Source organism: Lontra canadensis, unplaced genomic scaffold (genome assembly GCF_010015895.1).
Source record: "Lontra canadensis isolate GAN:19392208 unplaced genomic scaffold, GSC_riverotter_1.0 scaffold49, whole genome shotgun sequence".
Classification (NCBI taxonomy): Eukaryota; Metazoa; Chordata; class Mammalia; order Carnivora; family Mustelidae; genus Lontra; species Lontra canadensis.
In genome coordinates this window covers 6,893,618-6,964,024 of record NW_022631043.1, presented here as the reverse complement: position 1 = coordinate 6,964,024, position 70,407 = coordinate 6,893,618, and the positions used below count along the sequence as shown (strand labels likewise).

Genomic DNA, 70,407 nt, shown 5'->3' with positions numbered 1-70,407 from the left:
GCAACCCCCTGGGAGCAGAAGAGGAAACTGAGGCTCCAGTGCAGTTTGCTCAAGGCATGTAGGGAGTCACTGACCAAACTGAGAGCCTGGTCAGGGGCTTGGGCTCTAGACCTTTGCATCATGGAGGAGAGGACCCATAAGTGAGAAAGGAGTTGCCTGGTTTGAGAAACTGAAAGGAAGCCAGTGTGGCCTGGGGGTCCATGGGCCTTGAGGGAGTCTGCAGACAGGCCAGGGGAAAGGCTGCAACAGGGAAATGTGTATGTACCCAGGGGGAGAGGAGGAGCCCCTGCTCCAGGACAGGCTTCCTGCCCTGTGATCTGTCCTGGGGCTGACCCTGCCCACCTTCCTGGATCAGAGGCTGCTTCTGCTGGAGATGCCAGGAACTTCCTCACACCAAGGCACAAAGGGTGATGGGGAAAGTCACGGTTGACCTCTTCACAGAAACATTTTTCTTTAGGGGAGGACTCTGAGACCATCGGTGTCACCTGTAGGAAACCCCTGACCCTCGTCCTATCCCTTTCCTCCAGCAGACAAAGCGTCGGGAGCCAGAGAAGGGACCCCACTTGCCTGAAGTCACACTCCCCAGAGTGGCCTCCAGGTGCCCTGGGCTCCTTGAGCACGGGTTCAGCCTTTCCCTGGAATCCTCCCAGCCCCGAAATTCTCCCTTTTACAGATGAGCAAGCTGGCGCTGCCCGCAGAGTGTTTCTTTGTTGGGCTGGGAACAAAACAATAAAAACAACATGTAATGTAGACTCTGATTTTGCTCCCAAGCTGATTTCTCCCGGGACAGAGTCTGCTGGGCCTGTCCGAGTTGCTGATTCTGGGCATGAAGTTCCTGTTTGGAACTTGAGGTCTCCGAAAGCAGGAGAAGAGGAGAAACACGTTTCTTCTCTGAGGCCAGGTTAGAATGAGGGTGTGTTCCTCCAGCCCCTGGGGAGGTGTCCTTGGCTCGTGAGCCTCGATTCCAAAGCTACTTCTATTCCCAGAGTCACTTCAGAGGGGTAGGTCATGGGTGCTGTGTGGTCTGGCAGAATCTGTACCTGAGCAGCCTCCTCCCTGCTGTGTGACCTCGGGCAGGTTGCTTGACCTCTCTCTGCTCTGCATCTCAGGCCTGTTCAGCCGGGGGATGCGTAGGAGTGAGGTCCCATCCTGCCTTCCGCGAGAGCTAGTTGCTCCCTCTCCTCTGACCACAAGGCAGTCCTCCGCCAGAGCTACAAACAGGAACTGAGCCACCAGAGCCGCTGTTGAAAAGAGCTCTCAGACTAGAGGGTGTGTCTGTTCAATTTGGTTCCCTGCCCTCAAGGCTCTGGGAAGAGTTCCAGGCCTGAGCAAGTTTATCAGATTCCTTTCTTTACCCACCCAGCCTTGAATTTCATGGAAAACAAAACAGAGGGGAAAAAAACCGAAAAACAAAAAACAAAGTCAGCTACCACTCATTCAGTTATTGCAGGGAATGTCAAGTCTCCTAAGGTTGGGTTTCTGCGCTTGACCACCTACTCCGTGGGTGCTCGGGGGCAAGATATTTTAATCTCTCTGAGCCCCAGTTTCACTGCTTCTTGTGTATAAAAAGGGTATTGTAATGAAGGCTCTGTAGTACGTTGGGGAAAGGGAGGTCAGTCCTGGAGAATGGGCCTTGGCACGGGATCAAAGCGTGCCAGGGATGGCCAGTGTTTCCCTGGGTGACCCTTCCCCACCCTCAGCTTCCCACCCCAGCAAAGAGGTCCGTATTCCTCATCCCGGAACCTGGCCCTGTGTGCTTTTCAGTGGCAAAAGGAACTTTGCAGGTGGGATTAGGTTAAGGATCTCAGAATGGACGGATATAATCACAGGATTCCTTTAGAGAAGGAGGCAGGGGTCCGTTGGGTGGAAGGAGATGATGTTATCAGGGATGAAAAGGGAGATAAGGCAGCGAGACAGGGGGCGATGAGCCAAGGAATGTGGGCGGCCCTTGGAAGGTGAAAGAGGCAGAAATTAGATTTTTCCCCTGGAAACTCCAGAAGAAACAGTCTGCCGACACCTTGATTTTAGACTTCTGACCTGCAGATCCCTCGGACAATGAACATGAATTGCGTCAATATACTGAGTTTGAGGCAAGTTGTGATGGCAGCCCCAGGACCCTGGCATGAGCCCTGAGGAGATGACCACGATGAGCCCCCGGGAGCTCCCTGGCTTTCTGACTCCCTCATCCTGACTCTGTGCCTCCAGGCTTCTTGTCTCTTCTGAGAGCTTCCTGATAGTCTGCGCTTCCCACGCTCTCGGCGACCAGCCCGGGCTCCCCTAGGCTCCCAGTGGGACGTGCTCTCTGCCACGTGTTGGGCTGTTTACTCCACGGGCGGATGCTCCTCTGGCCGTTTATTCCCCACCTCGGTTGGCAGCTCTGACTCATAAGAGCTGGTAACACATGTGCCGATGATGGTCTGTTTGGACTTGCCAGAAATGAACAGAGGAAGAGAATAGGCCCCTATGTACCCCTTGCTCGGGCCACCTGGAATACCACCTTACCACATTCAGGTGTCTGTGCCTTTCCTTCCACCCCCACCTTCACTCTGCCTGCCACGCCAGCCTGTGTAGGCATGGAGGGCAGTGGTTATGGGGTGAGTTCCGACAGGGTCATAATCCCAGTTCTTCTACCTTCTAATCGTGTGGCCATGGGCACGTGGCCCAGCCGCTCTGCGTTTCTGTTTTCCTCATTGGTCAGGTGGGAAAATCAGATGCCTCCTTCTGAAGGGCACTGGGATGATTTAATGAATTTTTACAGGTAGAGTTTAGGGAAAAGTGCTTGGTATAGGTGTGACATGATGGGGCGCCTGGCTGGCTCAGTCAACAGAGCATAGGACTCTTGATTTCAGGGTCAGGAGTCTAAGCCCCTTGCTGGACATAGGGCTTACTAAAAAACACATGAAAAAATGCCCAACAGCAGTGGGCATCAGGGAAATACAAATCAAAACCACAATGAGCTACCATCTCACACTTGTCGGAACGGCTAAAATTAACCAGTCAGGAAACGACAGATGTTGGAGAGGATGCAGAGAAAGGGGAACCCTCCTACACTGTTGGTGGGAATGCAAGCTGGTGCAGTCACTCTGGAAAACAGTATGGAGGTTCCTCAGAAAGTTAAAAACAGAGCTACCCTACGACCCAGCAATTGCATTACTGGGTATTTGCCCCAAAGATACAGATGTAGTGAAAAGAAGGGGCACCCGCCCCCCAGTGTTCATAGCAGCAATATCCACAATTGCCAAACTATGGAAAGAGCCCAGATGCTCAACAACAGATGAATGGATAAAGAAAATATGGTCCATATATACAATGGAATATTACTCAGCCATCAAAAACAATTAGCTCTTGCCATTTACAATGATGTGGCTAGAACAAGAAGGTATTGTGTGAAGTGAAATAAGTCAGTCAGAGAAAAGTGAATTCCACTCATAAGTGGAATTGAAGAAGCAAAACAGCTGAACAGAGGGGAAAGGAAAGGAAAATAAAATAAGCAAAAAAAAAAAAAGAGAGAGAGAGAGAGAGAGATTGGGAGGCAAACCATACGAGACTCTTAACTCTAGGAAACACACTGAGGTTTGCTGGGGGAGGGGTGGGTAGGAGATGGGCTAGATGGGGGATGGGCATGAAGGAAGGCACTTGATGGAATGAGCACTGGGTATCATATACAATGATGACTCACTAAACTGTACCTCTGAATCTAATTTAAAAAACCAATCATAAAATAAAAATTTTAAAAAATGCACCCCCCAAAAAATCAACTGGTAGCCTTAAAAAATTAAGCCCCATCTCATTTCTTTAGCAAGAGAAACTTCTCTGGTATTTCACATCTCAGCTCCAATGTTCATCCTCCCATGGAGCTTTCTTTGAAATCTCCTACTCCTTTTGTGTGGCTGTTTCTTCTTCAATTCTGTCAGTGTTTGCTTCAGATATTTAGGAACTCTAGTGTTGGGTGCATCAACATCTACAACTTATCTCTCCCTGGTGAATTAATCCAGATGTCATCAGTTTGGACTTAAAGTCTTTCTTGTCTGATATTAGTGTGGCCGATCCATGTCTCCTTCAGCTCCCATCTGCACAGAATATCTTTTTCCTTCCTTTCATTATCAGGCTACATGTGTCTCACATCAAGAATGAGTCTCTGGGGGAGCCTGGCTGGTTAGTTGGCTCAGCATCTGCCTTGGGCTCAGGTCATGATCTCAGGGTCCTGGATTCAATCTGGGCTGAACCGGGAGCCCACTTCTCCCTCTCTGGCTGCCTTCCCCCACCCCCACTAATGCTCTCTGGCTCTCTCACCCTATCAAATAAGTAATAAGATCTTTAAAAAAAAACAAAACAAAAACAAAGTGAGTCTTTGTAGGCAGCACACCCTTGGAAAACTGTTGGTTTGTTTATGTATTCAGCAATCTACATCTTTTAATGCAGGAGTTTAATCCATCATGGGACTGCTTTGAGTAGTCCTTTCTACAAGGAGGGTTGGTGCCTCCTCCTTGGTCCTGGGGAGCCTATATCTCCCCGGCGTGACACTTGACTGCTCACATTCACTTGTATCTTAATATTTCACTAATGCCCGCAGACCATTAGAGAACAGGGATTTTGCTCTTCTCTGCCACCTGCACTACGCCTTTAGCGAGCATTATATGCATCTTGTTGAGTGAACAATATGGCTGAGAATAGTAATAGCTAACATTTATTGAACACTTACATGGAACCAGGTGCTGTGTTAAGCTCTTTACTCGTGTCCTTTTAAATAAACCATGAAGTAGGGACTATGCTTATCTGCATTTTGCAGATGGGAGAACCCAGAGGAGTAAAGAAAATTTCAGACTCCCCCACATGGAAATAGCAGACCAGGCTTCAAGCCCTGGTTGGTCAGCTCTAAGTCTGGGTTATTACCCACTGTACTTCTGCATCAGTTAGACTTAGGTCTGGCTGCATGGGCCAGAAAGCCCCAAGTGACAGTGGCCTAAATAAGAGGGCACTTATCTCTCTCTCATAAAAGAAGCCCAGAGGCAGGCAGCCTGGGCCAGCAGGGCAGTGAAGCAGTCTCCCCAGAAACTCAGGGTTCTGATTTCTGTGCTCCATCCTCAGCACACAGCTTCAATCTCAAGGTCTCATGGCCCAGGAGGGTTGCTGCAGCTCCGGCCACAGCACCACTCAAATTCTAAGTCACCAGCAGGAAGAGGTGGGTCAGAAGAAGACAATTCTCTCTTTAAGACATTTCCTGCAAGTGTCATGCTTGTCTTTCATTGTTGTATAATGTATTACCAAAAAGTTACCTCCTTGAAACACCATGCATCTGTCACACCAGAGTTTCCGTGGGTCAGGAGGCTAGGCGTGGCTTAGCTGCGTTTTCTACTTCAGGGTCTCATGACCCCTCTAACTAGGTGCTGCTAAGGGCTACCTTTTCATTGTAGGCTCAACTAGGGAACAACCCACTTCCAAGCTAAGGGGGTTTTGTTGATAGAATTCCAATCCTATGGCTGTAAGATAGAGGGCCTCTGTTTCTTTCTGGCTTCCCTCAACTCCTAGAAACCACCTGTAGTTTCTTGTCATGTGAGCTTCTTTAACTGGCATATTTACTTCATCAAATGAGCAAGGAAGGGACTCCTCATAAGACAGACATTACCATCTTATGTACGTAAATATGTGCACGTATACGTGTGATCCCACACATGATCAAGGACATCCTATGACCTTTGCTGCATTCTCCATGTCTAGAAGCAAGTCAGAGTTCTGCCCTTCTCCAGGGGAAGGGGAAGGGATCACCACAGGTGTGAACCCCAGGATTGCAAGTGTTCGCCACCATGACGTGACAGTCTGTCAACCACATCGCCTATAACACTTGTACTAGCCTCCCACAGGCTAAAACCTGGTCCCATAGTCACCATAGTGCAAAGGAACCCCAGGAATGTAGTTTCCTAACTGCTCAGCAATGTGTCCACGTAAAGACTGGGGACATATCCTCAAATGGATGGATATTAGCAGCTAGAAGTTATTTCCAGACTCTCCTTCTAATACTCATAAGAGAACATGTGAAAAAAATTGTCGATAGCTCATTTTCTCCTTTCCCTCAGCATGATTTGTACCTAATAATATTAATTTAATATTTTATTTTAAGATTTTGTTCATTTATTTGAGAGTGAGAGTGCAAGCACGGGTTGGGGGGAGGGGCAGAGGGAAGCAGGAAATAATCTGAGATGCAACAGTAGCTCCTGGCACAAGAAGAGGCACCAGAGTGTTTGCTAGAACGCAAATATTTGATACAACCCTGATGACCATCTATTACTTGTCGAAAGGACAAGATAACGATAAACCACATGGCAGGCTGATAGGCAGTCATAAAAGTTATGTTTGTAAATGCTTATTTAACTAGAAAATAAAAAGCTCAGGATATGTTAGGTTTCGAAAAAGCAGGATGGATAATTATATACATACAATGATGACTTCCATCCTCTAAAAATTGTGTCATAGAAACAATCTGAAAGGTAAATGACAAAAATGTTAAAAATATTTGTCCCCGGCTGATGGGATTTCAGGTGTCATTCATTTCCTTCTTTCCACATGTCTGTATTTCCCAGATATTAGTTAATTGTGAAAGTGCTGCTTCTAGAGTCAGAAAAAGGGGAGAGAAGTGCATGTGTCTGCCACATTGGCAGGAGACAGGGCTTTGTCACGGCTGAATTGCCTGGATGGGGCGCGGTTGGGGGGCGGGTTTAGGTTCCCCTGCTCAAGCTGAGAAGAGACATCCTTAGGGCCTTGTGGCGCCTGGGTGGCTCAGTGGGTTAAGCGTCTGCCTTCTGCTCAGGTCATGACCTCAGCGTCCTGGGATCGAGCACCACATTGGACTCTCTGCTCAGCAGGGAGCCTGCTTCCCCCTCTGTCTGCCTGCTGCTCTGCCTGCTTGTGATCTCTCTCTCTGCCAAATAAATCTTTAAAAAAAAATTAAAAGGAATATCCTTTCCAGAAAACTGTATACAGTGGAGGGAGTGGTACTCTGGGCCCCTTAGACCGGAGTTGATCTCCCTCAGCTTCCCATGATGATCAGGAGTAAAAAAGGGGGCCAGGGTTTGGCGCAGGGCTGTATGCATCCCACAGAGCCCACGTGGTTTCCCCCAAGATGGCTTCTTTTTCCCGGACCTGCTGAGCCTCCTGAGCAAGAACAGGCTCAGTCTGTGCATGAGGAAAGCTGGGGAGGAGCCGGGGAGGTCCAGGAGCCACCCCACGACCATGACGACCGGTGGGTGATGTCCTGCCATCTCGCCCCTCCATGAGATGGTGCCGGTCGCTCTTTACAGTCTCTCGGGGGAACCCCAGTCAGAGCTAGCCCTGGGTGCCCATTGTGGTAGACTGCTCATGGATGTACCTGACATCGCTCCTCTTCCCTGCCTCAACTTCCCAGTCCCTGGGGCTTCCTGAGATCACTTCTCCAGTAAAGTACCTGCACATAAATCCTTGTGTTAAGGTCTGGTTCTGGGGAACTCAATGGCTCTGCTCTGGCATTTTGAACATCCTCTGCTCCTCCTACATTTTATGCCAGGGGCCCAGCACAGGCAGCCATCTTGTCCCACTCGCTCTTGTCCCACGTCTCTGGCCTGGCCTGCCCTCAGGTCTCCAGCTACCTGCACGAGCGCCCATTTCCCCCATGGCCCTAATCTTTGTGCAAAGACCTGCCTGCGTTGTCTTGTCCAGTTTTGCAAAATTGGTGGCCATCGTACCCAGCTTCTCTGCTCCAGCCACTTCCCTGAGGCCAGACATCCTCACTTTGCACCAGCGGCCCTCAGATGCTGCCCTCCACCCCTCCTCTGCCTCCCTGCACTCCCTCTTCCTTTAAGCCCGGTCATGAGATTGGATGCTTGCAAAGAGTTTGCTGGAACATTCTAGAAGATAATGGATGGGCCAGCCAAGCACAGGGCCAGTGCCCACCAGGTGCCCACTAGTTGGATAGAGTCCAGCTGCTTACTCAGGACGGGGGACTTGGGAGGGGGATTGTGGAGGCATCACAGCTTGGCTTTTATGGGCGAAGGGTTACGAACCAAGATCCATTCACAGATGTCACCCATTGGATGGATTCCCCATGGCCCCCAGATAGGGTCATGTTTAACTCAACCAGACAGCCAACAGTCAACTTGGAGTGGTCCACGATACAGCACCATTTTGCTGACAACAACAACAAAGACAGCAGTAATGATAACAGTTGTTTCTTGACCTTCTAATGGCTTTCCATCTCGCTCAAAGGGAAAGCCAAAAACCAGTGGCTACAAAGTGATGTGCACTGGCGTTCTTTTCTTTCTGATCCTATCTTCTCCCCTCTTTCCTGGCTTCAGCAGAGAAACATAAGGTCACGCAGGGGAGAGAGAAAGGAGGAAGACAAACAGAAGACAGCCAGCATACTGTAATTAGGGTTTCTGAGAAGAAAAACAGAAAAACAGGAGAAAAATTACTCACATATGTATTAGAGAAACTTTCCTAAAATAAATATGCAGATTCTATGGGCAAAGTCCCCCCAACTCCCACTTCCTGCCCTGCCCCACCAACACACATAAAGCCTGCAAAATAATCCATGCCAGGATACAGTTCCTGAACTTTCCTGATAAGCAAAGGACCTTGGAGACGTTCAGGTAGAAAAGCACTTAAGTAAAAGAGAGACAAAGCCAGGCTGACTGTCGATTTTTCTCCAGCACTTTTAGTTGCTAGAAACAATGGCAGTGAAATGTTGAAGGAAGGAAGGGAGGCCCAAACACGTAAATTCCAGCCAAGTTGACTTTCAGATAGGAAGGCAACAGACAGACCTTTGCAGCCAAGCAAGAAATTAGGAACCAGAGTGTCCATGAGCTCTCCATAGGGAAAGAAAATGAGAACAAGAGAAAACCCAGCTGATAGGAATTCCTGTCTTCTGAGAGAGATACATCGGGAGATGGACAAGCTGGTAAGAACAGACTGATGGTGAACATTGAGTCCATTTCAATGTCAAAGTAGTTCAAAACAAAGGTGGGAGTTATGGTTCTAAAATAGAAAGCAAGTTGTAGGAAACTTACTCTTGAAAACTGGTAAGAGTGATCACCAGCTGGTGGCAATGGAGGAATGTTGGAAACATACCTAAGGGCACACACATCCTTTTCGTCATGAACTCACTCATCATTCCTTTAATCAATAAATATTAGTCAAGCCCTTACTATGTGTCAGACCCTTTTCTAGTTTCGGGGGATAGAGCATGGGACAAGGCAAAACTGCGGCCCTTGGGCACCTCACATCCTGCTGGACATTGGGACAAGGATTGCCACGACCCGCTGAGTCCAGGACCTTGTTCTGGTTCATTTAGGGAGCGTCAGAAGCCACCAAGCCCGTTCGTGCTTTTAAGTGTCCTCTGCCTGGAATGCTTGTCCCAGCCTTCTATTTTGCTGTGTTAATGTCCACTCAACTTTAAATACCCAGTTTAAGCACTGCCTCTTCCAGGAAGTCCTCCCTGATCTCACACTCTGGCAGCATCAGGTATCCTTCTAATGTGCCCTCTTCAGCCACCTCTCCTCCCCACCCTGAGAACTTTTGCGATCTTGATATTTATCACATTTATCGTCATTGGCTTCTATTCCAGCCTTCTGAGCACAGCGCTGGGCAGAAAAATAGGCGTTAAATACATTTAATGGATGGGTGGATAAACGGTGGGCTGGCTGGATGGGAGGAAGGATGGTGGCAGGTAAGCTCATGCCCCTTGTGCACTTACCACCCTCTGCAGTTCACACCCCATCTCATTACTGTAAACTAGAAGCCTAGCCATGTCACGTGAGCTAGATCTTTCTTCTCTCCATGGCCCGCCCACTCAATAAAGTCCAAGCGCCTCACCATGACATGCATGCACTCTGTGATCTAGTGTCTTCTTCCTCTCTAGGCTCAAGTCTCAGAGCCATTTCAGCCTCTGACTCAACACTGTCTACAGGCTCGAAACTAGAATTACAGCAAACCCCTTGATGTGGCCTTTTCTCGACTTTCTGTGTTTGCTTATCTTGCTCCCACCGTGTGGGATTTATCTCTCCCCGAGATCTTCTTCTCCTTCCTTGGCCCTCCCTTCCCTGTATAATGGTACATCTTTACACCTCAAACTCTTTAGTTTGGTTTTGTGTTTACCTATAGGTCCCCGGCCCCAGCCTGCGGGTTCCTGGAGAAAATCGTCCTAAATCTTAGAGCAGAGCAAGATGCTATGCCCGACAAAGAATAGGTACTAGGTACTCAACAATGCCCCTTAAAGATGTCCATATCCTAATCCCCCCAGCCTCTGACCGTCTGACTTCACCTGGCAAAAAGAGACTTGCAGATGCAATTAAGTTAAGGGTTTTAAGATAAAGAGATTATCCTGGGTGATCTGGGCTGGACCTAGGCAATCAATCACAAGGGTCCTTAACTGCTGGAAGAGGGAGGCACCCCAGCCAGACCTGTGATGATGGGACCAGGGGTTAGAGGGCTGAGGCTGTGGGCTCTGAAGATGGAGGGCTCTGCCTTTAGCTCATCAGCCCCATTTAGGACTTTGTACCCAAGGGACTAAAAGATCCTAAGTTTTTGTTCTTTTAAAGATTTTATTTATTTATTGGAGAGAGATAGAGAGAGAGAAAGCACAGAGAAAGAGTGAGAGGGAGAAGCAGACTCCCTGACGTGGGGCTCGATCCCAGGACCCTGAGATCATGACCTGAGCTGAAGACAGACGCCCAACTGACTGAGCCACCCAGCCCCTAGGAGATCCTAAGTTTGAAGGCACTAACTTGTCTGTCATTTGTCACAGCTGCAATAGGACTCTGGTGTAAGACTAGCAGCTAACACTTCTGGGGCCCTTTCCCAGTCTGCCTCCACTGTGCTCAGCCTGCCCCAGCTGCTGTCTCATGGAGCGCCTGAGGGCTGCGAGAAGTGAGAAGTGACTGTCAACGCGGGCAGCAAGTGGCAGGCAGGGATTGCAACCCAGGCAGTCCGGCTCCAGGGCCTGGTGTGTAGCTGCTCCCCTTGGAGAACAGGGTGCAAGGGACCTTCGTCACTGTGCTCCAGAGCTGCCCTGGCTGACTGGTTCCGTGTCAGTTCTCAGGGAGAATCTAAAAGGGTTCAGGTTCCTTCCTAATGCAGACCCTAGAGGCGGGAACCTCTCCTTGCCTCTACCACTTCGTATCTTCTTCCCGCGGAGGAAACCGGCAGCCCGGAGCTGTGGCCGCCTGTCCTTGCTGGGAGCCAAGAGAGCCTAGAGACAGGTCACAGAGCCCATCAGGCTGCACCCTCACCCCTGCGTTGGGCCCCCCCTGGCCCCCAGTCCTGGCCACCCACAGAGGAGGGGAAGCGTTAGGGTGCCAAGTTGGCCCTGGGCACTGGCCAGGTGGGCTGTGTGGCTTTTCCCAGAAATTTTCACACTGTGCCAATCTTCTCCGGGAATCCAGGCTGCCCACTGTGCCAGACAAGGTGGTAGTTCTGCTGCTCTGATCAGCCTCTGTGAGAGCAGGCAGCCCCTGGGGCCTTGGGGTAGGAGGGGGCCGCCGGGGAACACCTGCCCATACCTGCCCCAGAGCCAGTGATGGAGACCTGTATCCATAGCGCGTGGGAGCATGGTGGACCGGGAGGGAGTGTGACGGGCTCACGAACACATGAAAAATGTGGTCTCCCTGCTCTAGCAATCAAAGAAACACACATCGGTTACCCACTGGATTCGCTAAGTTTGAAATGCTAGTACTCACAGCCGTTGAATGTCCTAGAACACATTTTCTAAAGATCAAGTTAGTATTGATTTATTCTATATTATTTAAAAAATGTATTTATTATGTAACACTCACATATTATTTTGAAAGCTTCTTACTCTCTGGCCCACTAATTCCACCTCCAGGGAATCATAATAAAAAGGGAAGCAAAACCAAAATAGGCATCTGGATAATGATTTATGTAGAAGAATCATCATCAAAGTGTGATTTATAAGAATAAAAATTGGAACAAAAGAAATGTCAAAAATTAAGGGATCAGTTACATAAATCTGGGTAATCTCAGTATGCTATAGTGCAGATTTTTATAGGACTTTATTATTTTTTACTTTATTATTTATTTCCTTTTTTTTTTAAGAGAAAGATTCCTCACTTGTGGGACAGGCAAAAGAAAGAGAGAGAGAGAGAGAATCTCAACCAGTCTCCACCCCCTAGCTGGGATCCCAACCTGAGATCTTGACCCTGAGATCATGACCTGAGCGAAAATCAATATTTAAAAAAAAAAAAAATTTTTTTTAAGTAGATACCATGCCCAATGTGGAGCCCAACACGGGGCTTGAACTCACGACCCTGAGATTAAGACCTGAGCTGAGACCAAAAGTTGGATGCTTGACTGACTAAGCCACCCAGGTGCCCCAAATTTTATGCTACTTATAACCAGAGCAAACAGGTATTATTAACTTAACCCGTTTTAGAGATGCACAGTCTCGTTCGTTCTCAACATCCACCACATGCGTCCAGTGTGATGAACACCGATCAAGTCAGGAGCCAGTCAGAGGCGAAGCCCTAGTGTGAACCCCTTCCAGAAGCTCTTGGGTTTTTGGAGGAGACAGCAGCTACAGTGCACCTGGTGACCTGGAACCTTTAATGAATGTTTTTTTCTGATAAAAAGGAAAAGGTCTGCCCATGAGCTCTGCCAACAGCAGCCCATTAAGCGACTGGCCCTGGGGTGGGCCAGCTGACCTCACCTTGGAATGGGCCTCAGACATGGCTTCCTGGGAAGGAATCCAGGCCCCTAGGGTGGGCCTTTATATTTTTGGAAACAAAACCAATCAACAACAGGCAAAAGCATTTTCTGCCTCCGCTGTTCGGGGGACCTGGTCCTGACTTTCAGAAACCTGGCTCTGATCTCATAAGTCTCCGTCACGGACCCCTCCCTTGCCTACCTGGGCAGCTGCAGGCGTCCCAGCACCAGGCCCTTCTCCTGTCCCCTGCTCCTTCAGTGTGATGGCTTTCTTTTCCTGGAAGACCTTGCCCTGCCCGTGGAAGGCTGAGAGCCGGCCGTAGGATCCGGAGACCTGAGTCTGAATCCAGCCTCGCCACCTGCAAGCTCTACGATCTTTGAGCAAATTACTCACCCCTTTAAAGCTCAGTTTCCTTGTCTGAAAAATGGGTATAATCCATGCTTCTTTCAAGGAAAGGAATTTGTGAGTGCTCACCAATTTGAGTATTTCCCGATTTCTTACTGTATGGGGCCAGCAAGACACAGAAGAGGCTGTGTCCATAAATGACACTTGGTAAAAGGAAAAAAGAAAAAAAGAAAAAAAGAAAAAAAAAAAGCTCTAATCCATGTCCCTTGCCAGTTTCCGTGGTCTGAATATTCCCACCGTCATCGATTTCAGGCTATGAACAGTTGAGCGGGTTGGCAAGACTCCTGCATATTTAACCAGTGGCTTTCAGGATCTTATGAGCTTTGCTTGTGGCCACAGAAAGAGCCTCTGGCCAGAACACACAGTCTAGACCCCTATGTCCTGGTGGAAGACAGGTTTGAGGAAGGGGGAGGTCCTCCCGACCCTATCATCTCTCTTACTTTTCTCCCCAATGCTCCCCATCTCCCCGATGGTCAGCCTCCCCTGAGCACACTGCTCCCTCCAAGTGGCTCCCAACACATCTCAAGCCAATGAGCATGCCCCTATATGCCAATCTTTTTTTTTTTTAAAGATTTATTTGTTTATTTTAGAGAAAGTGTACAAGCGGGAGGGCCAGAGGGAGAGGGAGAGAGAATCTGAAGCAGACTCCGTGCTGAATGCGGAGCTGAGGCAGAGCTCTATCCCAGGACCCTGAGATCATCACCCGGGCTGATGTCAGATGCTGCATGGACTGAGCCATCCAGGAGTCCCTGACATCGATATTTTCTTACTACCCTGTGTGTAGAAGTCCTGTCTCTGATGGACGACACTGACCCATGGGCAGCTCCCTACCTTACAGGGTATCCCCCATTATTGGGGAGCTCTGAGCACATGGGGTGAGGCTGTGGAGCTGGACAGCAGAGCTGGGAGCCAACCTGTCCTGAACACTTCCTCTGTGCTGGCTACATGGACACAGATTTCTAGAAAAGTCATCTCCTGGCTTGGGGAGGCATGGCTAATTATTATTCTCATATAATATAATATTATCACATAATAATAATTATTCTCACTTTAGACACAAGGAAACTGATGCTCTGGGACCCGAGACACTTGTCTGAGGACAGATGCTTGGTGCACCTGTCACCATCGAGGTAACATTCCCTGGGCCACATCTACCTTGAATGGGCCGCTCTCCCCCCTGCACACCTCTCTTAGAGGCTCCGGGTCTTTGGAAAACCTGAGTGCACACTCATGCCACTTTTGTTGTCCTGAGACTAAGGTGAAGGGAACCTCCAGTTTACTGGGTACTTCCTAGGCACCCCAAGTTCTCTCCACTGCTCTCCTTCCATTGTATCACATACCCCTTGCTCATTGCAGGCCCTAGAGTTAATGGTTAAGAAGCATTTGCTGAAAGGACAAAGGCACGTCCCTTGCAGATACAGACCGGGAGGCTGAGAGGCGGGGTGACCCACAGCGGGTAGGGAGCGCTGGGCTCTGACCCTGAGACCAGCCGGCTCAGGGCTCAGGCCTGTCTCCACAGGAGGCTGCCTGTTCTCAACAACGTCCGATTCACCCCCAGCCCGAAGTCGCTGGGGAGACTGGGGCCAGTCGACTGTGTTTGGAAAAAGCAGGTGTGGAAGCCTCAGGACCATGGTTACTCATTACCTTTTATTAAATGCTGATATCGCAAACCCTCATAGATAGGCCAAGGGGTGCTAAGTCACCAAAAGTCCAGGACAGACAAACAAAAACCTTACTGATTAACCAGCCTGGCTTTCCAGGCCTACCAGCTGCTCAGTTGACCCGGGAGAGGCCAAAACTGCGCCCTCGGCCTAGGGGGCCAAGGCTCAAAGGCTTTTAGGACCAGCTGTCAGGAATCTTGAAAACCAGCAATGTCACGGGCCCCTTGACTTCAGTGCCAACTCCTGGAGCCTCTAAATGTCCCTGTTGAGGGTGTTTACCAGGGAAGGCTTGGAGTCCTGCTTCTTCTGACCCCAGGAGAGCCCCTGTGGGGAAACCGGCTTTCCTCCCTGAGCGGGTGGGGGCTTGGCTGTCTCCCTTCCCACTGGACCTGGAGTCTCAGCCACCAGATCCACCCCAGCATTCAAGCTGGATTGGAGTCAGGGACACCGGCCAATGTCCTCTCAGGTGCCCATCATGAGCCCATAAGTCTCGGCTTCAAAGTTTTCGTGCATCCTGTGTGTGGAGAAAAGGAAAAAGGGGAGGAAACTGACCATCGGGAGAAGGGAACAACCACTGAACAGTGCTGGAAACTTTCAGGGTCCCCACGGCTCTGTCTTAGCTAACGCGTGCGCCCATGTCCTGCGGCTGCCGTAACAAACCGCCACACTTAGGAGCGTCACACAATGTGAATTTGTTGCTGGGGGGTCAGGAGTTTGAAATGGGTTTCTGGGCTAAAATCAGGATGTCAGCGGGACGCCCTTCCTTCTGGGGGGCTGCAGGGGAGAACGCATTCTGTTGCTGTCTCCAGCTTCCAAAGGATGTCTGCTACTGCTGAGCTCAGGGTGCCATCACTGGGGGGTCACATCTGTGTCTGGGACTCGCACTTGCCTATGTCCCTCCTATATGTGTCCTTGTGACTCCACTGAGCCCATCCGGGTCAGGGGGGATGATCTTCCCCATCAAAAGCTCAGACCCTGAGCTTTACCATTTCTGCAAAAGCCCCTTTCCACGAAAGGTAACACGGTCCCAGTTTCCGGGGGTTAAGACACGGACATCTCTTGGGAAGAGTCTGTTCTTCCACTGAGCCTGGTGAGTTTGGACGCTATTTGAAATGTTCCCTGACAGACACGATGCCCTAAGGTCACCAAGCTTCCTTCCCCCTGACGCACAGGCACCGGCATTCTGAGCTTCTTCTTCCATAGGGCCGTCCGTGAGGGTGACTGAGATGCACCTGCCAGTCTTCTGGGGTGGGGGGAGGGCTTCCTCACCCTTGGCCCCTAACTGAGCTTAGGCTTCTACTGTCCACCATGACTCCTCTCTCAGCCTCAGGTTTGGAACTAGACTTGGCTATGCCAGGGTCATGAGGGACCTTGGAAAAATCTACTGCTGCCTTTGACCCCTGTTTCTCCTTGCACAAAGGGTCAATGCCATCTCCTCCCCAAAGCAATCATGAGGATGGGCCGAAATGATAAACTACAACTCAGATAACTCAAATACCCACAGAGCCCTCCTTGCCCTTTGGAACGAAGATAAGATCCCCGGAGAATGCAGCCCAGAGTCTTGGCACTTGCCGGCTTATGCCCACCAGGGGCTTCAGCAGCACTTCCGGCAGAGATCAGCTGCCCTCCCCATGACCGCAGACACAGCACTGTCCTGCCCCGGGAACCTCACAACCCTCACCCCAGCTTGTCCACACTGGCTGCTCCAGTTCCTTGAACACACCAGCTAGGCCTGCCTTCTGGGATCTGTCCTTGCTTTCCTTCCTGTGCAGAGCACGTGTCACCAGCGGTATGGACCCAGCGGTGTGGACGCAGCGGTGTGGACCCAGCAGTGTGGACCCAGTGGTGTGGACCCAGCAGTGTGGACCCAGCAGTGTGGACCCAGTGGTGTGGACCCAGCGGTGTGGACCCAGTGGTGTGGACCCAGCAGTGGGACCAGTGGGACCCAGCATTGTGGACCCAGCAGTGTGGATCCACCAGTGGGACCGGTGTGGACCCTGTGTTATGGACCCAGCGGTGTGGACCCAGCAGTGTGAACCCAGCAGTGGGACCAGTGCAGACCCAGCAGTGTGGACCCAGAAGTGTGGACCCACCAGTGGGACCGGTGTGGACCCAGTGGTATGGACCCAGCGGTGTGACCCCGGAAGTGTGGACCCACCCATGTGGACCTTCTTGCCCTTTAGATCTTAGCTCTGGTCCCATCACTTCAGACAAGCCAGACTCACCCAGACAGTGTGATTGGCTTCCCACTTACTCCCTGTCACCGTCACCACGCTTCTTTCCTTGGTCCCCTTGTCACGCTCCTCCTCCTCCTGGACACCCAGCTGACCATACCTGCCCACTTCCCGGCCCTGGGGTGTGGCCATGTGACTGTGCCCTTGATAATGGCGCAGGCAGGTGAAGTGCTCTGTTTGCAGGGCTGGCTGAGAAGAAGCTCCCTCTGTGTTCCCCCGTCCCTGTCTGTAAGGCCGGTAGATCTTAGCCGTCGGCAGATCTGGGAAGACCTCAGAAATTACCCACGCTGGATTTCTTTCTAAGTAAGAAGTGCGTTTCTACTGTGTGAGGTGCTGGGATTGTGCAGTTGTCTGCCAGGGCTGATGCATTTGTATTTATGGGTTTACTGTCCATCTCGCTAAAATGCCTACTCCGTGAGGCAGAACCTGGGCCTGTCTGGGTCTCCCTTGACACCTCAGCTCCTGGCACCATCTCTGGCACAAGGTGGACGGCCGAAGCCTGCTGAACAAAGGAATAGATGAGTGAATAAATAAAATTGGCCTGAGTCTCCTTTCTACACTCTAGAAAAATCCAAAGCCAACCTCAAGTTTTTGCAAATTCCCAGGCCCCTGGGATCCAGGGCTCAGAGTCGTGGCATTTTGCTGCCTTCTCTGCCGGGTTCTTTATGTCTAGGCATCTTCATTGTGTCTTACTCAACATTAGGACAGGTCGCACGTGGAACCCCATCCCCTTCTGTGTGCCCGTGTGACGCACGCACACACGGCCCGAGGCCTTCACTGAGGTCTGTGGAAGGCAGAGGTCGGCATTCACCCCACAGCCACGCACCCAGCTCCCAAAGGAAGTCAACACCCGGTTTCAATGTCTACCCTCCTGCCACCCCCATCTCCATCCAGACATTTCCACTGCCATTTCAGCCTCGTGTCCCCACTGTCTGTGAGTTCCTGGTTTCTGTTTCCTCTTCCTCTTCTTCTCTCTGCCTGCGGCACACTGTCCTTTTACCACGGTTGCGACAATATCTCCCATTGTGCACACTCTTCTACTCTGTGACCTTGTCACCCTCCCATCCACAGGAGCACGGGGTCTCTGCTCCCTGACTCTGGGCAGGCCCGTGACTGCATCCCCCAGGGATAGCCAGGAGGGAGTAGTGATCTTTTCCGAGCCAGGGGCATCAAAGGCAAGGTGGCTTCTCTCTCTCCTGTAGGGACCCTTGGCTCGTGGAAGCCTGGCCTGATGGGCGACAAGTCTGGCTCCCTTGAGGCCAGCATCCCGAGAAGAAGCCAAGACCACCTAACAAAGCCCGCCCGAGGCTCTGGTCTCAGCCCCGGCTGAAGCTGCTGGCTAGTGCAGATGCCTTTTGATGTTTCCAGCTCCCTGATGGTGTGACATTCCACTGAGACTTCCCAGCGGAGGCCCAGGCATCGAGGATCCGACTCAAGCCACCCTAGCTGGGCTCCGTCCCAATTCCTGACTCACAGAATTACGGAGCATAATAAAATTGGGGTTTTCCACTACCGGGTTTGGGGGTGTTTTGCCATCCAGTAATGTAGAAACTGGAATGGCTCTTTCCTGCTGTCTCACAGGAAAAAAAAAAAAATGTTTCCCCTGATTTTCTTAACTCTGGCAAGTTAGCCATTTCTTTTGTTGCTTGTCTCTGGCCTCAGAGTCTCAGATTCCACCCCAAGTGGCTTGTTAAGGTATTTTTCTAAACAAAACTTCTCTCTGAGAGGTGTTCTGATGCCAGCAATTAAGATAGCAAAGTGTTTTATCTCTGCCAAGCATCTGAGTGCTTGGCGCATACATTTGCTCAATTAATGTTAGTTTGAAATTCGGTATTCTTTATTGAATTCCCGGGGAGCTGGAAGGTGAAGAAAAGGCTGGGGTAATGGAGTAACTTTTGGATTCCAGATATAGGCGTTTGGCTCGTGCATTTGGCCCTGGCATTGTAGGAAGCAGGATCCCGCAACAAAAGAGCCCTTATCAGGAAGTTTAAGAGAGACAATTAATACAGAGAAACAGGTACAATGGTGTCTGAAGAGTTGAGAAGACTTCCAAGGAGGGCTGCCAGATAAAAGACAAGAAGTCCAGTTAAATTTGCATTTCAGATAAATCATGATTTTTTTTTTCTTGTAAGTATGTCCCCTGCATATTTGGGAACACTGATTCTTAAGGTAACGTCGTTTATCTGAAATGAACATTGAACTGGACATCCTGCGTTTTTATTGACTAATCCTGGGGTTCTTGGATGCATCTTGGAGCTTAGCAACAAGGAAAGCATCTCCTCCTGGGGTTGGTGGGAAGGGAGGAGGGGCTGACACCGGGATCCAGGGACTGAGGCTGTCCCCTGGAGCTGGCATCCTGTCAGGGACCTCCAGGCTAGGGCTGGGACCAGGGTAGGGATACGAGATGCTGCCTGGAGCAGAGGGAGAAACACCGTAGCTCCTTCCTTGCTCCTGCTCTCTTTCCCCTGCCAGAACCTCCCATGGCCGAACCCAGCCAGAAACATTGTCCAGGGAGCCTGGGAAATGTAGTTTGCAAGGGTCAGCCATCGGGGACAGCGTAGACAAGGGTCCTGTGTCTGCACTACACGTTTTGTCATGCTTACAAAAAATATAGCAGACTTTTTCAACCATTTCTTGAGCCCTCACAATGCTTGTGGCACCATATTGGGCAATTCAAAGGCATTTTGTCATTCGGTCCTTAACCAGACTATGAGGAAGGCGCGATTCTTTGCTACATTTTACCGATGAGGACGTGGATCCTCAGAGAGATGGAGAAATGTGCCCACATGCTGCCCAGGAAGCACATTTCAGGCTCCCGTCTTTCCTACAGCAGCAGGAGGGGCTTCATCCCTCCAGGCTGGTGGGGACAAGGGCAGAAGTCAGAGAACGAATGAGGCGGGGTTGGGGGCCAGCATCCATTCACCCAGCCTGCTGGGTCTGGGAGGGCCGCCATCTTGATCCGTGTCCACATGCTTCTGCTAATGCCCGAAATGCCTTCTCGTTCTCGCTCTTCCCGAAGGCATTCGATCCATTTGCTCTTTCCGTCCGACACCCAAAACATACATGCTGGCAGCCACACAGGGGAGAAAACAGCAGAATATAACTGTTAAGTGCCTGAGCCCTGTAAGGTGGCACATTCAAATCCTGGCTCTGTAACTTTGGGCAAGTTCTTGAAGCTCTCTCTGCCTGTTAGTCTTCATTTACGCAAGGGGGCTGATGGCAACGATGGAGATGATGATCTCCCTGATGGCGATGGGGAGGTCTACAGGACAGTCACGCAGACTGCTCATTGCTCTAGACGGCTTCTACATGTACTGGGCCAGCAGGAACCCTGCCTGTGGATGTGAATGTCGAGGGAATTCATCCATGGGGAGCACTGGTACAAAGCCTGGCCTGTAGTAGGTACCCAATAAATGTAGGCTGTTATTTTATACATTCCAGAATCAGCTAAGCATGGACAGTGTGCAAAGTTAAAAGTCTCTGCGTACTGAGCAATAGGGAGATGAGGGGGACAGGGAAGCACATCATTTGAGGAGGAGTCGGTCTTGTAGAGAACACAGGAAGGACATCAAAGGTGGGATGAGTCAGGACAAAGGCATGGGGGAGAGCAGATCCACACTTGGAGGCCATGGTGAGATGTTGGGGACAGGAGGGCATGTGGCAGAGGGAAAGAAAGGAGAAGGGGTAATTTGAGACAAAAAAGGCCGGAGAGGTTGGCCAGAGGCCAATACCATGGGTCTCACTAGCAACTCTGGCTATCGTGGTTGGCACAGAAGATTTTAAAGTCAGGGGCTGGTTGTACAGAGCTGATGTGCAGGCCTCTCACAGGGGCCGGGAAGAGCCAGAGGGAGCTCGCTGGAGAGAATCGCCCTCCACAAGGAGAAGCCAGTCTTAGCCCAGGGACACCAACATCACCCCTCTCCTACCACCACCGCCCCCCACCCGTCACTTCCGTGGGCCCAGACTGGCGCACCAGGTAACGAGGGCTTCTTGAGCACCCCCACAATGGTGACCCTTGCACCGGGTCAGTCTTGTATTTGGGCAGAGACTTGTGCGAGAGCTGTAAGCAGCAGATATGACTGTGGGCACAGATGTGGAAGGGGAAAAGCAGATCGGGCACGGTGCTCATGATTTCTGGGCATGCCTGAATCCTAGCCCAGAGTGCCCACTGTTCTAGGATGACCTCCTTCCCTCTCCATGTGAGGCCCTGGTCCAAAGCTCTGCTGACCTGAGTCTTTGGCCTTGGGAGGGTCTGTCTCCTCCATCCCACCCAAGACCACATGCTCCAAGTCCCACAGAGGAGCCGAACAGGAAAGTCTTGGGGCATCAGGTCACCTAGATTTCTTATTTTATAGATGAGAAAATGGGGGCCGGAGAAGGGACAGGGCATTCCTCGTGCCAGGGGGTTGGGAATGACACAGGGAGGGCTCTCCGATCTCCCGACCTAGGGCCCTGCCCTTCACCACACTCTGCAACATCACTTCCCTTCACCCGGCTGCACAACTATCCAGTATTTTTTTAACCTCAGCTCACATGATAGAGCACCTGCTCGCTGCCAGGCGCCACGCTGGACACGGAGAACACAAGAACTCACCGATGTCTGATTAAGAGATCCCCGTGGAGCAAGGTAGACAGAAAGGCAGAGGAATAATGCTAATAGAATAGGCATGCCAGCTCCTGGGGGCTCTGGAAGCCTGATGAGCCACGGGAGGGGGGTGGCAGGTGGGGACGGGTGATCCTTCCTCCAGCCAAGGTTGAGAGAGCAGCAGATGGCTTTCCAGCGGTCCAGAGGGCTGCTCCATCCCAGTCTAGCCAGCGAGCCTAATAGCAAGAGAGAAGGCAATCCATGTGTGGCCCAGGCTGGAGGTTGAAGGTAGGGGCAGGAGCTGGGACTCGGTTTTCCAGGGAGCCGGGATTAGGGAAGTGTGTGACCAGAGGCATCACCTGCTCAGCCCTGCTGCTTCTGACACTCCCGCTCAGCCGGGCCTCCGTGCAGGGGACCAGGACACGGCCACCGCCTTGTAGCACTGAGCCGGGGAGGTCATGCATGCATTTGCCATCCTTAATAAGAAAGTTCAGCCGGTAAAGGGAAGCCACGTTTATGTAACAGGAAGCCTGATTTCCAGGATGTGCAATGCAATCACAGCCCTATTTCTGGAACAATTCTACGGGTTCCAATTTCTTTAGAAAACTCCAGCAAAACCCCACAAGCCAGCAGACAATGCAAGGGTTCAGCTTTTCTCGCTTGTTGCTCTTGGTCCTTTTATCCCAAAGGCTAGACTGTGGGGAACGTGTAACCCACACCGCTGAGTTCGGGGCTTCCAGAGGAATCCCCATCCATCAGACACAGGGCTGGACAACGGCCCCGAGACCTCTCCCAGAGGGTGCTCATGCCTCTCTGGCCTCTGGCCATGACCCCAAGAGATACAGACACTGGCCCCTAGATTTTTGCCGAAGCAGGACAATCTGCTCTTGCCCCTGATGCTAAGACCCCAGAGACTGAGCAAGTCATCTAGTCACCCTGAGCCCTAGTTTCCACATCCATAAAAAGGGATTATTATTAATACATATTTTGCCATCTCCTAGAGCTCCTCTGATCAAATGAGAAGATACAGGGGAAAAATTTTATGTATTAGTATTTTAATTTTTTTAGCTTTTAAAAAAATTTAAGTGAAATCCATGTGACAAATAATCAACATTTTAAGAGGTATTACCCATGCAGCCACCACTTCTGTATGGTTCCAGAACTTTTGCATCAGCCCAGAATCTAACCCTGGGCCCAGGAAGCTGTTACTCCCATGGCCCACCCGTGGGCCCCACAGTGCCTGCCAGCCCTGGCCACCACTGCTCGGCTTTCTGTCTCTTTGGATTCACAAATTCTGGCTATTTCACATAAATAGAATCCTATAGCATGTGGCCTTTTGTGTCTGGCTGTGTTCACTTCAGATGATGTTTAACTATGGGGTATATCCATATCAGAACGTTTATCAGCGCGTCATTTCTTCTGACGGCTAAAGAATATTCTGTTGTATGGACGTACCATAGTCTATCCACTCTGCTGTTGAGAGACACCTGGGTGGCTTGGGCCTTTCGGCCCTTGTGATTAGTGCTGCTGGGAACATTGACATCCACGGGTCTGAATACGCTTTCAGTTATTTGGGGTATATACCTATGAGCAGGATTCCTGGGCCGTACGGTAATCTCGTGGAACTTTCTGAGAAGCCACGAAGCTTTACTACATGGCAGTTCTGCTTCCACCTGTAGGGGACAAACATTCTGTTTCCTCCACATATTTGCCCATGTTTGCCGATTTCTATCTTTTTGATTACAGCGGTCCGAGTGGGTGTCCAGTCAAATTTCATCAAAATCATCACTAAAGATGTTGAGCACCTTTTCATGAGCACGATGTCCGTTCATATAACATCTTTGGGTAAATAATCTGTTCAAATCCTTTGACCGTTTTTAAATGGATGATCAGGTTGTTTGCCTTTTTGTTGTTGAGTGGTAGGAGTTCTTTATATATTCTGGAAATTATCAGGTAGTTGATTTGGAAATAATTTCTTCCATTAGTACTAGTTAGAAATAATTTAGAAGAAAAATTTTATGTGCTTATAGCTTTAACATTGCCTCATCTGCCTTTCTCCTTTCCTCCCCCTTTTTTCCTCCTTGTGTTTCTTCTTCCTCCTTCCCTCTTCCCCTCCCCTCCTAATTCTTCTCCCTCCACTCCCTCTCCCCTCTTTCTCCTCCTCCCCCCTCCTCCACCTCCTTCTTCTTCTCCTCCTTCTTCTCCCTCTTCCCCTTCTTCTTCTTCCACTTCTTCTGCTTCTCCTTCTTCTTCTTCTTCTTCTTCTTCTTCTCTTCTTCTTCTCCTCCTCCTCCTCCTCCTTCTCTCTCTCTCTCTCTCTTGCCCCCTTCCCCCACCTCTCTCCACAGAGAAAGAGAAATGACTTTATACTCCAGTAAGAGATTCTAGTCATAACCTTCAGAACTTTTCAACTCCTTTGGGATGCCTGGAGGGTTCACAGAGGAGCATCCCAAACTGTTCCTTGGTAGAATAACGGAGCTGGTCATCCTTGGAGTGATCCTTGCCTCCCACTCACTCAGAGGACCCCGCACCTGAGAGTGCAGAAAAGCCCTGATGGGGTCTTGGCCAGGAGTGGGTCCTGGCCGTGGAAAGCTGGGCCTTACCGTCATAGATCCTTTCCATTCAAACCAGGTGGTTCCTCACACATGCATCATGGGACTGTTGGGTGGTCCCAGTCACAAGGGGCTCACTGTCCAACTGGGGAGATAGTGGTTGGACTATGTGCAGAGCTGTGGAGCACAGAGGAGCATTATTAGGCTGGGCTCCACAGTCCCAAGTCCCTCCCCTTCTGTCTCTGTCTCAGCCAGATTTGTCACTAGTCAGCTCGAGTTGGATTACCTGTTCCTGGCTCAGAGCTGCTCAAGGACAGCGAGGACATGAAGCCCCGTACAAAATGTGCATTTTGTGTAAATGTACGTTCAACCACCACACCACGTATTGTTTTGGTGAGATGGTACTTTAGATTTCCCTACTCACCCCGGTCTACACCCTCCGGTGCTCTACATTTTCCTGAGGGGAAAGCCCAATGCCACCCAGATTCCCAAAAGAATGGGATCCTGCTGCCCTGCCTCAGTGTCACACCACCTTCCGCTTTGTGATTGTGCCACGCCCTCCTCACCTCAGGGCCTTTGCACCTGCTTGTCCCTGTCTGGCACACCCCTCCCACCCCTTCCTTGCTTGAGTCACTATCTTTACCCTTCCATCTCAGCCAAGTGGCCTCTTCCTCTAGGACGTCTCCCTTGACCTCCCTAGACAAGCTCAGCCCCAGGATGCCACGGAACTCTGAGCCTCTGTAGCCACATGTCATGTTTTCCAATGGCTGGTTTGACCATGTCCACTAGAAAAACAAGACAGTTACATCAGGGAAGTAAAGGAATGTCCTCCTGTGTCTGTCACGGTGCTCTACACTCCGCAAACTTGGATGGATGAATCAGTATGGTCCCTGCCCCCAGGCTTGCTGGAACATCTGTGCCCCCAGGCAGGGGCCAGACTGAGGTGTAATGCAAAAGGGGCCAGTTGGCAGGAGCAGAATCTGGCCCTCTTCTCATCTGACTGCCCTGGAGCCCTCCCACTTGTCCTCTGCACTCACGCCCGTGTGCCCTCGCCTGCTCAGTCTGTCACAGGGGGCCAGGGTCAGGATCCCCTGGACACTGTCTGCTCCTCCTCTGGCCAGGCCAGGCCCTGAAGGAAGCAGGCAGCCCATCTCCTCTGCCTGCTCTGTTCTGTGTATTAAATGTGTGCTAATCTCAGTGGCCGTCCTTCAATCCTGGCTTTCCAGGTCACATCGCATGCGGGCTCCAGGAAAAGGGAATTCAAGTCACACCTCTGTCCAAGGAACTATCAGTCTCTGAGCCTCATGCAGACGGTACTACTATCTTTTTCACGTGGCTGTGGGGAGACTTCGAGGAGAAAATGCCTGATAAATGCCGGGCAAACAGAAAGGACTCAGAAAACAGTAACGCTGCCCTGTTTGCCTTCTAGGCACGCTGTCACTCATATACATACATGCCCATTTTACAGATTAAGAAACGAAGGTTCCCAGAAATCAGGTTTTCACCCAGCTCACAAAGCTAATGAGTCACGGAGAAGGGCCGCCGCGGGAAGCCAGGAAAATTCCAAGATCTGGAGGTCTGTCTGGCGCGGCAGGCCAGCAATGTCCTGTGCAGTGACCGCGCAGAACCCTTCCAGTCCCTCCACGCTCGCTTGGGGGTTTTGACCTGTTCCAGCTGCGCCAAGGCTCTTCCTCCTGACCCAGTTCTCTTGGCCGAACACAGAGATATCCGTTTCCTTATCTGGAGAGCGCTGGAATTGATACTGAATGCCATTTTTTTTTTTTTTTTTTTTTTTTTTTTTTTTTTTTTTAAGTTCTGACCTTATACACGGGCTTGTGTGTTTTCTCCTGCGGTTTTCATCTGCTTTCCCGGGCCTGAGCAAACCCTGCAGAGAGCGAGCTCTGGTGGCAGATGGGTCCGTTGCGCCCTCTGGTGGCCGCCACCGCTAGGCGGCTGGTCTGCGCTCTTAGTGGAGGTCAGAATACGAAAGTTTTGGGGGGCTTGGGCTTTCCCAGAGTAGGACCTGTTCTACCACCTGGAAGCAGCCTGCGGGGGCTCATCTCCAAATTGCTTCAGTCTGGAGCAAAGCTGGCAGTGTCCTGGCCCCAGACTCTTGTGGGAAACGGAGGTTTCTCATCCTCAGCCAGGACTCAGGAACTCAGTACCTTTCTTTTAAGTCCTGGGCACACCCCTTCCTTGTGGGGATGTTACTCCACCACATAGAGGTTCAGGCTCCTCATTACATTCTCCTCCAGTGGGGTAGTGTCTTGGCAGGATTGTTGAAGAATTAAATGAGATTAAGGTAGCCAAACCCCTTGGCCCATGTGGACCCTGGTGCAGAAGGAACCCAAGGTCATTATTACCAATCTCCCACTCTTCCTGGTGTTTCTGCTGTCTGGCTACCTGCCTGAACCCCCTTGGAATTTCGTCTTCTGATGGCAAAGACCTTGTCTTGCCCCGCCCCAGCCCCCAGGGGCCCTTGGTGAGTATTTCTCAACTGATACGTATGTAAACATAAAGTGTATTCGTTTTCCCCACTATCCCAGGGGGCAGGCAGATCAGGAATCATTCCCACTTTGCAGAGAAGCCCCATGCCTGGATCTAGGTCTTGGCCTCTCGGGGCATGTCAGGGCCCGTGATCCAACCAAGCCCTCCTCATGGGAGGCCTCCTGGGGAAAGAAAGCTTCCGGCAATCTACAGACCTACACCAACCGGAGCTCCCTGTTTTGAATAAAGGTTCAGGAAAGCCAGTCCAGAGGCTATAGAACATAGAAGGGGAGGAGTTCTCAGAAGTCACGAGCAACCACGGGAAGGCGAAGCTGGATGTCTGAGGCTCTGCAAACCCTCAGGCACTCAGCTTTCTGGTTTATATAATCTGTAAACTTCTGGAAGGCTGAGAAAAGATATTCTCGGTTGATAGCACTCACAGCCCCTGGCTTCAGTCTTCTGTGCTCCAGGAAGTGTACCAGGCACACGCAGGGAGCTCCCTGGCCTTGCCAAGGGCAGGCTCGCTGCCCCGACCTTGAAGGCCTGCCTGGGGGTCCTGAGCCATCCGAGCCTCTGCCATCCGAGCCTCTGGCTGCTTCTCTCTGGCTCCCAGCAGCAGCAGCTGGGGTGAGGACCACATCCCCAGGGGCCCACACTCATGCTTCTGGACTTCATCCCCTGTCCTTTCTCCCCAAACCTTTCTCTTGCTGCACCTGCCATCTGGTTACACCACTGTCCCTTTGTGCCCTGGCATCTGCCATCTTGGTGCCTACTTGCCCTCATTCTTGGTGGACTTTGCAAATTCATTAAGCGTGGTTCTACCCAATTTTTGTTTGTATCCCAGTGACTTCCGTGTCCCTGTGGATCTCATGTATAGAACCTGCCCTTCAGGGCCATGGACGTCTACTCTCCGCCCACTTCCTTCCTCCACCTTCTGGCTCGCCATCACCTGGAACTCTTCCATCCTGAAGGCCACTCAGACGCCTCGTGCCTCATTCCTCCCTGAAGTCATCTTGGCCCTGGCCTTGCGGGGGGGCACAGCCCCATGGACCTGTGGCTTCCTCGCTCGCTCCTTCAAGCCTCCTTGTCCTGTTCCTCCTCCTGAGACTGTCCCCATTCACCTCCTGCAGTTTCTCATCCAGACTCACAGCCTCCTTGGTCTATAACCTGGCAAGGTCCAAGGCTCTGTGTCCAAGTGGTGGGGGTCCTCGGGCCACAATCCTGCCTTCCTGCCATGAGCTCTGAGCTAACAGAGAGACTGATCTGGGAGCCTGTTGCTACTTGCACTTTGGGTCCGGCTGAACTAGAGGAAGAGGCTGAGAATTGCAGCAAAATATCCCGTTGGCTCTTGCTTATCTCATCCAGCTGAACTGACTTTTCTCTCCCTGACTGTGGCTTCCCCCCTGCAGATGGCAGGCCAGCCTGGAGGGAGCGCCGTGGAGACCCAGAGGGGGCAGACGTTGGGGAACACTGCACTTCCCAGAACCAATATGGCGGTGGCTTCCTGAGCTCCTGGTGGCTGTGTTCACCTGGTGGTGGAGGTGGTGGAGGGGGACGGTTTCTGTTGTGTCTTCTTAGGACAGCACTAATCTCATCCAGGGTCCTACCTTCACAACCTGCTCTAAACCTGATCACCTCCCAAAGGCTCCCCTCCAAGTAGCAGTAACTTATGAATTTGGGTTAGGGCTCCAAAAAAGGCATCTAGGGGACACAATTCGGTCTATAGCAGCGGGTTAGAGTTGAGTACAGCCAGTCTCTGGATCATTCCGTGGCTCGCGGAATGTCAGGTGTGGCCCGCATTTCTGAGAAGCAGGTTACCTGGGATTCACCCATCCTGGGAGGACCCAGTGTTTCCTCTGGAGACGGCCAAGAGGGCTTCACCTTGTTCTGCGGGGCTCCAGGGCGTGGCTGGGTCCAGGGTGGGCTTTAGATGGAGCAGAGCGACAGGGGCACACGAATACATCAATATTGTCCTACAGATGGATATTGTGAAGTAGTGGTTTCAGAACCTGAGCCCCTCATGTTTTAAACCCTCATGTTTTAAAATAAGAGACAATTAGAACACTTCTTCCCAAAAACTTCTTTTAGATTCCATGAGCTCTTTGCTGAACAGTCAGGTGTGTGTTTGAAGCAGCCTGAGGGGTGCGCCTGGGAGGACCTTCCTAGGGTTCCCACAACCAGATCCTGGAGGACCTGCGTTTGTGGGATGCGTGGGGGATGCATGGGGAGGAGGGGTGTGTGGGGGGTGGAGGCGGGGAACACTGGCTCTTGGCAGGTGCCAGAGGGTCCTAAAGAAATATCTTTAGGTCCTCAGGTCTCTCTGTGGAGGGCCCTGGCTAGTTCCTTTTCCTTCCCAGGCTCCTTCCTGCCTGGGGCAGGGTGGCCCGGTGCCCACCTGGCTGAGCCTTCCCAATGGAGTCTGCTTGCATGTGTCGCCACCTGGTGGCCGCTTCCCCACCTTGCCGCCATAATGAGAGCTCCCCCAGGAGGGAATTTGGGGGAAGCTGGGTCTCTAATGGAGGGGGATGGCGGGAGAGAAGTGTGCTAACACTGTCTGAGAGCAGGCGCTGATAGCGGGAGGATAATGAAGTGATGGGGCCGAAGAGGAAAGGAAAAGCTAAGAGTTGAATAAACCACTTGGGAAGCAATCAGAAGTAACACCAAAGCCCCCAGCAAAGGGGGTAGGAGCCGGGGAAGAGGTGCCAGAAAGGGGAGGGGGCGAATGAAATCAGCCTGGGTGCCCCAGCGGGCCTCACGGTTTTGCTATCATCTCCTTCTTCATGCACGAATTTGGTTTAATAACAGCTATCATCCACTTGGGGCTTCTTGGTCACCAGAGTCTTCTTAGCCTGTGGCTTGTGTTAACACATTCCACCTTCTAAGGGGTGTATCCCATCCCCCTGACTGTCCAAAAGGGGCTCAGGCACAGAGAGGTTAAGGAACTTCCTTAAACTCACAGAGCTAATAAGAAGGAACGCAGGCGGCATGACTCCAGGGCACCTATGTTCCTCTCTGCTCCCCTCCGCTCTGAGGGCTGCCCTCACAGGGTCACCGCAGACCAGCTTCCCAGACAAGCCTGGGAGATGTCCTCTTGGGAGGCAGTGGAGTGACAGGGAGCCCCGGATCTGCCGAGAGGAGGCTTGCTTTGAACCCCACCTCTGCCCTCAGCTGGCTTTAATTCTCTACTCCTTTGCACACATGGAAACCCAGGCAGTCCTGTAGGGCTGCTCTGAGAATTCAAGATTGTGTCTAGGGAGGTGTTGTGCAAGGTGCGACCGGCCACACAGATTGCGGGGTGGTACTATATCCACCAAATTTACATTGCAGAACCCCAATCCTGGATTTCTGGATCTTCTCATGAGAGATTTGTGCCCACTTTGGATCAAACTTGGATTCATCCACGGATGTACCCATTTATTGGAGGAAAAGCTGAACCCTAACTCAGCCCACCTGGGGCCCTGGACAAGGCTGTTTCACTCAGCAAAAGCGTGGAGCAGCTGGTGCACATCTTCTAGGGCGGGTCTCCTGAGTTGCTCCCTCCCTTTTTTTTTTTTTTTTTTTAAGATTTTACTTATTTATTTGAGATCCAGTAAGTATGAGTTTGGGGAGAGGCAGGGAGGCAGAGGGAGAGGGAGAGGGAGAAGCAGGCTTCCTGCTGAGCAGGGAGCCTGATGCGAGACTCAATCCCAGGAAGCCAGAATCATGACCTGAGCCAAAAGCAGACAATTCCCCACCGACTGAGCCACCCAGGCCCCCTGAGCTGCTTTTCTTCTTGATCTCACACCTCCTCTGATGGCTGGTACCATCGTGTCCCGTTTGGCAGAGGGGGCAGCCGAGATCCAGAGAGGTTTGGGGACCCACCGGAGTCACACAGCAGCAAGAGGCACTGCGGCATCTGAGAGGCTCATGCTCTGAAACTCTGGGCCCGTGGTCGGGGCAGACACTAACTGAGGCGGCCCCCAGCAGGTGAACCATTGGGGGCCTTTTTTAGGACTGAGAGTAAGCCCACTGGAAGCTGTGAGGGGAAGGAGGAAGGCACGGCCCTCGCAGAAAGACGACGACCACCCCCGAACGATAAAATAGCTTTGTTTTAATTCACTCTGATTTGGATCACTGGAAATATTCCACAATAAATAAAACAGAGCAGAGGCTGGGGCAGGCAACTCTTGCTACCTTCCTTCAAAATGCACCCCGATCAGCGTTCAGCTACCACACAGACACGGGATCGAGGCAAGAGGAAAAACAAAGTAAATTTCTTAAAAACACCAACAATGAACCAAACATGATTGCAAAGAACAGAAAGTGCTCAAGAAACTTTGGCTTTGAGGTGACTCTAGTGAGGGCCAGGCGCCGGTGGGCAGCCGTGTCTGTCCCCCAGGGTGGCCCCTCCTGATATGGACCCGGAGGGAAGCTGGTGTCTGGCTCAGGGCCGCCCGCAGCAGGGCACAGAGGGCAGTCCTGTCCTTTGAGAGAAGCGAGCAGCAGGGTCAATTTCAACACCAGGGCCGGTGAAAGCAGACTCTCTCTTGAAACCCGTCAGCCCAGACCATGGGAGAGGATGACCAGCTGGTGGCCCATGGGCACATTTGCTTCCAACCAGAGGTCCATGATGGACATGACAATGACCTTGAGCTCTCCATAGGGGCAAGGGCAGTGGCTCATGATGGCTCACGGCCAGCCATCTTTGGCTTGTGCTTCCCTGGAGAAAGTGGACGGACGGTGAGTTCTTTTCTGTTTTCCATTTTTGTGTTCAGGCTGCCTCGAAGAGAATTGTTAGACCCAAACAGCAGGGTTCTAATATTCTCTGTGATTCCACTGCACCCCGGAGCCAAAGGCCCTGTCCTTCTGGCAAGTTCTAACTTGCAAGGATCGTTCTCCCCACCTTCTTGTCTGGCTTCCCCATTTTCAGTCCTATTTTCTTCAATCTGGCTTCTCCCACTAAGCGCATGCCCGGAAAAGCATCGCTTTAAGAACTTCCTTGTCTGCCCAATGGCTCTGGAAGGCAGACGCTACAAACCAAACCCTCCCTGCTCTCTGCCCTAGCAGGTAGATGGGGGGGGGGGGGCAGAGGTGATGGTGTGGGGGATGGGGATGGGAGTGGGGATGTGGACCCAGGTGCTGATTTTGCAAAGGTGACTCCAGCTCCAGAAAAATCAGTCTCCTGGCCCCACAGGGGTTCGGGAGGGTGCTGAGATCTCGCCTCCTCCTTGGCCCCAGTCTTTCTGGCCTTAGGCTCACACTGACTGCAGGTAGGGACTCCTCTGCTCTCTGCCTGGGGCCCAGGACTGGTCTCCAGGGAGCTCTGGACCTGAGGAGCAGATGGAGAGCCCTGGGCTGGGAGCCCAGCACTGCAATGGACCCTTGAGAGCCTCCCTTGGGGACCTCACACCAAATGCTCCATGGGAAATACTCTGGCTGGATTCTCAGACCCCAGGGGAGGACACCAGCAGTCTTAAGCCCACCCACGCCTTCAGTCCCAGCCATGACGATGGGCGCTCTTCCGTGAAGACCCTGCCCCCTGGCTAAGCCAAGGAACACAAAGAGGTGTGTGCTGGGGCGGGGGTGGGGTGGAGAGCAAGGTTGTCTCCCCCATGGGAGGGATGGCGGAGAAGGGCAGACACCGGAGCTTGCCAGGGCCACCAACACCAGCAGCCTCAGGAGGAGCCCAGCAGTGAGAGGCTAAGCTACCAGAAACCTCTACCAGGTCACCATTCTCAGAGATGCTGGGTGGAACCCAGCAGGGTAAGGCCACCCCAGGATGCCTCAAACGGAGAGCAATGACATTCTATTTCTGCTCCAAGTGTTTGACTTGTGCTTTCCGTCACAACTGGTTCACTTTTACAAGTCACATTCCTTCTCTGGGCCTCGCTTTTCTCCTCTGTGAAATGGGAAGCCGGGAAGGCCTCTCAACAGCTTGAAGGGCCCAGCGGGAGGGAGGGAGAGACAGCCAGGACCAGGCAGCTGAGCTGGACCCCTCCTCACTCTGGGGACCCGTTCTGACTCCGCCAAGCCCAGAGGCATATGGCACGCTCTGAATGTGTCTTCTGAGTGGACTCAGCTCCCGGGACTCGGGGAGGGGCTCAGGAGTCCTTTCTGCTCCCTGTCTCAGGGGACACTTTTTCAAGGGATGAATCAGCCAACCAGCAGACACCTGCTTTAGTCTTTGGGGATTTATGATCAGAACGATGACCTCATCGTGACGTAGGAGCCTTGATCGGTCAACAGAGTCTTACATTCTGGAGGATTTTCAAGCTGGAACAGGTTTTTGTTTGTCAGCTCGCTGTTACTTTGCTTTTTGTAAACCACTGCCTGGGTTCTGCGTCTCTTGAGAATCTAGCGAAACCTACAGAACCTTCCCCAGGAAAATGCTCCTACGCACAGGCTTGGGGGAAACACACAAATGGGGCGTGCTATTTCTGGGGGCACTTGTAAACTGCCTGACACCCTCTGTGGCCCCTGAGCTCCCCAGATGCCTCCCTCCCTGTTTACAGAAGGACAGACTGAAGCCGGGAGAACAGAGCTCGCCAGAGTACGGCAAACTCAGGAGACAGGCCCCATGGCTCCAGGGACCGGCCCGCTTCCCTCTCCCCGGGGACACCGTCATGCGTCCTCAAAGTCGCAGTGACCTGGTAGGAAAAGCTCTCGACAAGAAAAGTGCTTTCTCCGATTCAACGTCAGTAGCGGGAGCCGACCATCACCGTCCTCCGGCAGGTGCGACCCCACTCCCCACCTGGCCCCAAGGGGGTCCCACTGCGTCTTGGAGATTCTTCGCCTGAGACTGAACACAGTCCGCAAGGACAGAGAAAGAAGGTGGAGCTGAAGGGAAGGAGGTACAGAGCTTCCATGAACCTACCAACCCGGAACCCCGGGATCTGCCCAGTGGCAAACCCCAAGCCCTAGATGCCTCCCACCCCAAAGCTGAGGATTCCCATGAGAATAGATTTAAGCTCCCTGTGCCCCGGCTGCCAGCTGAAGCAAGAGCAAGCTTAATTAAAACATCAGGACCAGCCACAGAGCCCCAAAGTGCACACAATCTCAGGTGAATTAAAAAAAAATAAAAAGAATCAATAAATAATCAGGTAGGCTGATGAGGACGAACCAGAGCAGCGTGGGGGTGAGAGGGTGAGGTATGTCTTCTCCCGCTCTGAGGGTCACGTTCTCAGGACGGCCCTGCCACCCCCAGGACACTGTGCAGGTGGCCAGGAGGGACTTGGCCCAGAGCGTGGGCTCCAGGGGAAAGTGCTGGCTGGTGGAGGTTCTGGGCGTGGCCTCGGAAGGTCACAGGCACCGAATCCAACCATTGGTGAACATAAGAATGACCTCCTACGGCGGATGTCCTTCTGGACAGTGTCGAGTATCATCCTAACTTTGTTCCAGATCCGGCACCACCCCAGGAAACTAGAAAAGATGTCCCCGGCTCTGGAGCAGGGGAGTATGAGGCCGGGGGTCCCCCAGTTCCCGAGTCAAGGCTTTTGCCTCATTTCAGCCAATGCGCACATTTCTCCCCTAAACACAAAGGCACATGGAAGTAGTCAGATCTGCTGTCAGCCATGATGATCGCAACCAAGATCGATCACTCCAGGAGATGTCAGCTTGGGAAGAAATCCTCTGCGGAGTCTGCAGCACTTGGCCATGAAGACCTTCGGGCTGGGGAGCCCCTCCCGGCCACCAGAAACGAGCTTGGGGAAGACAGCACAGGTGGGGTGGTCACGCCAAGTGAGGGAGGGGGCAGGCATCGTGCAAAGAAAGGTGCCGTCTCACCCCCAGGGTCCATGTGGTCCAATGGGGCCCTGTCCCGAGGTCCTCCTCACTCGGAAAGATCCCAGACAGAATCAGAATCTGGGACTCAGCCCCGGACCCTGGGCAGAGGAAAGTCTCTGCCCATCCCCCCTGGGAAACTGTCCTTCACTTGGGAGCATAGAGTCTTTGGTGTCTGGCCCCCTCAACCAGAAAACAAAATGACTTGATTATTTGGAGACTGGACCTCCCCCTTGTCTCCCCACCTTCTGCCAGCTCCAGGACAGCCCTGGGGTGGGGTCTCCCCATCGAGGACCAGTCCTGAGACTCGCTCTGCAGATGCTGTCAAATGCTGGGTGCAAAAGGCCATGAGGGGCCCCGGGACACAGCTCCGAGAATGGCCCTCAAAGTCCCCTGGGCAGAACGGTTCCAGCGTGAGGCTGGGGCTGGCCACGGAGAGGCGGGTTCCGGGGCTTCCCAGCAGCATCATCTCCCCTTAAATATCCGGATTTTATTGATGGATGCCAAGGTGGCCGTCACGTTGGACTCGAAGTCTCCATCGTGCACCCCGGTCTTGCGAAAAGCCCCTGCCGATGGGTTGTTCTCCCAGTAGTGATGCCAGTTCCCCTTACTGTCTGCCCCGAAGCCGTACAAGTCCACCTGCGGGGGCAAAGCACGGGTCAGAACCACACAGCAGTGAGACAGGTGGCACCTCTAAGAAGGGGTGCCTGCGGGTAACCCCCAAATCTGCAAACACAGCGTCCGAAGAGTCACATAAACCCCTCTCCCCATACACCCTTCCAGTTCCTTGCTGGACCTGCCAGGGGCTTTGTGAAGTAAAAGCAAGTTCTGTGAAAGTCAAGTGTGATGCCAGAAGGCACGATGGGAGGCCCTGAGGGAGCTGGGGCAGGGGGACCTCCACCCCAGGGCTCCAGGAGATGGGGGCAGGGGGGAGGAGAGCCGAGGGAGGAGGGAGGTGGTGGTGGTGAGAGCAAGGCTCCCAGCTCTGCCTTACTTTCTGGTAGAGCCTGAAACTGCCAAACGCCTGCTCAGAGCCTCACTTCCCTCATCTGGAAGATGGGGCCAAGAGGAACGACCCCATTGAGGCAGGTGGTGGGTGCTGATTGTCTTCTTCCCTGAGGCTAATTTCCACGTGGTGCAGGGGCCCTCCCTGGCCAGTGGGCAGGGGCGGGGGCTTTCCAGTATGTGACAAGCATTTCCTGAGCACTTCCTCCATGCCCAGCCCTGCGCAAAGTACATCAGAGCTCAGGCAGACCTTCATCGCGGCCACCTGGGGGTGCTGGGGCAACGAGACGAGACGCAGGAGTCAGGTGTCAGACCTCGGAGCTCTGACTGACCATGAGCACCAGGGAGGGGCGGGGCGGGGCGAACCTCAGGGCTCCCGCCCACACAGGAAGGCGGAGGCCAAGGACTCCAGGCATCTGTGACAGCAGGTGCCATTTGAACTGGGTCTCGAGAGATGAGATGAAGATGTCTAGGAAGGAATATTCAAGGGCCCTCCAGGGTATGATCTGCCCGGTGATTCTGCCCCCACGTCTGAGATTCCACCCACTGGTTCCGCCCCTGCCTTGGGAGCCCGCGCGGAGGGAGCCGGGACCCTTGCTCCCGAGACTGTGCCCAGCGAACACTGCTACCCTGGGCAGCCCGCTCTGAGAGCGGCGCTGGAGAGTCTCGGCGCGCTCCAGCGTGGAGATCGGCATCGGAGCTTCGGGAACAAGAGCTCTGTCGGGGCCCCGGGGTGGGGATGGAGGTCAGCGCGATGGCAGAGGCTCTCACGGACACTCTCGGAAACGTGGCAGGAGAAGCCCTCATGGGTGGCTGGGTGGGCACGGGGCCGGGTGGGGGGCCGTACCTCATCGCAGATGTGAAGCGAGAAGATGACGGAGAGGATGCCCGTGGACGGGTACCGCCCGTGGCCCTGCAGCCAGCTGTCGAAGACGTACTTGATGAAGGCCGGGTGGTAGATCAGGATCTGCGGGAGGACACAGCCCTTCATGAGCTGCTTCGAAGGACCCCTGCGCGCCTGCGAGTCCCCACCCCCCACTGTTGTGGCCTTAGGAGACGGAGCAGTGCCCAGGATGAACGCCCCCGAACTCTGGGCCTGACACGTAGTGGGAAGGACCCGCAGTAGCCTAATCCCGGGGCGGGGGATGCTAAACCACAACTGTGAGACAGAGACAAATTAAGCAGCGACACAGTAAAGACCCGGAAGGGAGAAGCCTCGCTGAGGAGGAGACGGCCGGGTAACATCCCAGTCAGGCCAGGAAGGTTACAGAGAACAGCACAAGGTAGAGACAGAGACAGCCCTGTCACCCGGCAGGAAACACGGGCACGGGGACACCCGTTCTGCCAGCAACGGGACTGAATGGTCTCCACGCCGTCGTAACATGGCCCCATGGGCGAGGAAACAACTCAGAGAGGCTAAGCGAGGCGCCCAGCGTCACACAGTCAGGCTGGCTGAGCCGGGAGGGGTCTGGTATCAGACCGGCCCTTAACACCACGGCCCCCACCCCCGCCGCCGCCGGGAGGACAGGGAAGGAGACTTCTCAGGCAGTAGATGGTGTGCATGTGTGTCCAGGAAGCCCAGTGCCGGACCCCAGGAAGAGACTAGAGCAGAGGACCGTGAGGGCTCCGCCGAACTGTTCATCTCGGCCTGGCCTTCAGCCACAGGCATCTGGGAGGCTCTCCCTGCTTCCCACTCAGCCCTCCAGGGATTCCCACGTGGCTTCTCCCCAGGGCCGTGCACCCGGCGTGAAGGGCAGGGGCTGGAGGCGTGGGCAGTGCTCCAACTTCAGACACACCACAAACGAGCTGTGTGTTCCCGAGCAAGTCACTTGGCCTCTCTGACCCTGATCTCACCGGGTGAAAAGCACACGGGGTGTGCCAAAAACAGTGTGGTAGACACTTCACTTCTTTCCTCCTTCTGCCTTTTGCCCAGGTCCTGGCCAGCCCCATCCCGGGGGCACCACTGGGGAAGATGGAGTTGGGGGCCGAGAGGTGAGGTCTGGCCTTGAGAAGCGCACAGCGTATGTACAGCACCAGTGTGTACTGCAAGGCCGCGGGCACCCGCATCCCCGGAGGGCCGGAAGAAGCCCAGGTGGCTGGGCCACCCCCTCCCTGCAGAGTTTCTGACACAGCAGGTCTGGGTTGGGCCCGAGGGTCTGAGTCTAGGGCTGTATCCTAGCGAGGCTCCTGGGCCAACGTCCCCCATGGAGAAACTGTCCCAGGATCTGTCTGTGGAGCAGGGAAGCTGCCTAGGGGCTCTGGCATCCACCAGCCCATGGGCCCCGGGGGCTCTTGGCAGCCAGGTGCCGGCAGAAGGGAGATGGGGCTCTCCACCATGGAACTGAGCCTCAGCTCAGAGGACAAGGGCCTGAGCCTCGACTTACCTTATTCTTTTTCACTTTGATCTTTGCGGGGACAGGAACATAGGTGCTGCAGGCGGAGAAAGAGCAGGTGGTCAATGTGGCTTGGGGCCCAGGCTGCCTGCATGCCCCTGGGGGGGTGGATCCTAGACAGGGCAATTGGGACGCCACCTCCTCCTGTAGCAGTGGCCCATATGGACACCAGAGGGCGATCTTGGCTAACTCAAGAAAATTTTCAAACTGCTGCTCCCCCCTCCCTCCACAGAGGTTGAGACTGGGGGACTTGCCCCTAGCAAGCCTGAAGGAGCACAGCTCAGGGCTGCGGCCCTGAATGATGAGCCCTACAAAGACGCCCTTTCCATCTGCGAGGTTACATGTGCCCCAAGATGAAGGTGCAAATGCCCAGCCACCTGGCCTTAAGTTAGACCTAATGGGGGCAATTCCCGCTCCTGATCCTGGGGTGGGAGGAGAGAGCAGCTGAGCGCAGGCCTGGCCCCCTCACCCCTGCCCAAGCCCACTTCCCTCACTGCCTTCCTGAGAGGGCGGCCCCCAGCTTCCTGTACCCCAATCCATCAGGCTTGCTGGCCGGGCCTCAGACTGGGAGGCTTCTGGCCATTTGGACAGCAAAGCCCCTTCTTTCCAGGAAGAGTAGGGAACTAGGAATATGACCCAGATGCGAGCCTGGCTCCCAGGTAGGGCTGTGTGCTGGGGCAGGCCTCTGTGTCCCGGAGAAGGGAGGCGAAGGAATGAGCAGTGTGGGAATTCGAGGAGACAACCAAAGCCCAGGGTGCAGGGCACTGCCTGGGACGAAAAAGCCACTCGGATAGGAGCCCCAGGACGGGCTGGCACGCTGCCTCCCAGCCTGCCCCCACTGCCATCCATGGCTACTTTTATAGCTTCAAAAGCAGGGGCGCTGTCCCCTTCAGGGTGCAAGGCAGAGACAGGAAGGGGGCAGAACAGGACTCTCATGTGTGGGGAGTTCTTTCCAAGTTCTTTCCAGCGGGGCCTATCCTCCCAAGGAGTTTCCAGTAAGCCTTGGAGGCCTGTCCCGGAGTCATGACCAGGGGGATCGTGGGCACCCATGGATGTTTGGAGCCCAGAGAGGGAAGGGACCAGGAGCTGCTGCAGGCCGGGTAGGGCCAGGGGCCGGCAGTCTGGTGCATTCCAGAAGCAAGTCTGGTGATGGGGAGGGGTGTTCTAGTGTGGGAATAGCATGGTGGGGGGAACTGAGGATCCGTGGGGGGGGGGCGTAGACAACGGCCTCCACTCCAAACCCCTCCCCGAGTCCCAGCCCCGGGACTCACTGAGAGATGGTGCCCGTGGTGGTGGCACTGACCACCCACTCCAGGTCGGTGGTCTTGAAGGGGACCAGGACCATGCTGACATTCTCCGCCAGCTCCCTGAAGCTCTCGGGGTACACCAGATGGTGAGTGGTCTTGCTCCCAACGTCCATCTCAAAGCCCACCGTGGGGGCCTTGTTCATCCTGGGGGAGAAGGGACAGAGGGACACGCATCGCATCACACGGGCGCTGCTTCGGGGCCCCAGCTCCCTCAGCTGTGAAACAGAGATGATTAAGAGGCAGCTAGAAAGCTTCTGCTATCTCTGTCTTTTCCAGGATCTCCAGCGAGCCTGACTGTTGCCACTGTCGCGGACCTACCGTGCACAAGGCACCCTTCCAACCCAGGAAGGCGCCGTGTTTCACCATAATGACAGCCACGCCCGGGAGGTATCCTGTGCTCCTATTCCGTAATGGAAGAAACCGGAATGCCAAGAATTTGTCCCAGGACACAGAGCTAACAGATGGCAGCCTTGATCGCGGGTCTGTCTGACCCGGAACCCAAGGGTGCACGCCAGGTTCACGCAGGCTCCAAGAAGCCAGCCTCATGCTCTGAGCACATAAATGCAGAGAGCCCAGGAACAGGAGACTATTCTAGAAGGTGCCTCGGGAACAGCAGCCCCACTGTTGAGTGAGTAGTGGGGTGGAGATTACAAGAAACCCAGGATACACGTCTTCCCGGAGGATCTATTTTATTTGGAGATAAGGAAACATATTTGTTAAAAGTGTATAGTTTTATTATGGCTTAGATTCCAAAAGGGGGCCGAATTTCATAGATTAAACCAGTCTTCATAGAAATCTTGCCCTCTCTCCGGGCCCCTATGGGCCGACCTCCTGGCCTGCTGGCTTCCTCCCTTGTAGGATTTCCCAGCTGGGTCCAGAGAGGCATGGCCGGTCCACCTCCTTCTTACGATGCACCACTGGGGAAACTGGGGACCATGGGAGGCAGTGGGGGTGCTGGGTCCATGGGGAAGTCTGGGCATGCCAGCACGGGGGTCCTGACCTCCTGGTCCTGAGCCGAGGTGTCTCTAGTGGCTCCGAGGGTCCAGGCACTCACCTGAGCACGAAGTCGTGGCTGTCGATCTGAGGCCCATACCACGATTCCCTCAGGTTGCCGGAGTTGCCCACCACGGCACAGCGCCGGCAACCCACAGACCTCTTCTCCAGCAGGGGGTCCACGTTCCCGGGCACCACCTGGAACAGCTCCCTGATGGTATCGTTCAAGTTATTGGGCTGCTTCTCCCGCTGGAGCTTCTGCGGGCCGAGAACAGAAGGAGAAAGGTCAGCCCATCTGTGCTGCCTCTGGCTGGGGCCACTCAGCCGCCCCCATGCTGGGCCCCAAGCGCCCCCCCTTGCGCTCAATGAGCCCCTCCCTGGCACCTTCCTTTCTGTTGGGCACCTGGAAGCCCGGGAGCCACTCAAGGGGATGGGAAAGAGATCACTTCCTCATTCTGCAAATGCTTTCTGAGCCCTGGCTATGTGCCTGCAACTCCACTGGCCACTTAGGCAATGACACTGGGTGAGAGGAGAAGGGTCAGGCGACCCTCCAAGGCCACCTCCCTGGCCTTGGCTCCCTTCATCCTCCTGCCCATCTCCTGGGGACCACTGGGCTCCAGCAAGACCAAAGAACCAGCCCTTTGCTGGATGCATCAAGGCTTGCGACGTCGGTCTAGCACCTTGTCGGCGTCCTCTGAGACTAAGCTCCAGGTTTCCGACTTCCTCACTCATGGTAAAACCGGGAGACCTTTCCTAAGCAGTGTCCCCTCTGACCCTGTGACCAACCTCAGGGCACACCGCGTCCCATCTGAACAGCAGACAGGGACACTGTGGGGCCCAGACTGCTTGAACCATGTGTCCCACATCCAAACCAGGATTTGAACCGAGGCCTTCGGAAACCCACTTCACAGTCTCTCCCACAATACTGCCCTGTAACAGACCATTGGAACCTTGACCTTCAGAAAGCCCAGTCCCTGGGGCTGCGGGGGCTGGGGTGGGGTGTGTTGGGCAGGAGAGGGGGCTGTGGGGGGAGTCCCACCAGCCTCTCCCAGCCCTAGCCCCAGCCCCAGGTTAGTGGCTGGGAGAGAAAAGAGAGGTTACAGCTTGCTGTGGCCATTGTCCAGGGGATTCGTGGCGGGGTCCCTGGGGGGGTACAAGCATGCAACCCCTGCCCTGAGGTGGAAGGAATCAGATCTCCAAAGGAGGGGCACACCAGGGGTGTGGATTCTCTAGTGAAAACCTTCAGCGTCTCCTCAGACACGCCGCGGGAGAGCTGCAGGCAACAAGATCTGGACCACTCGCCGCACCCCCAGGAGGGTATAATAAATGAGAGAAAGCGAAATAACAAGTGTTGGAGAGGATGTGGAGAAAGGGGCACACTCGGGCATTGCTGGTGGGCATGGAAAGTGGTGTGGCCACCGTGGAGAACCCACATAGAACACCACGGAAGCCACAGTTTCCGCTCCCAAGTCTACACCCGAAAGGACTGAAAGCAGGGTACCGCACAGAGCCCTGCACACCCATGTTCACAGCGGCGTTATTCACCAGAGCCAAAAGCTGGAAAGCGACCCACATGTCCACTGGCAGGTGACTGGATGAAATAGGTGTGGCACGTCGCGCAGCCATGAGCAAGAAGGGAATTCAGCTCATGAGTTGACTCAGTGGGGAGTCTGTGCTTCTCCCTCTGCCTCTGTTCCTCCTTCTGCTTGTGACTCCTCTTTCTCACAAATAAATAAAATCTCAAAAAGAAAAAAAAAAAAAAGGAAGCGCTGGGACTTAGAAACACGCTTATTGACCTAAGCCAGACACAGCAGGACAAATACGGTAGGATTCCACTATATGAGGTCCCCTGGGGAGCCAAATGCATAGGATGGAAGGTGGAAAGGCAGTTAGCTCGGGAGGGGGGGAGGAGGGAGGGGAGTTTGCGTTGAACAGGGGCAGGGTTTGTGGGCACAACAGAAAAAATGCTGGCTCTGGACAGTGGGGTTGGTTGTATAACAGTGGGAACATCCTCAATGCCACTGAGCTGTACACGTACAAATGGTCACAACGGTAAACATTATGTTATGTACATTTCAACACAATAAAACAGAACAATTCCCAGATTAAACACGTGCTTGCGATAAGATCTCCTGGGGCAGCTCCAAGCTCCCAGATGGGCGGCCACCCAGGATCTTGCTAATTCAAAGGGCCTGACTCAGTGGGACTGGGCTGAACCCAGGATCCCACACTTCCAAGGGGCTCCTGGGTAGTGCTGCTGGTGCGAGTGGAGGACCCTGACCACACTGTCCTGCAGGCACATCCCCGTGGTCTGAAGTCTCGAGGCCCTGGGAGATGGGACTTAGGGAGCACAGCACTGTGGTGTCTTAACCCGGCTATGGCTGTCTTACTCATTTTTAATGGCCCATTTCAGAAAAAAAAAGTTCATTTTAAAAGGAAATCTCCCATCCCTACTGCAAGTGGAAAGCAAGGATTACTTGGCAGAAGTTAAAAAAAGTAATCACACCAAACAATGTTATCTGATTCCCGCTCAGACTGTCACTGGCCCGGGCACGCTGCCCACGCTTCGCTAGAAGGAAGGTGGCACGGGACTGGACAGGTTCGTCACCAAGCACGGGGGCAGATTAAAGTCCTTGCAACTGCACAGCAAGAGAATCACTGCGGACTCCGCGGACTCCCTTCCTCGTGCTGGGATGTGAGGGTCTTGAATGCCCGGCCCCGCCATCACCTGGAATCTCGAGGCCGGCTACATCCTGTCGGCGACTTTGAATCTGCTGTAGTGCTTTGCTGTCAGGAGTGGAGACGGAGGCCCAGAGGGGAGAAGGGCGAGGCCATCGGGCACATGCACCCACACGTTCCGCTGCCGATCGGAACCAGCCAGAGCTTGGGTGGGAAACTTCTGCAGGAGAACCCTACCTCGTGCACCTGCCCGCTGGGTCGGATGGGGCAGGGCCCTCAGTGCTCATCTGTGTCCCTGTGCCCGTCTTCCTTGGGAAGGGATACTCCAATTTCCCTCTCGTAAGGGACAGCAAAGGGACCACTAGGCTGCTAACTCACCCGCAGGAGGGAATGCTGAGAAGTTAAAAGACAACCTCCCTGTCTCACTCCTCCGCAGGAACTTCCAAGTATCCTTCTTGGTCAGCGCCCCGCAGGAGCCTGCCCACTGGGGGTCAGCATCCCGCAGGAGCCTGCCCGCTGGGGTCAGGGCTCCTGGAGGCCACCCTGTGACTTCAGGCAGGGCTGGGAAGCAGAGGCTGGAGTCAGAGCTGCAGCTGCGTGGGGTGGGCACTGACCGCAGTGAGGGAGCGGGAAGGGCGGGGGACACGATCTCCATGACAGGGTCTACTTCAGCGGGCGGGGACCAGGGAGGTGCACGTCCTGGCACACTCACACTCAGGCCACAGATGGGGAAGAACTATAGGGGAGCCCTGAGGCATGATGTCTGGCCTTCTGCACCTCCTGTCCCAACGCCCTGAGTGTGTTGGAAGGACGTACCCTCTCCCCACCCCTGTCCTGCCTTTCTGCTCCGCCAGTGAACCTTCCTCCTCCTTCCACGTCCAGCTCGCCCTGCGGCACCTGGGAGGCCTCCCACAGTCCCCCAAAATACTGGTCTCTGCCTTATGCATGTGCTTGGCACGCAGGACCCTCGCCACAGGCATCGTGTAATCCCCGGCTGCCGTGGGCTTCTCTGTCTGGCCCCCTGGGCGTCTGAGCAGCAAGCACAGACAGACAGACAGACACCCACTCAGGGTGCTGAGCAAGCACATGATCTCCACAGGGGTTGACACCCACCAGACCCATCAGAGCAGAGCCCCCCATGTTCTAGATGCCGCGTGCGGTGGGCAAGTTAGAGCAGGCTCATGTGCCCACCTGTGAGCCCTCGTCATTGGTGGAAGCCTGTGTTAAGTGGTTCTTCTTCTTCCTCTTTTATTTTTTTTAAGACTTTATGTTTTTATTCCAGAGTGAGGGAGAGTGAGAGAGAAAGAGAGTGTAAAGAGGAAGGGAGAAGCAAACCCTGGCTGAGCAGGGAGCCTGACGTGGGGCTCGAACCCAGGACCCTGGGATCATGACCTGAGTGGAAGCCACCCAGGAGCCCCCCGTGGTCCGTCCATGCCAGGCCCCCCTCAAAGAACTTCACAGGCATTTCCTCATTCACTCCCCATAACTGTCCTATGAGCAAGGTGGTATGAGGTACCCATTTTACAGCTGAGAAAACTGAGGTTCAGCGAGGTGGAGTGGATGGCCCAGAGGCCCCAAGATAGCCTGAATACCCCGGCCTGACTCCAGAGCTTGTCTCTGAACTGGAACGTGATCCGACTGTGCCCCTCACCAGTGAGGCAAGCCTGACAAGTGGAAAACGAGGTAAGGGGTCCTCACAGGGTGTGGTGAAGCTGGGGGTGGGAGGGCAGTGCCTGGAATTGTGGCCTGGGACCCGAACAGAGCGGCACCTGGACAGGCGGGGGGTATTACTGTCTTTTGTGCACTGAGCATAATGCTTGCGGCAGGAAGATGTGGGCGGGGCAGAAGGCAGGGGCAAACGGAGTGGGTGGGCCCAACAGTGTGTGGAAATGTGGCCGCGGCAGAGGGGACCCTTGTCCTGGTGACTGGGACAGAGGCGGGAGGAGAAGGTCATGGGCAGGTTGGGGCCAGCCCAGGGGTGGCCCCGTGTGATTGCTCCTGTCCTCCTGATCCCGCTGGAGCTTACACCTGCCCTGTCTCCTTTGCCTACCGGGATTGTGATGCCCATTGATGGCAACCTTGAAGCTCAGAAGCGGGGTGGGAGCTCGGGACCCTGCAGTTCTGGCCTCAGAATCCTCCTGGCTCAGCTGGCTGGCGGGTTTCCCTGACACTGCATCCACCTGTTTCCCAAAGAAAGCATCCCTCCTTCACTGGGCTGGGGCTCCCTCCCACAGTCTAAGTAGGAGAACATGGACTCTGGTCATCTGCTCTACCCCAGGGCTCCCAGGGGCCTAGCACAGAGTGAGTCTAGGGAGAGTGTGGGCTTGCCTTCTGGGCCCCGTGGCACCAGCCACCTGCCGCTGGCTCTCTGCCAGTTGAGTGCCCTACAGCGGGGCTCCTAGTGGGCTCCCACCAGGCTCCGAATGTGTGAAAGGCAGGGGCTCTATGGTTGGGTTCCTGGGTCTGGATCTGTCCACAAGATTGTCCTGGTTCCCTGGGGGACCTGCAGGCAGAGCTGTGATGTGTCTTGGAATTCCCAGGGTGGTTTTGATTTCAAATATTCTGTGAGATCTTGTCCGACGTGGTATCCTGATTCTCTTCTCAGGACAAGTGGTCTCTGTGTCATCTAGGAACCCAGAAGCTTTAAAGCCCTACCCCTTTCTATCGATTTCTGTTCCCAAGGGCTCTCTATCCCCACCACACACCCCTTCCAAGCGGCCACCGGGGCTCAGCTCCAGGAGAGAGGGGCTACCAATGAGGGCTGGGAGACAAGTTGATGAAATACCAACAGTCACTTGGAAAAATGTTCAGCCTTGATAAGCGCTGGGGCGGGGGGAAGCAAATTCATTATCACTTGCCCATTCAGCCAGCAAGAATAGATACAAGTGTTACAATGTTACTAATGTTCGTGACACAGCTGTCAGAGCCTGCATCTGAGGACTCAGATGAAGAGGTTCCTCGAGAGCCCTCTTGATAAGACCGAGAAAGTTGGGAGCAGAAGCCGGGACTGGTGAGGGCACATCCCACTTCCTAAGTCTAGAAGGCACAGAGCAGTTTCTGCAAAGATACACAGATTATAGCAGGAAATTGATTTTTTTTAAATATATATACTTGTTTATCCATCCCGGGCTAAGCCAGCCTGAGAGTGTTAGAAGCCGCTCTCCCCGAGGACCTTTGGGAGGGGAGTAGATGAAGTCGTCCTGGCTACCCACTCTAGAAGTTTCTCATCGGTACCTCCAGGTACGGAAGGCTGGATGGGACGTGCTGTTGGGAGCAAGTCACCTTTCTTTTCCGAGTTTTCACTTCCCTTCCCCACCCACTGTGGTTATGGGGGCAATTTTGCACCCCCCTGTCCCCTGCCAGGGTCGGCCGGCAATATCTGGAGAGATTCTGGGGCTCACAGAGGGGGGTGGGTGACGCCAGCATCCCATGGGTAGAAACTGGGGACGCTGCTAAACATCTTACAACGGGCGGGACAGCCCCAGGAACAAAGATGTAGCCACCCCAAGTGTCACCAGTGCGAGGTGGAAATCCCGCCCTAATCTTCATCAAGCCTGGTCCACTGCCTCCCATAGCTGACACCGGAATCTTCGAGGGAGTGAAGACCCCGCCTCTTCTCTCTCCCACCTCCCCAGGACCCTCCCCAGGACTTGCACACCCAGGGGCTCAACGCAGCTCAGCGAACCAAGACTGAGCCTGGGCTTTCCGACTCCCATCTTCTGAATCCCTGCAGACTCTTCCAGTCTCCTCAAAGAGGCGGTTAGCTCCCCAGAGTGTGAGAATTGCTTAGAGTTGCTGACTGGGAAAGCCAGCCTCTTGTAGGAAGGCTCCCCTGATTTTCTCAGCCGACACACAATTCTAACTTCTTAACATGACCTTGTTCACATCGCCAGGCTGATGCACACTGGTCCCTCGGCCTGAAGAGCCCGTCCTGTGCTCCCCACGGGGACAACCTCTCTGAGTCCTTTAGGAGGAACCCCACCACTGTCCCTTCTGGGAAGCCTTCTCTGACAGCTCCCACTCTGGCCCTAAGGTAGGGTTTGGAGCCCCTGCTCTGCGCTCTGGATCCCCTCTTCCCTTCCGAAGCAACACCTATGACCCCAGCCTCTGGCTGGCTGTCTCCTCCTCTCTAGCCACCCTAGCAACCCAAGAAAGGGAAGACTGTCTTTTCGATTTCAATATATCGACACTTGGCATATAGTAAGTGCCCAATAAATCCGCAAGGAATTAATTCTTTCTTACCCCCTTCACTCTATTTTGGAGTTCAACCCCCTAAATAACATTTCAAACCTCTCAATCAGATCCTGGGACTCCCCTCAGATCCACAGCAGCTTCCTCTTGCACAAAAAACAAACCAGAAACCCTACCGTGGGGGTTGCCCACTGCCGGGGCCCTGCTCCTCCCAGAGACCCCCACGGAGGCCTCCCCAGGGCTCCTATGCTGGCCGCTGCCATGACCTGGAGCACATTCTCTGGATCTTTCTATGCCCAGTGCCTTCTACCTCCGGGGTCTTAGCTCAAGTCCTGCCTCCTCAGAGCCCTCCCCGATGATCCCCTTTACAGAGGCCCCGGGCCCCCAGGCTCTATCACAAACCTCATGTGACCTCCCTCAGGGCATTTCCAGCTGAGCCCGTCTTCGTGGTTTCTCATCTGTCTCCCTCAGCCAGGACACAGTTCCCTGAGAATGAGGACCTGGTCTCTTTTCTGCTTCTCGGAATCTGTAATGCGGGAAACCCGTGGTCTCCACAAAGGTACGTCCAAGCCCCAACTCCCCGTGAACGGGACCTGGTGGGAATGGGTCTTTACCGCATTAATTTAAAACATCATGAGATGGGATCATCCCGGATTTAGGGGGCCCTGAACGGAGGAACAGGTGGTCCTGCTGAGACAGGCGGAGAGACCCAGAGGAGGGGTCAGGTGGAGAGGGAGGCAGAGCCTGGCGTGGTGTGTCTGTTGTTTTAAATCACCCAGTTGGTGGCTGGCCATCCGCTCCAGCAGACATGGGGAACGCATAGGGACGCTCGGCTCTGATTTACACAGAGCGGGTCTTCCATGAACAGCTGTCTCACGAGCGAACGATGCCTCCATCCCAACCCCCGCTAAGCACCCGGCCGCCCCTCCGCCTCCCCCCCCGCAGCCCACGGTCGCGCCCCACTGGGCCCCAGACGCACCCCCAGCCCGGCTCTCACCAGCCACCAGCTGTAGGTGTCCTCCTCCAGGAGCGCATTCTGCGCGGTCAGCAGCGGCTGCATGGACCGGTTGAACCTCTCGTCGAACCAGGCCGACACCCTCTCCTGGCCCACGCAGCGGGCACAGGTGCAAGGCCTGTGCGTGTACTTCATGAACTTCTTGAAGTTCTCCGAGAGCTCTACGACCATCTGCTTGGGAAACCAGGTGGCGGTCACCATGGTGTGGGAGTAGTTCAGGAAGAAGGAGGTGAGGAAGATGAAGAGGACAAGGAAGGTGAGCACTTTGAGCGTCCTCTTTCTCAGGGTCACCATTTCTGCTGTCCGGACTGGCGCCTCCCGGGGCTGGCGGGGCTGGAGGAAATCACGCCTGGTCGAGGGGGAATTCGGAAGAAAGTCCCAGAGATGGAGGCCCGCTCACAAGGCAAGGCAGGGATTCCCAGGGGGGCCTCCAGGCCTGCGAGGGCCGACTTCACTCCTGCCCGGCGATGGCCACCCCAGGGTGTGGGACATCACCCCGTGACAGTCAGAGGCTAAGTGGACCCCTCTGGGGGGTTGCGGCTTCTTGCATATAATTTGTCCTTTCTGGAAAAAAAGTAGGTGGCTTTGTCAGCAGTCCTGAAACAGCCAACAATGTCTCTTAAAGCTTTAATCAAACTTAGTAAAATGACCTCCTTTCACATCCACAGGGGTTGAGGGGTAATTAATCTTGGTGACAGTGCAAGGACTCTTTGGGGTGAGGACCTCGGAGGAAGGGTCACGGTGCGGGACAGAGGGATGCTGTCTTTGCCACTGTGCTCCAGAAAGGGTGATGGGTGATGATGCTTAATTAGAACCGGGTCTTTGCCATGCTGTCACCAGAGATGTGGCCATCCAGCAGCACGCCGGATGGAGGCAGTGAGGCTTGTCTGTCATCTGCACAGAAAAGGAGGAAGAAAACAGGATGAAATTCTATTACCTTGTTATATTGCCTTTCTGTCTCCCCACCTCCTCCAGGATGAACTCCGTGATCTTCTCCTCTGGAGTCAAGCCAACGGGGCAGGTGGCTCTGGACCATTTCTTTACCTTCTTGAGCCTTGGTCTGTGCATCTGTATGATGGGATGTTAACACCCATTCTTCAAGGTTTGCTAAGGGACCCAGGGGCCGCCCCACCATCTTTCCCGCAACCAGAACCAGGTCCGTTTAAAGCAGTCCACCAAAATCTGTGCAACGAGTCAGTGATGCACGCACAGTGGAACAGACAAAGAGACTGCTGAGTACCTGCCAAGATGTGCTACTCCCTCCTTCACTCTCCTTCAGATTCCGAATTTCAGTAAGAATTGTAGGCTTCTGGCCCCCTTGGCATTCAAGCTTTGCCTATTAGCCTCGGTCCTACAGAGTGGTCTTTAGCCGGCTCAGGTTCAAGTTGTAAAGTTAGTCAGTCAGCCCGGCCCTCAGCCTCCTCTTCCGTAAAATGGGAAAATGACACCTCCACTTACCAGTGGTTACAAAGATAAGGTAAAATGCTACGGCTGAGCTGCTGGGATGTACTGGGCAATTGCTAAGCTGCTTCTTTTTCAATGCACACATGAGTGAGTGCTCCTGGCTGATTCACTCAAAGCCAGACATGACGGGCCACGCATGTGTCTCCTTCCTCCAGCAGTCCTCAAAGTATACTGCCAGCCAGAGAGGGGGTCCCCGCTTTGTCCTCAGAATAAACTGAGATTCAATGAGATTAAATGACCTGCCCAAGGTCCCCGGGAAAGGAGGAAGCAGGACCCAAATCCAGCTCCACAGGCCTCTAATTCCATGTGCATGGAGGGGCGGCACCAGGAACGGGGCGGGGGGGCGGATCGTCTGCTCCGGGAGCAACATCCTCTCTCTCTACTGGTCTTTAGTTGGAAAACATAAAGGGGGAGTCCATTTCCACCAAAGAGAGCAAATAGGGACTCCTCAGATGTCCCCAACACGAGCCCCCAGAATGCACTGCCCTTGTGCTGGTCACATCTCTTCACTTGAGCGTGATGACTTTGGTCTTTGCTTGGAATGTGTCCCCCTCTCCCCCGACCCAGTCTCTGTCTGGTCTGTTCATCCCCATCCTTGTTGTATAAATGCCAACGAGCAGGATGCCTTTTTTTCCAGGAAAGTGACATTTGAAGGGTTATTGATTACCTTTTGGTAGAAAAGAGGGGGGTTCTCAAAAATCGGGTTAAATCCAAAAGGCCTTCTTGGAAACATCCAAGGCTTATGTGTGCTAGAACTCCCTCAACTCTTCAGTTCAGTTGGCAAGGCCATTTCGACTCTCCTACTTCTCCGTTCCTCAGTGTTCAAGACAACCTGCCTCATATTTATAACCCAGTGGTGCCCAGAGTCATCCCTTCCAGCCACCCCTGCTCCTCTAGCAAGAAGCAGCTCCATCACTGGAGTGAGATTAACCTGCTTATCTTCCATGCTGGGCTCTGACCGAATGTGTCTGGCAGAAGATTCCCAGCCCTCTGGGTCCTGGGATGGGTGCGTGTCCTAAGGCAACCAATCACACTAAACCCCCTTACTTGTAGGGAGGGAAGAAACTTTATTTTGCTCTGGCTGTTTGATTTTTGCATATAAAAGTCAGGATCATGCTGGCCATTTTCTATTTTTATTATTATTATTTTTTTTACTGTGTAATTTGTTTTTATTTAAATTCAATTAGCCAACATATAATATGTGCTGGCCATTTGAATAGCTCATGTGGAAGAGGTGACTGCTGAACAGGGCCAAGTCAAGTGGTGCTGACTCCCTGATCTAGCCATACCTGCAGCCCACCCTACACCTCAACAGTTTAATGAGGTGAGATAATAAATCCCCTTTATTGCGTAAAGCAGGCTACTTATATAAAACTTGAAGCAAAATGACTGACCCACAGGTCACAGCTGCTCCTGCCCAGGCTGACCCCGCAGTGCGGAAAGTCCAACCCACCCAGCCTGCTCTTTCTCATTCCTCACGGATCAGCTGGTGCTGACTCCTGGAGAAAGGCCTGCCCTCTCCTGGCAGGAGAAGTGTCCTCTCCTGGCCTCCACAGTGTGGTGGCTCCATTCCACCAGTACTGTTCACTCATCTGCCTCCTCCCTGGGCTGGGAGACCCGTGAGGATAGGAGCTCACTCTCATTCATTGTTGGGTCCCTGTCGCCTGGTATCCAGAGAGCATGAAGAAATCCAGAAACAAATGAAGGGAAAGGCAAGGGCCAACAATTCAGAGCAGAGATGTAAGCCTGCCCTCCCTGAACCATTTCTTCAATTGAGAAATGAGGAAATACCAATTCTGTCCACTTTTCTGGGCTTTCAACCAGGTAAACTCTGTCCAGTCATCTGGTTCACTCACTACCTATCTTCTAGGGGCCTGTGATGGGTCAGCCTCTGGGACAGGTGGTTGAGACACGTCATGAAAGATTCTACGTTGGGAGCCTCCTAGGCATCTTCGGAATGATGCCTTTGGAAGAAAGGAGGCCGGTACCCCTGGATCAATGGGAAGAAGAAGAACAGGTGGGTGTGGGGTGGGGCAGAAAACATGGGCCTGTGGAAGTCATTATGCAAGACCAAGTTTGCTCTGTGTGACCCAGGGACCCACGGAAGGGTCTGAGCAGAAGAGCAACGCAGTCTTACTGCATCTGTCTCGGTAATGAGCATGGCCCCAGACACTCTCACGGACTCTGAATCCTGAAGCCAGACTCAGAGACAAGGTCACTCAAATAAATGCCTGTTGTTGAACCACATGGACCAAATACAACTCTGAATGAGGGGCCAGGTTCCTGATAACGTCCTGGCTCCTCGAGGGAGGCATTCATGGTCTAAGCTGATGCTGGGGTGGGGTGAGAGTAGAGAGAGAGGGCAAGGCTGGGCTGCAGAGGCAAGGAAACCACGACACCCCCCTCCTGTCCACTCAGCACATGCTGGGAGCCACATCTCCGAGACCAGAGCATGCACTCGGATCTCACTGGCCATCAGAGGCTTCTGAGCTGGTATCCATTAGTGTTTTCCAAAGCCGTGAAATAAGCTGCAGTGGAAAAGCAAGAACACCCTTCCACCCTCTTTCCTGGCCTCTGGGAAGAAACGAGGAATTCATGACTTCCCTGCGCTCCAGTAACTGAGGCAGCCTGCAGCACCAGAGGGAATGCCAGCCCTGGTTTCCTGAAATGGAACTGAGACCAAGATGCCAAGTGCATGGGGGGGGAGGACAGTCATGCCTCCGCAAAACAAAGCAAGGGAAGGACACGGCTCCCTCTTCCGCCAGCAGAGTGGCTGAAGTCTCGCAGCCACATCCTGGAGGACAAGCATATCCTGTTTGTCCTGCTCTGCAGATTGGTGCTTTTTACAGACAGGTTTGTGGCACCCCTACCTGTGTCGTGCACATCTACCAGCAGCATTTTCCCAATATGCCCACTTGGCGTCTCCATGTGATATTTGGTAATTCTCGCAGTATTTCTGATGTTTTCATTACTGTATTTGTTAAGATGATCTGTGACTGGTGATGATGACAGGCTTTAAGCTCAGGGGATGGTAAACACTTTTCAGCAATAAAGTATTTTCAAATTAAGGTACCCATCTTTGTTTTTAAAGATATAATGCTATTGCCCATTTAATAGATTCCTACCATATAAACACAACTTCGTAGGCACTGGGAAACCAGGAAATTCTTCTAACTCACTTCGTTACAATATCCACTTTATTGCGGTGGTCTGGAACTGAACCCAGCATTATCTCCAAGGTCCACCTGTCCTGGAGTGGGCACTGAGAATGCATCTGTGACCATCTACGGGGGTCGCCGGAACAATGTTGAATACACATCAGCACCCTTTCAAGAGTCCAGAAAGTCAAGGTTTCTCTAAAGAAGGTCCCTAACAAAGATAAGCCTACCTGGCCACAAGGAGATGCTGGCAATGACCAGCCACTGACAGATGAACTGTTTCAAATGCTTGGGGAATGAGGTGAATGAACAGTATGGGTTTCTGAATGTTCACACCTGCTGACGTGCACAATTCTCCCCAGGCTGGGATGCCCTCCTAGCTCTCTGCATAGTCTCCTGCAGGAGGGCTGCTAGTAACATCAGCACATCCAACACAGAGGGGCCTCAACTGTCCTCCACATGATCTTCACATCAACTGGGCAAAATGGATAATCATGTTTACTTCCCTGACATTGGAAATGGAAGCACAGAGAAGGCAAGTGACTTGTCTAAGGTCACACAGCAAGACGGTGGCAGAGCCAGCACTTTGACCCAGCCTTCTACCTCTTCCCGGATCTTTCTGTGTAGCCACAGCCAACCTTCTAATTCATTAATACCTACTCTCATCTTCATTGTCTCCTTGTCATTCCTTTGGGCAGTCTTTCCAATTTCTTGAGATGGACCCTACCTTGTTCACATCCTCTTCTGTTGTTTGAATTAGGGTATTGTTAATTTTGGTTACTGTATTGCTCAGTTCTAGAATTTCCATCTGAGCAAAATTTTTATAAGCTCTTTTCTTTTCAGGTAAAATTCCCCACCTTGTCCCTCTTCCTGCAATTATGCGCTGCAGTTATTTCAAAGATTCTGTCTGCACCTTGTGACATCTGCGGAACATGTGGATCTATTTCTGTTGTCTGTTTTCTCTCTTTACCTCCCTTTGGTCATTTGGTTCTGTCCCATGGCATGACTGGCAATGGTGCATACTGTGTGCCAAAAGTCCAGAGATTCCGGAGCAGGCTGTCCTTATTCATAGAGGAAGGTGCTTTCTCCTGGTCAGCAGGTGGAGCAGGTACATGTGACTTTGTTCCAGGTGGTGAGCGGGTGCCTTGGGGCCATGTTTCAGTTTTCACAGCGACTGGTTATTTCCGGTTTACCCCCACTTGTTTCTGGTTTACCCCCACTTACAGACTACGGCCCTTCTCAAAGGCTATCTGGGATGTCTACCAAGGCCTCTCTTCCTTGCGTGCTCTCACCTCCGATCTCCCCTGCCCCGCGAGGTTATCCAAAGCTGGGTCTAGCCTTTTAGTCTCTCAGCTGCTATTTGCAGCTTGGTCTCTCAGGCTCTGGTCCCAGGCAGCTGAACTACTGACAGATGCTTGGAAGGAAGAAGGGATGCAGAGTATTTCTTTTCTCTGCGGTTCCCTTTGCTCCGGGTTCTTGGTCGCTTAGGTTTAGGCTGACCTGGTGGTCCTGAGTTCTATTTTTAATTTAATTTAATTTGTTTTACTTCCAGTTTGTGAGATGGCCCAACACTGAGCTGCTGCTGCTGCTTTCCGCTTGCTTCTGGAGCCTTTTATGAGCCAGCACAGGCCTCCTGCAGGGAGGGAGCTGGAGTACCAGGCTCCCCACATTCATCTCCTTCCTTTCGTGGATCTTCGCCTCTCACCTCCTGGCTGCTGAGGCTGTCCTCTTCATGAGCTGGGTTTCTAGCTCATTCCACTTTTTCGGTCCCCGGAGGGAGGACTGGTCTACAGACCTCTGCCACCGCTGGACATGGAGGCCACAGGGTCTTTCCGGGGCCCGGCCTGGAGTCCTGGGTGTGGGGGGGGGAGCTCAGAAAATCTGGAGAAGAGGGCAGGCCCAGAGAAGCCCCACAGGTGCCAAACAAATGGCCTCAGAGCAGCTGAGCAAGCAGATGGAGGGAGGGAGGGCGGCAAATCAACAGGCAGAGGGTGGCAGCTGCAGCGGCGCTCTTCTGCCACGACCTCCCCTCCCCCGCCCCGGCTCCATCTGCTTTCACTCATCGTCCACACACAGCAGCTTCAGGACACGCAGCGAGGATGACTCCCCAGCTCAACCCATCCTGAGCACACGGATGAGCAGTGATGAGGATCCGGCATCCAGGAGCCTTCCAGTTCTTGAAAACAGGATCCCCCTCTGTCCTGGCTTTGGGTGCCCTGACTGCTTCACATGGTGGCCCAGGGTGGCGTGGGATAAGAACTGACTGGAAGGGCCTCAAGCCTTCTGTCAAAGAAGAGCCATTCTTTCCTGCACGGCTACCCAGCCCTGACCTCTTCTCTGGACATACGGCATCTGCCTAGTCCGGTTCCGTGAGGCACCTGCTATCGGGTCACGGTCAACAGCTATTGGAAGAGAAAACGGCACAGACAGACCAGGGTTCAAATCCTGATTCCGTCCATTCCCAGCTGTGGGCTCATGGGAAAGGCACTCCGTCGCTCTGATATCAGTTTCTGAATTCAAGAAGTGGGATGAATAGTGCCCACCCCCGAGGGTCCCGGTAGATTGAAAGGACGTGCACAGAAGCGACCAGCCAGTCTTCGGCACAGGGTTGGTTATAAATGTCAATTCTCAGCCCTCCCCCAGGCCCAGGCCCTCATCTGTTTTTTAAAAAAAGAGAGAGAGAGAGAGAGAAAGGAAAAAATCCAGCAGAAGCCCTGGTTTGCCTTCCTGGCAGGGTTATTTAAAAGAACAAATGAAATCAGGCACAAAAGCACCAAGGGGCGTTAAGACAATGATGATCCCAACTTGCTGCACAAGTGGCTTCCGTCCGTTGAGGGACCGCCTGCCGTTCTACTGGCCATGACCTCTGAGAACCTGCAGGGAAGGGTCCCCAAAGCAATGAAGGGGCTAGAAGCTAGCAGAGTCTTTGCAGTCCATGTGGCCCAAGCTCTCTGTGCAAAGGTTGTTGCTCTGAGTGCCTACCGTGTCTGCATGGGGGGCACTGGGACATCCCGTTTCTTGCAGCTTGCAAGGCCCCTTAGGCTGGATACAGTCTAGGGGTGTGAGGACTCTTCCTTCCCTCCTCCGTGCCCTCTCCCCTACTGCAGGGCCTGAAAGTCTGGAAACCACATTTCCCAGCTTCCCCTGCCTGTAGGGCTTTGGATACCGCTGTGATTCAGCCAGTAATCGCTGGGCAGGCAAAAGGGAGGCAGGGCCATCCTCCCTCCCACAGCGGTGGAGGCTGCTTTGTGGTCTGAGCACTGGACCCAGAGTCACCTGCCTCCCTCACCTCCGGGCTGGCTTCCTGTAGTTTCCTGGCCTCTGGACCTCGGCCGGGAGCCATGGGACAAGGACTCCCCTCCTGTCACCTTTCCGATAAATTTGCAAGCACCGGATCCCCGGAATCTAATCCTTTTGCTACAAGTTTCTGTTTCGGTTTCTTCATCCATAGCCTGGGGATAAGTATGATATCTACTTCCCAGGGTTGGATTGAGAAAAACATGAGTCAAGGTAGGTCAGTTGCACAGAGAGGTGCATGGCACTCCCTGAATGCTCCCTGAATTTTGGGTGTTATTAGCGCTGTGGGTTCAGTGTCCTGCAAGGAGCGCCGACACGCCCACCCCTGCATTTCTGTCCCATCTTTGCTAACAGATGTGGAAGCTGAGCTCAGAGAGGGGAAGTGACTCGTCTGATGACCCAGAGATAAGGCACTAGAGCTGAGAGGGGAACCAGGCCCCGAAGGCCAAGTGCATGCCTGTTCTCAGAGATGGAACCTCTCTGGTCACGCAGCTACCCCTGGCTGGGCAGTTTCTACACTTCCCCAGGAAGGAGCTCGAAAGGTGCCGCCAGGTAAGCTGAAACGGAGCAAGAATCAGCAGAGGCCGAGGTGGCGAGGTCTGGGAGCTGGTCCAGCTGCTGCTGCCAGGGGTGAGGCCCTGCGGGGAAGTCCGAAGTCCCTGAGCCCCTGGCAGTGTGACCCCAGGGGCGAAACCTGGGCCGCCTAAGCTTCAAGTCCCTCATCTATAAATGAGGGGTAAACACCGCCCTTGCCTCTGAAGGGGCCGCAGGGCAAGAGGTGATCTTTTAACAGCAAGGAGGGGTTCTCTCTGGTGGACCCTATTCTAAGCAGGACAGTGGATCAGAGCCCGGAGCCCACAACAATCATGGTGCTGGAACCGGGAATCACCTCCATCTTTTGGAGGCGGGAATAGAGGTCCCAGCGGTCAAGTTCCCCGCCCAAGACCCTCCACTGGTAAGTGGTGAAGAGGGGTGGCAGGTGAGGCCGACCCCAGTGGGGGGTGTCCAGGGGTCTGCCCTACCCTGAGCCTGGCATCTGAATCTCAAGCGAGGTGAGGGGCCCCACAGGGCAGTCCCAATGGGGCAAGCGCGAGCCCTCCTTGCTTGTCTGGTTCTCTCCCGGTGGGCTCACTCCAGCTCAGCAACACCGGCTCCAAGTTAGCCCCAAAGCTGGCAGCCGGATCCCCACGGCCTGGCCCAGACCTGGATGCCCTCAATGCCTTGCTCCTCCCCTGGGCCAGGAAGGACCAGCCGCGCTGCAACCAGACCCTGTCGCTGGCACAAAACATCACCTGAGAGGAGCCTGGCCACACTGAGGGGATGCCTGAGAGGGCGCCCCAGACACGCAGAGGTGAATAGGGATGATAGGCTCCCCGACACTGTAGAGTGGGGAGTGGCTGCTTCTCTCCTTCCAGAGTAAAAACCAGGTCTCTAATTAACCCAGCCAGCAGCTGTGCTGACCCTGAGGCCTCTCTCCTCCCTGTGCCTCCCAGGGGATGGAGGACGAAGGAGACAGCCCCCTCCCTGGGGTAGCAACCCTCTGGTCCTACAGGGACACAGCGCCACCTCAGGACGTTAGGCCAGTCCACATCTCTGGGCCTCAGTTCGTCCTCCATACAATGGGACAACAAGGCCAACCCCTGCTTACCCCAGACTCTGTTCAGAGAAAAAAATTAATGGCATACAATGTGGTTAGCGCTGATGGTCAGTTTCCAAACGGACTACAACAGGCAGCCCCCACATTATAAAAGTGTTACCCAGAATATTGAGCATATAACATGTTTCGGGATCAATGCTAAGGGTTTATAGATCTAGGAAAGTGTCTAGAGTGATCCTGACCTTCAGTAAAAGATAGCTGACATCAACATGGATGTTGGGGGAATTTCACCTTGCCCTGGTGTCACCGTACCTTTGAGGAACTAAAATGCAGGTGCGTCCACTGAGGGGGAGGAGGTGGGGTGCAGCATGAAGGCGCAGCCTGTGCGAAGAGAAGTGCTCATCACACAAGGCTACTGTGCCCCAGACAGACACGTCACTCTGATCCGCACCCTGCTACTCCCCCCGCAGATCCTCTCTCTCCCCGTGATTCTCTCACCCAACCATTGCAGGGCACAGCCAGGCAGCAGCCACTTTGTCCACTGCTGGGCCCTCCTGAAACCTAACCTTACAGAGTGGGGCCGAGGCTGAGATTATTAAGGAATCACGCGAAGACTTGAGAAAGGCTGTGATGGATCAATTCTGTGGGTCGACTCAGCAAGGCCATGGTGCCCTGTTGTTTGGTCCAGCACTAGTCTAGGTGTGGCCGTGAAGGCATTTAATAGATCTGGTGGCCACCTATAATCAGCTGACTTTAAGTGAAGGAGATGATCTGCCAAAATGTGGGTGGGCTTCATCTAATCAGTTGAAGGTGTAAGGGCAAAAACTGAGGCTTCCCGGAGAAAGAATTTTTTCTCAAAACTGTAACAGAGAAATCAAATCCTGCCTGAGTCTACAGCCTGCTGTCCTGCCTTATGGATTTTGAAGTTGACCGTTCCACAAAACATAAGCCAGTTCCTGAAACATGCGTACACCTGTATTCTATGGGAACTTTTTCCCCAGAGAATCCTGACTGGTACAACCATCTTCAGCAGTACAGAGAAGTGGGCATTGGGTGCAGCTAGCACGTATCCCTAGGAAGTGGTAATGGCCTGAGGCCTGCGTGGCAGATGGGTAATTAGGCAGAGAAGACAAGAGCCCTGGGCTGGGGAAGCTTCAGGGGCAAGAGGTCTGCAGGAAACAGCAGGTGTCTGAAGGAACTGAAAGAGAGAAGACCAAGCCAAGCTAACGCCAGAGAGAACAATGCAAGATGGAGCTGGCAGGTGAGCTGGGGCCACATTCTGGGAGCCACAGGCAGCCCCAGCGGGGTTTGACACAGTGACGTTTCCAGATTGGGCTCAGGGAGGTCAAGGCTTGCCCAAGTCACACTGGTAGGATGCAAAGTCAGGCCTGAGGAGATGGCACCTCCCAGTGTCAACCCTGCTTGGCCCTGTCTGTCAGGGGTGCTGAATGTGTGCACCCAAGTCTTCTGGGGGGTTAGGCGGGGAGCTGGGCATCTGGTATTCCCTCCGCCTTTCCCACCTTGCTCCGTGCCCAGGGGCTGGCCTTAGGGCCTGCACAGGCTCCCACTCTGCCAGGCTTCCTGGGGGGCTGGCCCGCGGGAACGCAGGTGGGAGGCTGGAGAGAAAGGGGGCAGACGCTGGGGGCTCCGGCCGCTCCCCGCCTACACTGGCTCTGTCTCGGGGTCTTCGCAACATCTCTGATCTCATCCTCTTGCCTTCTTCGCCCTAGGGCTCAAAACATTCCAGTCTCCATCCCTAGGGATGGTCCGGTCCCCATGGTTTCTCTGCCCATCTACATCCTTATAAACACCCCTTTCACAAGCTGCTACCAGCGGCCCCCGCCGAGGGCACCATCAGCGTCCTGCTGGGCAGCACCAGTGGCCCCAGGGTCCTGCCCTGCACCTCGAGGAACGGCCCTGGCAGCCTCAGAGGGTTCGCACGAAGAACTGGTTTGGGCTAGCTGGACGCCCAGAGCCCTGGCTCCCCTCCCGCCTTGGGTAGCTGATCTTTCTGGAAACTTCCCAGCCCTGCTGCCCAGGAAATCACCCATCAGGAGGTCTCCCACTGAAATGGCCTGTGCCAGCCCCAGAGCCAGAGGCTCCCCCTGGGCTCCCTTCAGGCTCCAGGCTCCCCACATTCCAGGTCCCACTAGGGGGCACTCTAACAGGCCGGGTCCCAGGCTCCCCAGTGATAACCCGAGCCACCTCCCACAGGAAGCCGCAGCTGATGTGGGCAAGCCACAGGGCCAGGCCCCTACAGCCCACGGCTACCCCCAGCCACCGTGCAGCCCCTCCCTGTCACGGACTCACCCGCCTCTCCCATTCGCCGGCCCTCTCATTCCTGCTCGGCTTCAGCAGCGAGCTGTCAGAGAGAATCCTCATGGTTCTGTCGGCAGACAAAAGCCCATAGAACATCTCTAACACTGGCGGGGTCTCCTCCTTATCTCGATAATGGCTTGGCAGCCTCAACCACCTCCCCATCTTCCCCGTGCACAGTCTGACTATCTGGCAGTTCAGTATCTGGCACGTTTTTGTGCTGGGTTCCTGAAAGGGGCCCAGAGCATCTTTGGGACAGGTACCCGTCCCTCTGCTGTGCAGGGGGGGAGGTCTTTGGGCTCTGAGAGGCTACACAACTTCTTAGGGACTAGCCAGGGCATGAGAGAGGCGGTTGCAGGTCTTATGGGGAAAGTGGTATCGATCAGTCCCATTTCATAGATGGGAAAGCTGAGGCCCATGGTCTCAGGATACTTTCTCAGGGTCACATGGCTAGAAAGGGCTGGGCTGATTCCCAAGTCTGCTCTTCAGTGCTACTCTGGCTGGTCCCTCACCTAGGCATCTCTTACCTGGCCCTTACCTCTCACCTGTGAGGACACCTGTCCTGCCCTGCACACCCCAGGTGATACGTCTCTCTTCGCCTCGAGCTAAGGAAGCCAGACTGGGCCAGCTCCAGGATCCAGCACATGCCAGTTCACACACGGACCTGTCTTCTCCCAAGTCACATGCACCTCCAAGGCATGAACACTTGCTAAGAGCCCCAGCAACTTGGAAGGAAGATGGAAGGCTCCGTGGAGGAGGTGTTTGTGGAGACTAAGTGGGGTGGAGAGGGTAGAGTAGAGCAGGCAGCTTCGTAAAATGCAGGGTTGTGGTGGTCGTGGTGATGGGGACGCCTGGCAGTTAGGGAAATCAGGGTGCCCTGAGTGGGTGGGGCCGGCTCTCGAAGTCTTTAGGAACGTGGGCTTTGGGCTAAAGGCATCGGGGAGCCACTACTGATGGTTTTTGAGCAGCACACAGTAGTGATGCAACCGGCATCAAGAAGTCAGACTGGACGGGGTGCACATGCGCCCCCTGAAGTCTGAGGCCAGCCCTGTCTCCATCTTCATGCCTTGGGAAGCCCATCTCCATCGGGATCAGTTTCCCCACTCCTTCCTGTGCTGACTTGACCATCTGTCTGCCCAGGTCCCCCACACCCAGGCAGTGCTGACAGCTGGAGAGAGCCCCCTTCTTGGGCTTGACAGTCCTCCTCTCCTTACCCGGGTACTTCTTGCTTGCTGGAAGGGAAAACAGAGATTGCCCGCAGCACAAAGAGTGAGCGAGGTGCAGAGCGGGCGCTTTGGGGAAGCACGTCTGAGAAACGTGATTAAGCAGGATTAGGGTCATATGAGAAGCAGTGGATATATTTTCATATTTTGAGCCGCACAAAAGGAATTTAAATCCGCAAATCTTCTTATGTGTGTAGATTGAGCTGTGCTAAATTCAGAGTCTGAAGATATCCACACAACGTGGGAGGCAGGTAATGTGGTCAGGGGTCAGGACCGCATCTGTACAGACTGACCCCACCTCTGCCCGCAGAAAAAAAGGGGGGTTTCGCTGATTTGGGTGGTGCTGAAGTCATGGCAAAGGAAAGACTATTTTGTCTGCTGAGGTACCCCATGAAGACTTCCTTGTCTTTGTGTGTCCTGGGCCGATGCAGGGAGCACATGGGCTTGTGTGTGAGGGACACCGAGATAAGCCACTGCTCCCTCTAGATATACAGCACTGGGTGGGATGAGGGACCAGATCCTGAGAAAGGGCATCCCACATGCTTTCTTCTTCTTTCTTTGGACTTCTGGGGTCCTGCCCCTTCACACCTTCTCCTTCCCTGCCTTAGTGAGTGACCAACAGCATCTTTCACCGGGAAGACACTGGTGGGTTGTCAGGGTGTGTGTGTGTTATCTGTCGTCTGTCTGTGTGTGTCTGTGTCTATGTGTGTGTGTGTACCAGAGCTACATAGCAAACATTGCTATGTTCTGCCAAGAAAAGGAATAATCAAAAACCTAGAACAATGACCATCGGGCTGAGCTCGCTTCCTCTTTGCTGCGTGTTGGTTTGTTAGGATTTCAACTGCACTTCTTTAGGACTTCAGCAAAGCTGCTCTGATCTCAGAGTGAGCTACTTCCAGAGGAAGCTACATCAGGATGTGTCAGGATATCGCCACGAACATCTGTTTCCACGAGCACTTGGGAGCCCGGGGGCTGGTGGCCACGTTATGGGGGACATGGCGATAAGGACACATAGAGTAGCGGCTATGACATAATGGACATTTGAACTTTAAATACCAAGAATTGGGAGGACTCACTGAGTGTCTGCTCTGGGTGAAGCTTCTCTTTGCTGCCCTGAATTGCTCTCCGGAAACCGTGGGACACTTGCTCCTGCCTTGGCCAGGCCATTTCCTGTTGACAGTGGTGTTAAACCGCTCAGCGGTCTCAGGAGAAGGGCCCACGTTCCTGCCCTGGTGAGCCTTTCCCCCCGCCAGAGGCACTAACCTTCAGTGGCGCCCCACTTGCCTGTCAACGCCAGTCCTGTCGCCCGCTAGCTACGTGCCCCAGCATCGAGGGACCCAAGCCAGCAGCTTTTACTTGGAGGGACTGACTCCATAGACCCCAGCTCACAGAACGGTACACCTCAACTAAATCTGGACTTTACTCTGCCTGGAACAACAGTGTAATCGATCATTGGTTTGGAGCATGTTATCTCTTTAATGGCTTATTAAGAGACATTATCCTATAGACTGCTGCCTTGTGAAATATTACTATTATAAATTATCATTCCTGCAGTGAACCTGTGTTAAATTATTGCCAAAGACCAGCTCAGTCTCTGAGCATAATTTGCCTCGAGTGAAGTATTCTGGCTAATGCAGATAATAAGCACACGGTCTTCAGATTCAACTGGTATTTACGAGGCTCACCGCTCTGCCTGGCTGCAAATTTTCTCCGTTTGACAGGTAGACATAGAGAGATGAGGGCCTCCCGATCAGCCATGACCTGGGGCTGGCCCCCAAAACCTTCACTCCTTCCTGTTTCCAGAGCTCTGAATTTGTGAGTGTTGACTGAGTTGTCATCTTCCCCCAGATTTAGAAGGGGTAACTCAGAGCCCTGGCTCCGGGGGTGAGAGGCATGAGATCTCCGCCACACCCCGCTCTTCACGACGGCCCTTGCCCACATCCCAGAGCCTCACGGCACCTGTCAGGATCCGTGACACACCAACAGGCTAGCTTCTCAGTCAGCAAGAGGGGAACAGGATAAACTCAGTCAGGACCATAGCTTTCCAGCCCCTCCATGGTCCTCTCCAAGCATGCCTCCCACTACCCAAAAGTCTCCAGCGGTTCCCTTCATGCCAGAAATGAAATCCAAGGCTCTTGCCACAAGCCTGCAAGATCCTTCTAGACCTGGTCCTTGCCTACTTTGACTCCACTCTCCACGCCTTTTCTTTGGTCACTCTACTCTCCAGCTGCGTGCCCTCCGCAAGACGACAAGCACAGGACCTGTGGGCAGGCCGGAGACTAGCCATCACTTAGGATGCTGGGTCCCAAGTCAACTCCTTGGAGAGACTATCCCTGCACCATCTGCACCCCTGAATCGTGATGTTTGTCACACTCTGCATTTCACCCAGCTGTTTTCCAACATGATATACTTATGAACTGCTGAGAAGATTCTCCATACAACTATGTTCCTTGAACGCAGACTCTGTTCCCAACCGTGTTCCTAGAACAGCGATCTTACATAATCTTGAATAATCATCTGAAAGGTAGGTACTATCCCATTTCACAGGTAACAAAACTGAGGCTAAAAGACATTGAGCAATTACAAATTTACCTCATCTCACGATTAGTAGGTGACAGACCTAGGATTCAAATCCTGGCATTTTCAATACCACCCTATTGTCAAGAGCGCTACTCTACGGGTCTCTGGCACTCCCAGGTGTCTTACTGGGCAGGCTAAGAATGCAAGGCCCTACCGGTCCTTTATCTGTATCATTCTTCAGCATTGCGCCTGCAGCAAATGACTGTGAAACATGAGGTAGTGTCTTTCTGGGACCAAAAGATGGCTCATTTATTGTCTGCTACAAAACGCTGTATTTTATCATCAGGATAATGCCCTTGCTGATGGAGCGACTTTTCTGGCCCACAGGTCCGCCAGCAGGTGAACTGTGTGTCTCGAGTGTCACCTGCCCAGGAACGCTTCCCTGGATTCCTCCCCTTCCTTTCCCCCCAAATCCTTGTGAGATGAGGATGTACTGGAAGGGAAGGGAGCAAAAGAGAATTTGATGTGATTTAAGAAAGCCAAGCCAATGAATTTGGGGCGGACACTGTAGAAGACAGATTAACACAGAGAGGAGAACGTTTCTGAATATTTACATTTTTGTGACCTTTATAGTCAGCTCAGCCATGAACTCTCTGGAGTTCGACCAAACCAGGAAGGTCGTCAGGCGGGGCCTGACCTGCCACTGAGAGCACAGGCTGTGTCTCATTTAGTTCAAGGTCTCTGGTACTGTACCCACATGGGGGCCTGCTTAATGGGTAGATGGACAGAGGGATGCACCAATGATGCTGACTCACGATGGGCTTGCTGGTCGACCCCCACGCTGCCTGCTCCTCGGGGAGATAGCAGGAAGGGCTGGGTTGTCTTATGTATGGGAGCTTTTTGGAGCATTCCTTCTGGGAAATTGTCAAGGGGTTCACAGGCCAGTAACCAGGCAGAACTGCTTTCTGATTATTCTTTTTCCAGCTGAATGAGATTCAGTTAATGGAACACTTAATAAGTCCTTCTGGGCCCCAAGCAAAGAGAGACATTCCTCTGCTCCTGGAAATGAATTTCTGGTGCCACAGCCACAGAGCCCAGATCAGGAGAGGTGACGGCTGCTTGAATTTCTTAACTGAATGCCTGAGGCAGGACTGCCAAGGTCATGCCCCCGGCATTGGGCATCCCTCTGCTGAGAGCCCCAGGCCTACATTATCAAAGGGGAGCTGCTGGAAGGCTCTATCTCAATGCCTGGCTGCCACCTGCCTCGGAGGCAAAGGCTTGTGGTGTTTCAGGATCACATAGGAACATGGGGAGGACCATGTCTCTCTGCTTCCTTTTTCAGGTGGGGAAACCAAGGCTCAGGGAGGGGATGTGACTTGCCCAAAATTGTGTATGAGTTCTGTGTTGGCTCTAAGACTAGAACCAGGAGTCCCTAACTCTCCAAATATGATCCTTCCAGCACACCTGGTCCATGAGCTGTTCCAGCAGGTGCCAGAAAGGGGTCAGTATCCTCACAGATCGCAGCAGAAGTAACCCCTAGGCAGGATGAGTCTGCCCAAGATCACAGCCCACTAATGGCCCTGCCGGGACACCTTTGTGCCTGCCTTGGCCCTTTCCCTAGCCCCACCCCCACCCCAGGCTCTGCCGGGTGGGACTTCCTCTCCTGAGATCAGATTGAGGTCTGTGGTACAGCCCCAGCACAATTTCTTGCTCTATGTCTGTTGTTTTGAAATCCAGGCTCCCGTCTGGCTTAGAAAAACAAGCCTGAAGTAGTGTAACAGAGTCTGGCTCAAACATGTGGTTTGAGAAAAAATACAAAGCGAGGAACAATTGGAAGTATGGAACTATTTCAAATGTCACCCAAGAGTGGACAGTGCAAAGATTAAGGAACGAGACAAGTAGTTTCCTATTAGATACACACCTTCCTTCTGCCCCATTCAGTTCTGTTCGATTTTTCTCGCTATACAGCCACAACCACCTGCCTCACCCCTGCAGACACATGGAGGGAGGCAGATGGAGAAGACAATCGAGGCTGGTAGCTATGTTGGTCCCAGGACCTTTGCACACGCTGTCCTCTCCTGCGTAGAATGTTCTTACCCTAGAATCCACATCGTTTGCTCCCTGGCTATATTTATGGTTTTGCCCAAAAACGCTCCTTGGAGGGGCCTTCCCTGATCACCCTAAAATAGCATACCTGTCACTGTCCCCAGGCTCAACTGCACTTCCCATCACAGACTTAATCGCAAGATGACACTTCATTGTATACAGAATTTCTTCTTTCTGGCTTTGTCTCCCTGCACCAGGAGGGCAGAAATGTCACCTATGACCCTGCCTGCTGCGTCCCCCATGCGGGGGACAACGGTGGGCTCCCACAGTATGTGCGAGCCAGAGGTAGGGTGAAAGTGCTCAGAGCTCAGAAAGCAGAGGTTCCTGTGGGTTTGTGCATAGGGAGAGGTGGAACGGGGGGGTCCTTGATCATTGTGGGGTCTCCGGGTCCTCATATGGGAAATGGGATGGCGACACTGAGAACCTCAAGGCAGCCCCGCCCACGGATGGCCCAGGGCAGCGTGCAGCTCAGCGCAGGTGCCCTCTCAACCGGGCCCTTGTCTTGGGGGCCTCTTTGTCTCCTACTGGGCAGATCAGCCACCCTTAGGAAGGGAAGGCCGAGCTCGGCCTACAGACTTCCGTTGGCTTTTGAAAAAACAACAAAACCAAAAATACCATAAAACCACACTGTGCATCTGTGCAGCTGTCGAGAGCTGCGGCATGCAGGCCTGGGTCCTGCCCCGGGGGGTCGGTCCTCTGTGGCCGAGGCAGGATGTGGGGCACACAGCGTAGATGGGGACACGTGGCTCTCCTGGGTGGGGCGCACGGGCCTGGTTCCCAGAGAGTCTGGAGCCTCTCAGTGACTTCCAGGGAAGGGCGGAATGTCAGCCATGGGGATGGAGGGGCTCAGTGTCCCCCATGTGTGTGTGTGTGTGGCTCTGGGTCTGTCCCGACCAGGGTACCCACGGAGGATGGGGTTGTTTTATCAAATACCACCCCCTTCTCAGTTCCCTGCCCTGATGGCTTTTCTTTGTCAACTCAGGAACAGGAGCATCTGTGTGAGTATCATCAAAACCTCACTGCCGTTCTGGCTGGGAAACCACAGCCAAGAATCCCTACTGTACAGATGAACAAACTGAGGCCCAGCAATGGGAACACACTTAGCGAAAAAAAAAAATTAAAGAAATAAAAATATGCACGCGTGCAATAAAATAAAATAATAATACAAAATAAAACAGAAAATAAATATTTTTAAAAATTCACATAGTGTCACGTGGCAGAGCCATGCCTAGAACCAGCTCTCCAGACTTCAGGACGAGGACATTATTTTAGCGAGCGGTTTTCAAATTTTCTTGAAACTCGGGTCTTCCCCAAGCAGAAACTTGCTACTTCAACCGCTCTTCCCGGCGAGGTGGTGGGGGAGATCCCTCAGACCGGCCGTGGGGTCTCACCACCCCGGAAGCTAGTTTGCAAAGCCAAGTCACACCCTCTCCGCCCCCACCCAGAGTGCTCTCTGAGACTCCAGAGGCCTAATCAGGCAGTTAATCTGCGGTCACGTTACTAAATGGGGCTTGTTCGTTCTCAAAGAGTTTTCACAAACAGGTTCTAGGAAAACTTGTGAAAACAACAGAGTGGGTTTCAAGGACGAGGAAGTGGAGATTGGCACCCTCAGTGACGGGCGGGAGGGGGCGGGAGAAGCAGTGGGACCAGGAGAAAACAGGGATTGTCCGAGCCACGGTGAGGTTGCAGAAAAACCTGAGGGAGTGGGTTAGCCCCCCGCAGGCCACCAAGGGCATGTGGGAGGAGGGCGCTGGGGGCCCGAGTTGGCGTCAGGCCCACGTTGGACTCCACCTCCGCCACCTGCCTGCCCCCCTTCCCACCGAGAAGTCAAGTGTCCTACTTTCTGAATCACAAAGACACGTCCACCGTCAAAATAATCTATCCGTATGGTCTGCCTGTACAACACGAGACAGGCTTTATAATCAGGCACAGAATGCATTTCTCGTGCCATATGTGTTTGAATGTGGCAAAAAGGGAACGCACTCGGTTAACCAGAACTTTCTGAAGATGAGAGGAACGTCCCATCCCCTGAACACTGCCCCACCGTCTGGGATTAGAAAGGACAGCCTTCGAAACATCCTGGATGTCTGGAGAGCCTACTGTGTCCTGGGTACCGCAAGAGGCACAGCGAGAGATACAAATCCCGGGTCACAGGTCTCCCCCACTTGTGTGGTGTGGACAACCATTTCAACAGTTCACGGCAGAAAGAGCAGGCAGTTAAGAGCACAGATTCTGAAATCACAGAGAGCAGGGTTCGAATCCCAGCTTTGCCACTTACCAGCTGTGTCACCTCGGGGGAATTCCTTAACCTCTCTGAGACCCCGTTTCTTTATCTGAAAAATAGGAAAAAAGAATACTCAGACTTACGACAGCGAGAAGGCATGAAGATCTCCCTGGAGAGTGCCAGCCATGTACACAGGAAGTGCTCTTTTGAGGGCAGAGCCCTGTCTGACCCTGCTGAGGGGAGAGAACAATAGTTACCTTCAGAGCGCTGGGTCAGAGTCAGGGGAGCGAGTGGCAAGGCTCTGTGCTCCAAACCCTGAAGTGAAAACCTCGTACCGCCTGATCTCTGAGACCACTTCCTGCCCGAGACCCAGGACCGGGGGTGGGGGGTGCGCTCATTCGGGGATCCCTCATGCGCCTGGCAGGATTAGCCACTCTACACCCACAGCCTTTCATGGCAGCCCGAGGCAGTTCCAGCTTCCTGTCAGACCAGGGAGGAAACTGAGGCTCACACAGAGTGCCCTGGTGGGGCCTCAGGAGCAGTGAGCAGCAGAGCGCCGGGGCTGGAAGCCATTCTGCCCCAACAGCAGAGGACAGAGGACTTTTCAGGTTCACTTGCAACAGGGCTAGTGGCGAGTCCCAGATCACACAGAGGTGGGGCAAGAGTCTGATTCTAGAACATTCTAACCAGCAGGAATCAGCTGGGCATTTAGCGAAGGGAGAGGTTATATGAATCTGAGAATTAGGGAGGTGTTATTATTGTTTTACCTTTTTTTCCCCTAGATGCTGGGAGGGGGGACTTTCTAAACAGTAATAAGGATGGATGAAAATGCTCCCCTCCACCGTGGCATGAATAATAACCCCCAGCTTGTAGCAGCTTCAGTCGCTTGCTGTCTTGGCTCTTGTCACCTGTGAGGCATGTGAAATGCTTTCCCCCTGGGAGTGGGGATGCAGAGAAGTTTCTGTAGCATTCCAGTTTTAGTATGTGTGCTGCCAAGGCAGGAAAGAAAAGAACTTTCTGAATAGTCAAGACCACCTGGGCTTCTTTCCCTCCCTCTCACCTGAGCGTACCTGCGCCCGAGGACCTGAGCTCGCTGACCTCTGCACGTCAATAATGGATGACCCAGAGGCCCATGGGTGCTAATATTACATAGAGGCCACCCCAGCCAGCAGGAGGGACTCAGTGCTCAGGACGGGATGGCCTGCCTCCAAATCTCCATGGGAACAACATAAAAGGAGAAATTTTTGAGAAGTATAACATAGTTTAATTAATTAAAGTAATTACTTTCCAGAATAAGCAGTATGGGTTGCAGGCACCCTCTCTCCTGCTGCCTGCAGGGGAGCATGGAGGGCGACATAGTCCTGTGTAACTAACATGGGGTGAGCCTCAAGGCCATCGCGGCCATGGCTGGGGGACCACCAGCCTGTCACTCCTGGCTGTGCATCTTCTGTGTGCCTCAGTCTCGTCATCTGTAAGGTGGGGAGAATGATAGTGCCTAGTTCCCAGGTTGCTGAGGCAATTAAAGTCAACATATGTGAAATGTTTAAGGAATGCCTGGCAGATAGTAAGCACTCTCTAAGGGATAAGTGGCTATCCTCACCATCACTACCACCACCACCATCTCCGTCATCATCATCATCTCCATCACCATCACCATCATCACCATTATCTCCATCACCATCACCATCATCACCATTATCTCCATCACCATCACCATCATCATCATCATCACTGTCATCATCATCATCATCATCACCATCCTCACCAACACCATCATCCTCACTGTCTCTATCAACATCATCACCGTATCATCACCATAAGCACCACACCACCATCACTATAATTATATCATCACCATCACCATCAGCATCATTGTCATCATCATCCCCCTCACCATCATCATCACCATCATCTCCATCACCATCATCATCATCATCCTCATCCTCATCAGCCTCACCATCACCATCATCCTCACTGTCTCTACCAACATTATCACTGTATCATCACCATCATCACCACAACACCATCACTATCATATCACCAACATCATCATATCGTCACCATCATCACCATCACCATCGTCATCATCTACTCCAGCCCAGATGTGACACATCTGATGGAAAGTGTCATTTTGCTCCCATTGCCCAGATGAGGAACTTGAGCCTGTGAGAGTCAAAATGCACTGAATTATTCATCGTGCCAATAATTAACTAACAGTGAGCTGGGAGGAGGCCCTGAATGTGTACATGGTGCCACCACTCCGGACACTGTTGACCTGAGCTGAGCCACATCAGGCGGTGACTTCGAAAGGCAGGCTGTCCCTATGTCCCTGATCTTTTTCTGCTTAGCTGGTGGATCCCTTTGCTAAACAAACACCCGCAGGCATAGCCCTTCCTAAGCAAGGCCAGATGTGATTGAGAAAAAGAAACAAACATGGAGTTTGGAGGGTCACCACCGAATCCCAACCACTGGCTCCGAGCCTGGTTGTTCTCTCTGAGTGGCCATTTGAGCTGAACACCCAGACTCATGAGCAAGACCCAGAAGCTTTCCCA

At 53.4% G+C, this 70,407-nt stretch overlaps 1 protein-coding gene across 2 annotated transcripts; it reads right to left on the bottom strand.

Annotated features, from left to right (window-relative positions):
- Window positions 1-34,584: 34,584 nt before the first annotated feature.
- ST3GAL1 (ST3 beta-galactoside alpha-2,3-sialyltransferase 1) lies at window positions 34,585-67,957 on the bottom strand. Of its 2 annotated transcripts, XM_032873489.1 has the most exons (8): window positions 67,910-67,957; window positions 48,601-48,844; window positions 47,933-48,514; window positions 40,127-40,323; window positions 39,037-39,216; window positions 37,757-37,802; window positions 36,220-36,339; window positions 34,585-35,006 (listed from the first exon to the last, which is right to left on the bottom strand). In XM_032873489.1, exons 3-8 carry the CDS (start codon window positions 48,242-48,244, stop codon window positions 34,833-34,835), a joined length of 1,029 nt encoding a protein of 342 aa, XP_032729380.1. In that variant the 5' UTR covers window positions 48,245-48,514; window positions 48,601-48,844; window positions 67,910-67,957; the 3' UTR covers window positions 34,585-34,832. The 2 variants fall into 2 exon arrangements, with proteins under 2 accessions (XP_032729380.1, XP_032729379.1); XM_032873488.1 differs by having other exon boundaries at window positions 47,933-48,844.
- Window positions 67,958-70,407: the final 2,450 nt, after the last annotated feature.

Bases quoted from the DNA above. Each gene is read 5' to 3' on its own strand.
- ST3GAL1 (XM_032873488.1), bottom strand. From the start codon at position 48,244: ATGGTGACCCTGAGAAAGAGGACGCTCAAAGTGCTCACCTTCCTTGTC. The intron at 36,340-37,756 runs GTAAGTCGAGGC...GTCCTCCCGCAG, and splicing joins TCAAAGTGAAAAAGAATAAG to ATCCTGATCTACCACCCGGC. The intron at 35,007-36,219 runs GTACGGCCCCCC...TTGCCCCCGCAG, and splicing joins CGCTTCACATCTGCGATGAG to GTGGACTTGTACGGCTTCGG.